At 43.0% G+C, this 60,948-nt stretch overlaps 1 long non-coding RNA gene across 1 annotated transcript; it reads left to right on the top strand.

The window, feature by feature from the left end:
- Positions 1-341: 341 nt before the first annotated feature.
- On the top strand, positions 342-23,552 carry LOC125171534 (uncharacterized). Its single transcript, XR_007154382.1, has 6 exons — positions 342-459; positions 1,018-1,325; positions 8,189-8,410; positions 17,006-17,328; positions 19,697-19,829; positions 23,388-23,552. It is a non-coding gene; the product is annotated as an uncharacterized LOC125171534 (long non-coding RNA).
- Positions 23,553-60,948: the final 37,396 nt, after the last annotated feature.

The raw sequence follows: 60,948 nt of genomic DNA, 5'->3' as shown, positions 1-60,948 counted from the left end.
CCTGCCCCTGGCCAAAATTTTTTGTCCCCACTGCTGAGCATGGTCTGATACAGTCCCAGACATGTGAGCAAAGACTACTGCAGGGGACACCAAGCAAGCCTGGCTGTCAAGGAAGGATGCTGTTGTCGGTCAGAGTCGAATCTAAGCCTACTGCAAATGTCTCCTTCCGGTTCTAATAAAGGAGCAGGATAGTTGTCAGACACAGGGTCCTACCCTGCCATCACACCTTAAAAATGAAACTGGGAAGACCACGGTTGGTGTCTATCTCTTCTTTAAACCGGATAGATCTGCACCAGGCCACCCTACTAACCACATCCCTTTGTAACTAGAGCAACCTCAGCACATTTGCATCCAGCTACTGCCTCTGCCCAAGGTCTTGTCTGGGGCCCTGAGTTAGCTACAAAGAGGAAACAGATGCCTGCCTGGCCCAGAAGGACCTCCATGCAGAGGCCTCAAAAGGTAGGTATAGTTCCCTTGTTTGGCAACTGATTCAGGCACAAATTCGTGGGTCACCGAACACTTCCACCAAATTCAGTGACTGGGGTTTTGGTTTTGGTTTGGACAAATTTCCTTAAGCATGGCCTGTCTCCTAGCACTTATCTGATACTGACTCTTAAGTTTTGGGATTTTGCAGATGGGTAGTATGGCATAGGAAGTGCTACGTCTAAATATGAGAAGCACTGTGTTGTATGTTAAATGTATACAATAAAAAAACAGTCTACATTCGAGAATTTAGCATTCTAATTGTTTCCTGGATAAGGGCCAGCTTTTGCTCAACTGCTTGAACCTATTCGAGTTTCTACTGTAGCTTGCGGTGAAATGAATCAATATTAAAACCATAGAGATTTACACAAGCCGGGAGTTTATCTAATAACTTTGGCCTCACCTTCCCCATTTTCTAATTTGTTGTTGAAAGCTCTTATACCTGTTGCATCACAAAACTACGTGTGCTTACTCTTCATGCATCCTCCTTCTGAAAAATGTGTCTTGAGAGGTTCAATCTGTATTTTCATCCAGCCTACAGCCAGGATCCCCGTCACCTCGACACAAGACTGGACCTCTGGTCTTTGTCATAACAGGAAGGAACTATGAGGAAATTCAACAATGAGGTAGCTGGCTATGATGCTGCCTAGAGTTCCATAGTGAAAGGTGCCACATTGGCCCCAACAGATCTACCCTCTTGGGCACAGTGAATGAGAAACTCACCAGGGAGAGAGGAAAGGAGGAAGAGGTATGTTTGGTCTGAGGGACAAGATGGCTAAACCACACGGAAGATAATAGATGCTCAGTTTGTTGGACCAAAGTTGGACCATGAGTTCTCAGAGGTCAGTGTTTTACTTATTTATCCCTCATTCATTCATGCATCAAAATAGCTTCAGCGCATAATTGTCTGTTGATATCTTAGGCACTGTGGGAACACATCTGAGTTCATTCTCCTCCTCCTCCTCCTCCTCTTTCTTCTTCTTCTTCTTCTTCTTCTTCTTCTTCTTCTTCTTCAAGTGTTTACTTGTTTTTGAGAAGGGGAAAGGAGTAGAGGGGGGGGGAACAGGGGATCCAAAACGGGCTCCCCGCTGTCTGCAGAGAGCCCAATGCAGGGCTCGAACTCACAAGCCATGAGATCATGACCTGAGCTCGACCAACTGAGCCACCCCAGCACTTCACACATCTGAGCTTATTCTTAAAGAATTTAAGTCTACTTGGGCAGTGACAGACACTTAAAGTCCAATTTAGGAATTTGATAACAGAAAAAGAATTGTGATTTCTTAGCTTTTCCAGAACCAGCCTCCTTTTGGTTTCTCAAATATCAAAAAGTACAGGACTGTTTTTGAGTCCTTTCCAGTTGCCCTATTTTAAATTGTAACCTACCTGTCCCTCTCCTCCTAACTTCTGTTACCCCTGCCCTATATTTCTTTCATCACATTTAGCATCTTTGACCATAATGTATTTGTTTACTTCTTTGATGTATTCATTGGTTATCGCCTGTTTCTCTCCACAAAAATTTGAGCTTCCCCAGGGCAGAGATTTTTGTCTTTTGTTTCCTGATGTATTTCAAATATGGAAGACTGCATGGAACATGACAGGTGCTCAGTGAGGTGAACGTAGAATGAATGAAACTTAAAAACTCATGGATGAAAATGGTTCCAAAATCTTTCTTACTTTCTGCCTCCTTAATTATGATAGTCTAGGAAGAATGTAAACTTCTTTTTTGGAAGGGGGTGTCGTATCGAACTACTCTCATTTTGCTGAGTCTTTAAGTTGCCCTCAGGTCTTGCTGAGAAGGGTAGGACCAATGTCTCTGACTCTGGGGTAAAACACTGCAGGTGGATGCTTATTTAAGTTCTGGCATCATCTCTTCTTTGAAATCAGCTGACCAGAGGTCCTTTCTCACCAACGCTTAGGGAAACCTCTTCCTGCTTTGAATTCCAGGCCTGCTCAGTGGCGGACTGGAGAAATCCAGAGAAGAAAATTTGCTGTGTTTGTGTTGGAAATAAGACTGAATAAGTAAGCATTAACTTTGAGATCTTATTTTCTAATTCCTAATCACATCGAGAATCTTTTAAGCTAGGTTTCCTATTGCCCATTTATGGATGGAGGAAATGAGAACTGGAGAGAAGCCTATTACCAAAATTTGTTCCAGTTCACATGGTTTATCAGTGGAAGGGATGGGGCTGGACTGAGATCTGCCTAGCTTCACTCTTTTCTTACTGTCATTTTGCTTCACTGAAGACCTGGAAATGTGTCTTTTCAAGTAATGTAAATAAAGTTCCGTTCATGACACGCTGTGGCTCTTGACTGCTAATGGGACCTTCATTTCCTGGTTTTCACTTTTTCTTTTTCTTTTCTTTAACCCTTCCTTCTTTCCTTTCTTTCTTTCTTTCTTACTTTCTTTTTTCTTTCTTTCTTTCTTTCTTTCTTTCTTTCTTTCTTTCTTTTTCTTTTTAAGCCTCCCTTGTAAAGTTGAAATTTCTGGCGGTGGAGTTCTGGTCAGAGATATTTTATAGCATATGCTTGAGTGGAACCTGCTCTTGTTTCTGGAAGACAATGGGGTCCCTTTAGAAAAAAAGCCAAATATGAATTTTCAGATTAGTGCTTGAGTCCAGAACAGCATGAAAGAACAGATATTTGGACAAACAGCTCCCTTCAACATGGGGCAGATGCTTAGGATTACGCCAGTGACAATGGCTTTGACTAAAAATCAATATAGACCAGCTCCTTCATGCTTTTCCAGATTGGAAGGCAACACTCCTTCCCAGGGGGAACAGTTGTATATCTGCTTTTGGCATCACTTTAGAGGTTTTAAGAGTAAATGAAAATGAATTCTTAAGCTCCCTGCAGAGTGAATTAGAAAAATGAAGGAGAAAATGACTTAATGAGATCAGGATAACAATAACACCCTTTTTATTATCAAAAATATAAACAAACATTCCCTAAGTTTCCCCCGTTCTCCACGTTCTCCACGGAGAGCCCTGCCTCGGCCCCCAGGGTCTAACAGGGACAAATAGCCCTAAGGCTTGGAAGCAAACACACACTTCAGGCTGGGAAAACAAACAAACTTTTACTTACCCAGAGCCCAAGGGTTCAGATTTCCTCTCATCACTTCTAGAATAGGATTCTACTCTTAATAATTATGCCTGGCTTCTGCCCAGACTAAAGGGTTCAACTGCTGCCTTTTCCATGGCCAGAACCATCTACGTGTGTTTTCCAGTCTCTTCTTTTATCTGCACTTCCTTCCTTTCCCTTTTCCCAATGTTGCCCTTATTTTTCAGATAATTTGGCCCCAGACTTTTGGTCTCCATTTCCAAGAGGCTGTTTTCTTGCTGATTTCCTCTCGACCGTCCTTTGGTAACAGGTGGTCCTTTGGGATTGACCATTGAAACAGTTTGCCTTATCCTACAGCAATGGGAAGAGGGGGTCAGACACCAGACCTACGGGGCAGATCCAACAACTTGCAGATTAAATTCTTTGGCTGTTAACATAGAAGCCTGAGGCAATTCTCAGAACTCCAGTGTCTCCGATATCATGTATTTATTAAATCTCTCACTCCTTCATGCTTTCTATCTCCCAACAAATGGCTTCATGCCTCTATTTGTCAGAACTTACAGATAAATAAACGCAGGACTTTCTGTTCTCTTTGGAATGCTTCTTTCTCTTTTCACTTAGTTAACTCTTACTCACACTTTTAAATTTCAGCCCAGTTATCACCTCGCTCCCCCTGCCCCAATCCTTCCCCAGACTATAATTTTATGCATTAATGGAATCCTTTTCCTTCATAGCACTTAGCACAGTCAATGCTTTTATTTTTATACGAGATCTTTTGATAGCTGATTTTCTCCATGAGACTGTAAGCTGGATGCTAGTTTTGCTCACTGTTGAATATTCAATATCTAGCAAGTACTCAAAAAACAATCATGTCAGAAGACGACTACATATTCAGTGTGATGCCAGAGTGAACACTGGTGTTCATCTGATGTGGATTGGGTTGTGGGGTAGGTAAGATAAGGAAAAACTTTCAGAAATTATTCTTGAACTGAGCCCTAGATTGTGAGGAGGTACCCAACATGGTGACGGCATTCCAAGTTGGCGTAACATCTTAAGCCAAACTTCAATGGGAGATAACATGGCCGACCTGCTTGAGTAAAGGCAAAAATCTCAGTGAGTTTGAGGGAAAGCTAGAGAGTGGATGTTTGGCAGTTAAGACTAGGTGGGTAGCCTGAGGACACATCATGAAGGCATTGCATGCCATGCTAAAAAATTCTGACCTTATCCAGCAAGCGATGGGAAAACCATTGAAGTATTTTAGGTAGGGTGGAGGCGTGAACAGACATATTCTGGGCTCAGATGGGTGTGTGGATCCTGACCTGTGTCACAGGCTCCTAGAGGAAGGTCAGGAAGTTCCTAGTACTGCTAGTTCTGGAAGCAACTTGCCAGGAGAAGTAGGAGTCCCAGAAAAGACAGGGATGCTATTGCCTTAGCGCTCTGCACATGTGAAGGAAGAAATCTGGTTATGATTAATAAAGGAAAATTTTTATTTCTACCTCAAAAGCCAGGACTTTAGAAACTCATCTTTCATTTTCTGGGGGGGGGAAGAAGCAGTTTGGGTGTTTGGATGGCACATAGGAAACAGGGGCCCGGAAAGACAGGCATCACTGTTCTTTTCTCCTTTGGAGTGAAGTTCGGTGATTATGCTTCATTTCATGTAACAGTCAGTGCGACCGACCACTTTGCAATCTTACCATGATGCTTGGTGTTTTAGAAAAATGCACACACACAAAATTCTAAGAAACTGATGCATGAGAGAAGGAAATACATTGTGTTTCACTGTGGAAATAATTTATGACTCAATCATCATGATTTAATTAGGACTCTCTTGAAGTTTCTCCTTCTGGGATGTCTGAACACTTGGTTTTCATTCTTTTGAAGAATTCTTTCCCTTTTACTTGTGGACTTTTAATTTTACCACTTGCCAAGCTGCCTCTCTCCTCTTAGCTCAGAATTACCTCAAATCCTCCCACTCTGCAACAAGAAACCCTTACCCAGCCTCTCCAATTTCCTCACCAGCCTCTCCAATTTCCTCAATGCCCCTGCACCTGCTCTGGGGGAAGTCATCCCAATCTGTGAAAGTCCTGGCCCAAACTCATTTAATTCATTTTTTTAAAGGAGAGTGAAAGAGAGTGCGAGCAGGGGAGAGGCAGAGAGAGGGAGAGGGAGAGAATCCCAAACAGGCTCCGCACTGTCAGTGCAGAGCCCGAAGTGGGGCTCGATCTCACAAACTGTGAGATCATGACCTAAGCTGAGATCAAAAGTCATATGCTTAACTGACTGAGTCACCCAGGCGCCCCCAAATCCATTTCATTCTCAGCATCCCCAAACATCTCTGGCCTCTGCTAAAAGAGAGGCAACGCTCCCACAGGAACAAAGTTGGGGGATGTGATTCCTGGGGGAATAGGACGCCAGCTCTTCATGTGGGATTCGGTAAATGGGCTGGTGATATGTGGTCAGTTCTAGGAAAATTGTGAAATGAATGACCTTTGGCTTTTCCTCATGTCTTAATTTGTCCCGAGATTTTATTCCCTGCCCAGGTTAGCCTTGCTAACATCATCAATCACATAGCCTTGCCCTGGAAAACCCGGATCCAAAATAACAAAATCTGAATGGAACTCCCAGTTATAGTACGAACCATATGGGCACTGAATGAGGCTTTGCCTGGACTCTCCCCTCATTCATGGAAGCAAAATCCTCATGCTTACCAGCCACATTGGCTATGAGAATCGAACATCATGGTACACTTACAAGCACTTTGCAAAGTATAAAGTGTCATGTAAATATGGAAGATATTGTCAATGGTGATACCGAAAGCCTGGAATCAGCTAGATTGCTTCTGCAACCTTCCCCTATTTATCCTAAGTCACTACAGAGGCACTTGGCCTGGAGAGAACATCTCTCAGTCTTGTGTGCTTGTCCCTAATCTCCCTTCTCCCCTAAACGGTCTTGTATATATTTCCCATAGGCTCGTAATTTCTACCTTCAATATGCACATCAATGAAATAGTAAAAAGAAGAAGGTACTGGGGCACCTCAGCGGCTCAGTTGGTTGAGTATCCGGACTCTCGTTTTCTGCTCCGCTCATGATCTCACGGTTTGTAGGTTCAAGCCCTGCCTCAGGCTCTGCGCTGACAGCGTGGAGCCTGTTTGAGATTCTCTCTCTCCCCCTCTCTCTCTCTTCCCCTCCCCAAATCACACTAGCTCTCTCTCTCTCTCTCTCTTTCTGAAGATAAATAAACTTTAAAAAAAAGAAGAAGGTAGTGTGGTATAGTAGGTACATTGTTATAATTATAGTTATATTATATTATAATAAGCTTACATACGTTAATGAATTAGCGAAGGTATATACTGTGTATTACGCTATGTGAAAGTCAAAAAGCCACAGATTCATGCCTCTCCCTCCTTCTGCTCCCTTACTTGTTCTGTGATTTAGGTCAGCATTTCCAAAGGTATTGTTTTTTTGATGTTTGTTTATTTATTTTGAGAGAGAGAGCAAGTGGGGAAGGAGTGGAGGGAGAGAGGAATAGAGAATCCCAAGCAGGGTCCGTGCTGCCAGCACAGAGCCAAATGTGCGGTTCGACATCACAAACCGTGAGATCGTGATGTGCGCTGAAATCAAGAGTCAGATGCTTAACCGACTGAGCCACCCAGGCGCCCCTCCAAAGGTACTACATAGGAACAAAGACATCAAAGTGTAGGATACTCTGAGTTAAACGAAATTAAATAAACTTCTCTGCTACTGGATTAATGTGCACTGGGAATATACAGGAAGGGGATTTATGTATCTCTTTCAAACTTGTCTGACCATAGAATACTTTTTTTTTTCAAAGTGAAGCATCTAGATGACTAATATTTTATGGTATATACTTAAAGCAAACCTGCCTTTAGTAAATTCTGAAAAAGAGAATAAAGATAATTGTCCCCAGGGTGGTTACCAGGATTAATTGAAATAATGGGCAGAAGTCTAAGCGAGGGCTCTGGGTATGGAAGGCTTAAACAGCAATGTCTCAGCATCAGAGAGATGTTTAAAAAAAAATTTTTTTTAATGTTTATTTTTGACAGAGAGAGAGAGAAAATGGGGTAGGGGCAGAGAGAGAGAGAGGGAGGGAGACAGAATTCAACAGGCTCCATGCTGTCAGCACAAAGCCCCACATGGGTCTCAAACTCAAACTGTGAGGTCATGACCTGCAATGAAGTCACTCAACCAACTGAGCCAACCAGGCACCCAGCAGCTGAGCAACATTTAATGGTGATGCCTAGAAATCACCAGATGGACAGATGGAGAATGTGATCTCTTTTGGACTCTGAACATAAAGCAATTTCCCCCTGCCTCCCTGAAAAGGGGCTCACAAATCTTTCCCATCATCCAGCACCCTGGTGAAGCCTCCCCCTGATCAAACCATGGGGAGCAGAAAGGGCAGAGGGTGGACAAGATTTCAGGGCAAAGAGAAAGGTAAACACAGACTGAAGACTCTCTGTGATAATACTGAGGAGTCTCAAGCAAGGAGGGAAACATGGGAGCCAAAATAGGGAACACTCGAGAACGGATACAGATGTGACTCACACAAAGCTTTAGTCACCCTCGTTAAGTTGGATACCAGAGTTTTAGTGAAAAGGAACTAAAACCCGTTGTCCCTCTTTCATAGTTTGTCATGGGTGACGATGTTCAAGACGCTGGAATTTGTTCTTATCTGAGGCGTGGGATCGGTCCTCCTCAGTCCTCATCAATCTTCATCTGACTTTTATTTTTGTCATAAATCTCAAATTAAGATGCCCTCACATGTGCTCACAAATGGATATCTGGTGTGAGTGGACCTGACTGGACCTTTTGGAGTAAGATTCTGGCATCCACAGGGGGAAAAACACAGGTAAGCAGCACTCACGGAATGTCTTTAAATTAATAACTTCGGTCACAGAGGGTATATACGAGATGGAATACCCCACGTGCTTAATACATTATTGCGTTCATTCATTTCTTTGCTTCACCATATCCTTTGAGCACTGATTCCACAGTATTTCTTAGAGCACAGTTTCTGTGATGGGCACTGTGCTGGGAACTCCAAGTGAACACAACAGATACAGTCTTGACTCTCATGAGCCCATGTTCCAGTGGTAGAAAATTGTTATAATTTTTTGTTATAATTGTTCTAATTATTATATTGTTGTATTATTATATTGTTATATAATTGTTATATTTTGTTATAATAATTGTTATAAATTTTTTTATTTAACCCAGAAGGAAGGATGGGAGGAATAACCCCCACCCCTTCCAGGCGGCCTATGTCATTTGTGTTATGATCTTTTAAAGGCCTCGGATGTATTCTCTGGTCCAAAGTTTTGACTCCTAACTTAAGATTTCCAGGTAGCTCCATGTGGGTGGACAGCGGCCCCGTGTGAGGCTTCTAAGGTGTTTGGAAAGGCAGGTTTATTCTGGAACGCTCAGCTCTTTCCAGTGAGTTTTGTTTTGTCAGTCAATGACCTGTGTGCAGTGAAAGATCACATTTATTTTTCATCTCTTTTTTAAAATGTGTATTTATTTTTGAAAGAGAGAAGAAGAAGAATAAGAAGAAGCACAAGTGGGAGAAGGGCAGAAAGAGAGGGAGATACGGAATCCGAAGCAGGCTCCAGGTTCTGAGCTGTCAACACAGAGCCCCACCCAGGGCTCAAACTCACGAACTGTGAGATCATGACCTGAGCCGAAGTCAGACGCTTAACCGACTGAGCTACCAAGGCACCCCTTATTCTTCATCTCTTGATTTGGAGTCTTTAGTCTGGAAGACAAGACTCTGCCCTGGTTTGAGTCTAAATTTGGCCCAGGTCTACCTGAGATGATTGGCCAGTCCCAAGCAAGTGAGCACGTTGGACTGTGAATTGCCTTGAGGAAAAGTTCCTGGCCCCAAATCGTCTCCCCTCAGTCTACCTCCCACCTCCTGATGTTAAACACAAGAGGATATTTGAGCTGAGATGTCTCTGAAAAATCAAGATATTACAACTGTGTGACTGAGAAGCCTACCATTCCATTCCATTCTGTCTTTCCCTTGTAGACAGGTTATCTAGACTAGATAATGGATTCAATTTTTTTAATCAATTATAATTGTTATTAGCAAGAGCTGTGATAAGTGGATGAAGGATGATGGCAACAGTCATTCAGAAGCTCAAATATCACAGAAAAAACAACAACATTGTTTTAACTTTCCAGATGGGAGGGCAAAGCAGATGAAACCAAAATGAAAAGAACAATTGCAATAAAATGTGGACATTGCCCAGAAACTTGATTTTCACAGGATTCCATGGCAAGCACATAGATTCAGCGCGATTATGAAAAGTTAAGGAGCCTGGCAAAATAAGAGATGCTCACAGACCACGGGGATGTGCCTCAATCTGAATGTGTTTTTCCTCATGCAATTCTAATACCGTTTGCTATCTTATTGTCCGTTTTCTTTTAATGCATATGTGAAATATTGCATCTATACACATGGCTCTAAGATCCTTCTGTCTGGCCCTTATGACTCTTCTTATGTTTTCATTCATTCATTCATTCATTCAAACTTAGGAGAGCACCTCCTAAGTCCAAGGCATTGAGAATTCAAGCGTTCCAGGGTCTGCTTTCAGAGAGTTTATAATCTAGAAGGGGAAATAAAACTTCATTCTGATACACACGAATACATGATACGCAATGAACAATATGCAGGAAAACATAGTCGGAATATAGAGAGAGAAGCACGTTATGGCTTCACACTCTCGCTTCTGCTCAAGCCCTTCCTCTGAGGTCGCAGCCAGCACAGGGCTCACGAGCATGGCTTTGAATCAGACATGCGGGGTTAGCTCTCAGATCTATCGTTGACCATCTGAGTCACCGTCAGCAGATTACTTACCCTCTTTTATCTCCATTTTTCCTGTATGTAAAGTGGGGACGATATTATCATTATTAATAATAAGAACGGTATCTACCTCTAGTGTTGACGACTGAATAAGACAGTGGTTCTAAAGCCGCGAGCAGAGTGGCACATGGTAAATGCTAAATAAAATGAATTGTGTGTTTATCACAACTTACCCCCTCCTGATGTCCCTGTCTACATCGGTGGCACTCCCAGAGTCCTGGTCACGGAGGAAATTTACCCAGGAGTGGGATTGCTGGATCATATGGTAATTCTATTTTTACTTTCTTGAGGAACCTCCACATTGTTTCCCGTAGTGGCTGTACCAGTTTATATTCCCACCAAGAGTGCACAAAGAGTCCCTTTTCTCCATATTTTCATCAGCATTTGCTGTCACTTATCTTTGTGATAAAAGACATCCTAACTGATGTGAGGTGACATCTCATCGTGGTTTTGTTTTGTTTTGTTTTAAAGATTTGACTTTTAAGCAATCTCCACACCCAACATACGGCTCCAACTCGCAACCCCAAGATCAAGAGTTGTACGCCGCACAGACTAAGGCAGCCAGCACCTTTCTCATTATGGTTTTTCTTTGCATTTTCCTGATGATGAGACTCTTTTCATCTACCAGTTAGCCATGTATGTTTCTTCTTTGGAAAAAATGTTGGTTTAAGTCTTCGCTCATTTTTTTAATTCATTTTTTTTTATATTGAATGGTACGAGTTCTTTGTATATTTTGTATATTAACCCCAAATCAGATATGTGGTTTGCAAATATTTTCTCCCATTGCATAGATTACCTTTTCATTTCTTTGATGGTTTCGTTGGTTGTGCAGAAGCTTTTGAGTTTGATGTAGTTCTTCAACTTCAGAATGGAGATTATAATCATAATCTCCAGAGGGTTCTTGCAAAAATTCAAAGAGGTCAAGTAAATAAAGTGTCAAAAACATGTTTGGCTCGGGGCGCCTGGGTGGCTCAGTTGGTTGAGTGTCCGACTTTGGCTCAGGTCATGATCTCACGGTTTGGGAGTCTGAGCCCCGTGTCAGGCTCTGTGCTGACAGCTCGGAGCCTGGAGCCTGCTTCAGACTCTGTGTCTCCCTCTCTCTGCCCCTCCCCCACTCATGCTCTGTCTCTCTCTCTCTCTCTCAAAAACAAATAAATGTTAAAAAAAAAAAAAAGGAATTGTTAAAAAAAAACATTTTTGGCTCATTGTAGGCATTTAATGTCTACCTTTGTTGGAGGAAAAGAACAGATTTTTTCTGTTTTTTTGCTTCATCATTTACCTGGCACCGTGGCTTCGGCATTAGTAGGCGTTCAAAATACAGGTTGATTGATACGATAGCCTTGCCATTCTTCTGAGTAAATTAAGTAGATTATGCAATGTATAGGGAGGGTATCTTAGGATGTCAATAGGAAAACTATAAAAGTCTAGTGAGTAAAGCCATTCAAATTAATACTGTTCACTTTTTCCTGGTTGACCTTTTAAATAATGATTTTTTAAAAGTAAATAATGTAGCACTAACTAGTCAGGGATTGTGAAATCTAATCTACTCTAGGACTGGTTTAGTTGAACTTGGCCCTCAGGCCATGTGTTAAAGCTGGTAAGCGGCTGGAATGGGGGGATTTCAGCTGGAATGGGGGGGGCAAAGATATTAAGCAGATTTTCATGGATCCCCCTAAGTGAATGACTGTATCTCTTGCTTACCGGGACAACTGGGTGTCTCATCGATCCCTGCGCAGGTGAGCAATTGCCCAGTGAATGCTCCCAGTTAGCTCTGCTCTTCTGCATGGTCACAGGCCACCTGCAGTGGCACATCTGGACACCACCCTGAACTAAACAACAATTTACATTTTCACAGGATCCCCAGACCCTCAGTGTGCACATCACAGCCTGAAAAGCAAGGATCTGGAGGCTAAAGGGATTATAGGGTTAGAAGTAGTGTTTCTGTTATATGACATGCCGCTGGCTTCCCTGTTGTACACGGAGAAGCAGAGCTCCCATTTGTGAGACGAGAGAGATGAGGGTCTATGCCTAGATCCTCTTCCGAAAATGAAGCAACTGTTGGCATTTGAAAGCATCTGGACTGCAAAAAGACACCTCACTGTTCAAAAGCTAGGCTCAACTAAAAACTGTAATCATTGGCCAGATTGGAAAGGACACTCCTGCCTCCTTGTTCACTTTCAGGAGAAGCACACGAGCCTGGCCAAGTTGACTAATATGCCTAGCCACGAAGACTGCAGAGTAGGTGAGGTTGCTGAGTGGGTACAGTTCAGAGAAGGTTCTTTTATAAAAACAGTGCCCATTCAAGGATGTTTAAAACTGTAGGAAGGTCTTGTTCTGGGCTCTTCAGGCTGTTGGAGATCACAGGGCTTGAGGCAACTGTAATTTACCTACTGTGGACAATGTTTGGCAAATAGAATAATGATGAACCTTCCTTCTACTGCAGTGGTGCGAGCCTGCTTGGCGACTGAAGAATTTGGCCTGGATGAAGTTGGGGCACGTAGCAAATAAAAACAAAATCCACTCAGTTAAATCTGAATTTCAGATATCAGGGGATAATTTTCTAGTATAAGGCTATGCCATGCAATTCCTGGGTCCTGTATTTTACCTGGCAACCTTAGTTCCAGCTCCCGGCGCTAGACCCCAGAGATTTACCAAGCATCTTATATGAGAATTGTATCCAAGAAACGTATGTCACCCCCCACGCTTTCCATAAGGACCTGCATTTCCAGAGAGAGGATTACACAGCTTACAGTTTTGAACCAACCCTAGAGATCTTCAGTCTTGTTTTTCTGAGTTTCAAAAAGATTAAGTGACTTGCCCAAGGCAACAGGACTGGGTATTTCGGGATCTACTTTCTTTCACATGAGTCATTTTGAATAATGGAAACTTGAACCTCAGGATACTAAATTTGATGTAGAAATTTCTTATAAATGACCTACAAGTAGTAGGAGGGGGGACAATGACAAGCAAAGCGAAGTAAGGGAAGTAATAAAACTAAGCATTGACCACGGAGACAAATGTACTAAAATATTTGAAATATGTGTTAAGTTAAGGTTGTCATAATAGTGGAAGCATTTAAATTTTTTATGTTGAGTTGAAGCTATGAAACATGATTGGAATTTTGTTGACTATTTAAAAAAGTGTTGTATTAATCAAATTACTCCAAACGAGTCATTGACTCGCCACATAAAAGACTCGAGAGACTTGTAATTAGAAAAAATGTTACTGAACCATAACATCTGAGTTGCACAGAAGTAAATACTGTTATCCTGGGAGTGTATAAAAGCAAGGAAAACTTTAGCTAAAAGTGAGATCTAAGATCCCAGGAAATAATTTACATAAACAATTCTTAATATATACAAATCAGTTCAGGAGAAAGAAAATAACAGGAGTTGCTTATTGAAATTCCAACACTTTTGAGCCCTCTTCTGGCCAGTAAATGGTGACAGAAAATTCAAAACCAAATAAGATCTTGGAGCATAATAAAAGTACTAAAACAATAATAAGTGCATTTGTACTTTAAGAGAAAAATTAAAACAAAATTGTTTCATTGCATGCGATGAAAAATTTCTCTGAAAGACCTAATTTTCTATTTCTCGTCTGCTCTATGCATGAATGAAGGGAAAACATGTAATAATCTTGAGAGATACTTCAAAGCAATAATTAAACTTTTTTTTTCTTCTGTGGCAGGAAGAGAGGAAGGAATACATTTGTTTCTAAATATCAATAAAATTGGATAATATGAATTTCAAAAAACGATGTCTTGTCATTCAACCTCATAAATATTTGTACTTTATTGGGTGTCATCTTGACCCTCTCCCATCAAGGTCCTCTTTTGGGTTCTTTTTAAATACTAGCTTTGGGGATTATGGGTGCTGATGAACTTAATGAATAGAACCAAAACCAAAGCCAAAAACCTCATTAATAAATGGAGCCAAATTGCCTTGTACTTTTGTTCATTTAGTCATTCTAGGAATCACCAACCGTTTAGAAACCACATCCCAAATAATACCCAACTCTGCTGAGTACAGCCTCACATGGTTGTTTCTGGAACTACCCAGCACTTAAGGAGTCCTCCAAATAGGCAATGGTTGTGACCAGACCAAGATGGTAGCACTTGAGTGGTGGGGTCAATGAAGATGTATATTTCCATAGAGATATGTGATATGGATATTCTAGTGAATAAGGTTTGCCAGGTATTTTTTTTTTGAGATTTTATGCCTCTTAATTTTAAAATATTAAAATATTCTACTAAAGGTAGTGAGTTTGTGGCAAAACAACTCCTTCGTAAGAGCCCCAGCTATGAATATTTTAGAGGTTAAACTTAAGGAATTACTGGCTTTCTTACTGGCTTGAAAGATAGCCACTCTCCAGAAGTAAATTCAGAATGAGCATGTGAGGAACACCCAGAGTCAAGGCTTTTAACAATTGGTTTGTAGGAGACACTCCTAATAAAATGAGTACAAACATCAGAAATCTTCAGAACCTGCACAATCTCACAGAGTGAATAAAGAGAAAATAAGTCTGGTTCTTGACTCTGTCGATGGTAAACAATGTTCTAAATGCACAAACTTCACAGAAAAAAATAAATTTGCGTCACCGTAACCAGAGTAAGTTTGAGTAGCACAGATCTTCCTTTGAAAGACTATTGTCCAAGACGGCTCACTTGAACATGGGTGATGAAAGCCTTTGGGATTCAGTCCATATAGATGACATTCCCTTTCTCTGATAATTATAAATTAAAAAGAGAGAGAGAGAAAACCTTCTAAACCCAGGGTATAAACTCAATTTAAAATATGACAGTGAAGGAACTTCACTTGAGAATGTTGTGGTATCCCCTCCCTTTATGCTGGTGGTGACACCAGTTCTTGCTCGGGACCACAATAGTGGACAACTGTCCCTTATCTAGTAAATAATGTGATATAGTATAAATGAAAATGAGAGTGGATTTGATCTTGGCCATATCTAGACTGAATTATAAAAAGAAGAAAATTCAGTTGGATCCAATCAAATATTATTTTTATAAAAATGTCCCTACTAGAGACACTGGGATGTTGGGTATGTGTGCCTGGGTGTGCATCTGTTTTGGTGGGAGAGGAATGTCAACAAAGAGTAGAACATGGAGGGAACGGCCTCACACAATCAATCTGAATCATCTAACATAATTTCATATCAAGTAGAAAGAAACGAACTGGCACATAGGCAAAGAGACTTTAAGGTCTTGCAAGACTTGACATGGTTTGAAAAGAGTAATTATGTAAATGACAAATCACCTAAAGCTCCAGATGGGCCCTTGGGTTTCTCTATTTAATTCCTTCCCTAAAACATAGCACAAAGACCAAGAAAGTCCCAGATTTCCAAATTAGTTTCTTTAAAAGTTGAGTTTTCTTCCAAAGTCATCAGGCGTGAAACGTTAGGTCCTTACCTGTGAACTTTACATGGCCCATATGACTTCTTTTGAATTGACAAACTATATTCTCTCTCCATACTAAAGAAAAATTTCATGAGAGCCCACAGTGTTCCAGGCACCGTGGTAAGTGCTATGGGGTGTTTTTTGTTTATTTTCAGCCAAGTTGACAATTCCTGGAAAGCTCTCGCCACGAATTCTGCCAATTTTCTCCTTTTAATTATTAATTTGCTTCTTCAATCATCCACTTTGAGGAGGTGACTAAGCACATCAGAAATGTAAGGTCTCAGACAACATTTCTGACACTTTTCAGATCACCTCCAAGCACCCACAGCATTGCAATCTAATAGGAATTCAAAAGGTAAAAACTAATTTTACCACAGACTTAAGTAAAATGCAAGTTGAAAGCTACATCTTGGCATGAGATCCTTGGAGACATTCCATGAAAAACTGTATCTTTTGTGGGGTTGTTTGCAATTTTGTTGTATCTGGCCCAAGCTTGCTTTATTGGTATGTCTAATTGAGAGGTCCCCTCCTTGGGAATGAATCACATCCTGCTTTCGTAACATGGTAGGATGTTTTGAAGAATACGAATATATACATATACATTTATATATATACTGTACTATATATATAGTGTATATTATATATAATACACACACAGTGGAATATTATTCAGTCTTAAAGAGGAAGGAAATCCTGCCATTTGTGATAAGATAAATGGGCCTTGAGGACATTGTGCTATGTGAAATATGTCAGACAGAGAAAGACAAATACCCTACAGTCTTACTTACACGTGAAATTAAAAAAAAAAAAAAAGAGCTCACAGATACAGAGATGAGATTAGTGGTCACCAGATGCAAAGGGTGGGTGGTGGGTAAAATGGGTGAAGGTGGTCAAAAGGTACAAACTTCCAGTTGGAGAATAAATAAGTCCCGGGGACGTAATGTGTGCACAGTGGGGTGACTACAGTTAATAACGCTTGTCTTAAAATTTTTCATCACAAGGAAAAAAAATTGTAAGGATGTGTGGCAATAAACTTATTGTCGTGATCGTTTTGCCATATATACAATATCAAATTATTACGTCGTGCATCTGAAACCAATCTAAAAACATCATGACTGTGGCCCAGTTCAAGTCCTTGTTCTGAGCTAATGCCTTTGCTTCCCAATTAGCACTGAGCAACTGTAGCAGAACGAGGGAAGGAAGCATCTGCATCCCCAGAAGGTCAAGAAATTTCATGCAGATACGGGAGAGCATGAACCTGAGGGTGGAAGCGTCGACAACTGAATTTCAAAGGCCTCCTGGCAAGTACACGGAAAGCGATGCTCAACAGAATGACCCTACTTGCTTCCGACTTAAGTGTCCGAAGTACTACAGGAGGAGAAGCTTCTAGTTCCAGCACACACAACTGTGCCTGTGGGTCCTGCCGATTGCATTCTAAGGAACTTTCATCACAGGGTCTGACTCTCAGGGATGCACCCAACCACATAGTACGGTATGTTACGGAGTCGTAAAAGCTGTATGACATAGTTAAGGAAGACGCAAAAAAAGAGACTAGAGGCAAACTGAAGGCTACGTGAAAAATTAGGTAGTATGGGGTAATACGTGAAGAGTCAGCACTCTGGAGCTAGCCCGACAGGGTCTGGGTCCTGGCTTACTGTGTGACCTTGCTTCAGTCACAAAACGCTTCTGCGCCTATCTCTTTCTCAGTAAAATAAAGATAATAACAGCAGCAAGGCCTGAGGTGGGGAGGAAAAGGTTGATTCATGAAAAGCCCTGGAACATAGTTAACAATTAACTGTTATCTGTCAGGGTGACCTATCATTATCGCCTGGAAAAGGTAGCACTTTAAACAAGAGAACACGATGATTTGTTTGATGAAGGGTGTTGTGCCCACTGGCTAGGTATATGGGAATAAACATTTGATCATTTCTTTATATTCTCCACGAAAGTAGAGTCCAGCTGCATTAGGAACCGTAACCAGTTGAGAAGAATATATAAGTCAGTATTTAAATAATCCGCGGGAGAGAGGGTCTTTCTAAAAAAAAAAAACAAAAAACAAACAAACAAACAAAAAACCAGGAAGAAATCTAGAAGGGAAAGGACTATGGATACAGTTGATTATATTAAAATATTGAAACTTCAAAACACAATAAACACAGCAACACAAAAACCAACCTACCCTAAACAAAATTAGAAGATAAATGATAAACTAAGAAAAATATTTGCAATTTCTGAGGCAGACCAAGATATTTTACACGCTTACTTGTTATACTATTGTCTATTATCTATATAGTAGAGCAAGAATATATTATAATCTCTATACTGTTATTGTACAACAAACAAATCTTGTATATCCAATAAATGTAAATCAATAAATCAAAGCTTAACACCTCTGCCGCAAAAATGGGCCTAGGAAATTATGAATAGGTAATTCATAAAGAAAAAATGTAAATGGACAAAAAACTAAGAAGAAGATGATGAATCAAAGGGATGTGATTTAAAATGAGATAGCATTGTTCATTTCTCAAATTGGCAACGATTTCTATTTTTTTAATATTTTTTTTTTTTTGAGACAGAGAGTAAGAGCAGGGGAAGGGCAGAGAGAGCGGGAGACAGAGACTCCTAAGCAGGCTCTGAGCTGTCAGCACAGAGCCCAACGCGGGGCTTGATCTCACGAACCATGAGATCACGACCTGAGCCAGAATCGGGAGTCCGATGCTGACCCGGCTGAGCCAACCACGTGCCCAGGCAATGATTTTTAAATGACCCTACCATACTGGTGAGGCTACAAGAAACGGACCCTCTTCCAAACTGTTGGCAGAAATATAAGTTGGCTCCGCCTCTCTGCAGGGCAAATTTTTTTATTTTTATTTATTTTTAATTTTTTTTTCAACGTTTATTTATTTTTGGGACAGAGAGAGACAGAGCATGAACGGGGGAGGGGCAGAGAGAGAGGGAGACACAGAATCGGAAACAGGCTCCAGGCTCTGAGCCATCAGCCCAGAGCCCGACGCGAGGCTAGAACTCACAGACTGCGAGATCGTGACCTGGCTGAAGTCGGACGCTTAACCGACTGCGCCACCCAGGCGCCCCTGCAGGGCAAATTTTTAATACCTATCCAATGTCCATAACCCTTGCCCCTGCTTTTATATGTCTAAGAATTGAATCTAAAAGCCACTCTGAGATGTGAAAAGGAAGTAAATTTAACTACAGAGATCCTTGTGCGGCATTTTTGTAACAGCAAATAATTCAACCACCTTCGTTTATGTATCATGTTGCTGGTTAAGTAAATGTTAATACATTGGTGGTGGCCTTGAGAATGAACTTCACAATTCCCTGACTCCAAGGAGTGTTAGTTGACTAAGACCCCCAGCTGTGACACTCTGAAATGCATCCTCTGCTTATGGAGAACTGGAGAAATGCGATATCCATATAATATTTTATGAAATAGGCATTCAGATAATGTGGCAGGAGAAGAACGTAGAATGTCTTAGATTTTCCACCTCTGTAGAGTGATGTACACGTACACACACACACACACACACACACACAGATTAACAGATGATACGTGCAGTCTGGTCTCATTAGGAGAAAAGGTAAGTGTAAGTATATGCACAGACACAAAATATTAATGTTGTTCCTTCCAGGTGATATTAAGAGTTCTTTTTATTTTCTTTTTCTCACCTACCCAATTTCAATTTTTGCCCTGTCCGAGATATGTAGTGCTTTATAAAGACAAAAGAAAACATTAAAGATTTTTACATGTTAACTGTGTTTCTTCTTGTTATTTAAATTGACTTTTATTTGGCATTTTTATTCATGATCTAATATTCATTTCTGCTTTTGCAACTTAACGTTAGATGTGGAAAGCGAGATTAAAAAAAAAAAAAAAAAGACTAATTTCAGAACCAGAATAAGGATTTGATGTGTACTAAGCAGGAATGTTGGTCCTCAAGAGTCATTCCCAAAGACTTCATTAAGCTGTTGGATTAGGTAGGTGGTGTTACTGGTGCGTCTTTTCTTTAAAAACTGTTTTAATGTTGTTGCGAAATTGTCTTGACAATAAACAACATGGAAGTCATCATGTAGGCAGTGAGATGACATTCACCAGACTCCCGGATTTTCCTGCCTGGCCCGGGGCAGTTGAGTCAAAGTGCAGACAGTTCTACTGTCTAGGACAGAACTCTGATCTTTGGTTTTCTCTTGCTTCTGGTACCAAGTCACTTCGCACTCGTGGCCTTGAGAGGCTTTTGCTTTTGCTCAGGGACCACAGTGTGGGTGTCCTCCCAGATCACCCATCAGAATGAATCCTGCCTTCTCCCCTCCCACCTGACTCTCGCCCTAAGGCGCTTCTCAGAGGTGATTTTCCTCCTAATGGTAAATCGACCTTCCATGTTATTCCATGCCTATGGACCTTCCATGCCTATGTTATTTTCTGTCAAAACAGTTTCTAAAAATCCCTTCTTAGATCTTTACAGCCATGACAAAGTGTAAACAGTCTGCCTGGATAGCCTCACTCGACACGTCTTTCTTTCACCTTCTGGGGACAGATTCCATGTGACCTTGAGATGCCCACGTTCACCAGTGGAGACCTATGTCTCTAGCCTTGTGTCTCCACTTCCTAGTGGAAAGGAAGGGATTTTTTTTTTCTTTATGCTACCTCTCACTGGCTTCCCACAAACCCCTGCTTACTGCTCTCTGAGCTTTCAACTTTGTAGGTCCTATCCCCTCTGGGCACTAGTTTAGGGACCATTATGTTTCCAGTAGGCAAACCCAAGGTTTTGTACACATCAGTATTGCACAACAAAGGAAAGGCGTTTGTCCCTACCCACCCATAAAAACTCTCATTCAGTAGGTTTAGACAGTGCTGGGTACAAGGGCTGCCGTGGGCCTCACGTTTCAGCGCACATCAAAATAACTTGGGAGTTTTGGAAAACACGTGCACCCAGATGCCCTCCTAGACCTCCTGTGGGTGTTCAATAAATAAAGAAGGGCAAGGATTTGTCCCTTATTTGCCATTATACCTTGGTGTCTAATGTGTTATTAGCCGAGGGGGTACCCAAGTGGCAAAAAAGGTTAAATTTAAAAATAGAGCAAAGTGCGGGAAATCTCTTGTGGAAGGCTGAAGGATGGCCTCCAAAGATGTCCTTATCCTAATCCTTGGAAACTGTGACTACCTTACACGGGAAAAGGAAATCTGCAGATGTAATGAGGATTTGTTTTGAAGCATAGTCAGCATACGATATTAAATTAGGCTCAGGTGTACAACACAGCGATTCAACCGTTACCTACATACGTTACAAAATGCTCACCAGGACAAGTATATTACAATATTGACCGTATTCCCTATGCTGTACTTTTCGTGCCTTTGGTTTATTTACTTGATCACTGGAGTGTGTACCTCTGTATTCCCTTCACCCATTTTGCACATTCCGCCACCCCTTCCCCTTTGGCAACCACTGTTTTGCTCTCTGTATTCGTGAGTCTGTGTCTCTCTTTTGGTGTTGTTGCTATGTGTTCATTTGTTTTCATTTTTTTTTAAGATTCTGTGTATAAGTGACATCTGTAACTGACTTCTTTCACGTAGCACAATACCCTTCAGTTCCATCCATGTGTCAAAAATTTTGGCTTTAGAATTGACGTTTAAGATAGTAAGGTATTTAAGAACATATCATGGTGTTTTGATTTAGGCATTCGTTGTGAAAAATTCCCCCTGTCAAGTTAACTAACAAATTCATGACCTCACATAGCTTTCTTTTTCTGTGAGCGGCTGGGGAAAGCTCTGATGTTTTCGAAGGGCTGATGTGATCGGATTCGGCCCACTGGACAGTCTTCCTTGGCCATAAATGTAAGGGTCATGGAATGACTCATCAAAATCACAGGCCCCTACCACCCCGCCCCCGCCCCCCCACTCAAAGGGAAATGGATAACACAGGACAATGGTTTTGGGGGGGGGCGGGTCATTCTTAGAATTCTGTCTGCCACAGGGACCTTCGAGTATAGCCCCGGTAAGCATTAAAAGTGACTTGTCTTCGCAACCCAGGCCTTGGATGCTTATCCTGGGGACTTTGGACAAGCAATCGTCGGAGTTCCATGTCCAGAATAGGCCATATGCTACGTTATCTGTGAATGAACAAATAAAGGGACCTTGGGTTAAATTGTGGTGGAAGATGGGAGGTTGCAATAAAAAGGAAAACTAACATCATTCACTGAGTTTAATCATTAGACTCTCTGTTTTATATTTTCTTGATTTTTAGATGACCAAATTCCTGTAGTATTCACTCAGTCTTGCAGAAATGCCTGCCCTAATTTTCCTCCCTCCTCGTTTTGCTGCCCTCTCCCGAGACTCTCCACTCCCTTATCAGCAGACTAAGGGGATATATGTATTAGCACGAAATATAATCAAAGTCCCATTGTGAGATCAGGTTCCCGTGCAAAACACAGCACTAAAAAGAAAACAGGAAGAAGACCCAAGAACAGAACATCTGAAATCTTCCTTAAGCATGCCCTTTGTTTTCTCTAAGCAGTGGATTTTTACTCATTTGATGAGGCTGATTCATTTTTGTTTTTTGTTTTTTGTTTTTTTTTTAAATCACTGAACTTTAAAAAGCCTATCCATTTTCATGTGGTTTGGGAATCTTCTGAGAGCCAGCAATCTCTTCAATCTTCTCCCTGAAGTAATTCGTATTCTATTTCTAATCTACAGGGTTTTCTGACTTTCTGCCTCCAAAGTGATTTGGTAGACAGGGGTCACAGAAGCCTCTTCTCACCTCATTTCATCCCCAAGTTCTGCCACCCACCCAGAGACTTTGCTGGAAGTTCGTGCTATTTTTGTCCTATCTGGTTAATGCCAAAGAACAATGCTGTGGTCCCACCACTGAAGCTCTCAAGAGCATCTGCTAAGTTACTTTTATATTCTTCATTTCCTGTTATTTCCTGTAATGCCTTGCAACTTCCCAAGGTCATCCAATTTGGAATTCCTGACATGTTTTCTGATATTTGCCCATTCCCTGAACAGGAGACGTTTGGCTCCTGTCTCTTAAAAGCAAACTGATGGCTGATTGCTGATTTAATATGCCTCCCAACTCCTCACCTTCCCCAGGGAAATCCGGAGTTATCAATGGGGATTGTTCCATCACGTCTCGTCAATAGCTTGCCACTACACATTTTAAAAAGGAGCATTCTGGACATTTTAATATCTGTAAACATGTGAAACAAGCTCTTAAGAATTGGATTCCTGCATATCAGCTTGTGATGCAAGCTTAGGAAATTTGTTCAAAATACTTGAGGTCGGAATTAGATTATGCTCTTTTCCTGTTACCCTTTCACGCCCTTCGTTCTAAGAGTATGGTGTTCCTTTCGATACAAACATTTTATCAATCATTTGCCAACTTCACATGGCAGCCATTGGTCGTGGGTGTTGGATAGTATTAGAAGAATCTAAGAAGAGCTGAATTCCCTTTGCTCCTTAAGCATGGCTTTTTCCACAGGGTTCTCCAGGGAATAAGACAAACGATAAACTAGCTATCATTTTGTTACAAATTGTCCCAGGGCTCCATTTCTCCATAATGAAGCACTCTGGAAAAACTCAGAAGCCACCCCTCCGCACCCCAGCTGGAGGCATCTGAATGGAGAAGAGGAGAGAGTCAGAGGACAAGGTGGCGAGGTCTGTTCAAGGACTCAGGCTCTGCTCAACTGACCCAGCTAGCTGCAAGAATAAAGGAAACAGAGGGTATGCAATTTTGTGGTACATCTTCTTCCACCCTCCTGCTTTTTCACTACTAGCCTTCTTTCCATCTGTAAAATATGCCACCAACTCCTTCTCTCTCTCCGGACCTTGCATTTGTTAATAATGATCTTCCCTGACAAAGTCACTTCCTCCTCAGCTTCAGGTCATAACTCAGATGTCATCTCCCCTGAGAGCGCTTCCCCACTCATTATAGCAAAAGCATCATTTCTGATCCTCTTCACATATGGACCTATTTCATATTCTTGGTAGCACTCATTCACAAAATATGTGGTCACTGCCTGCCTCGTCTCATTAGAATGTCAGGGCTACTGTCTTATCCACTGCTGTGTCTCCAGAACATAAAACAGCACTTGGCTCATGACAGAAGCTCAGCAAGTACTGGCTGAGCAATTGCCAGAGATCCCATTCACCAGTAAACATAATCCAGTCAATGTCTTGAAATATGGCCAATCAGATTAGCATTATCTCTTTTAAGAGAGGAGCGAGAAAGAAAGCAGAAAGTCACCTTTCTTTACCCATTGCTCAGATTTTTTTTTTTTTTTTTTTTTTGCCTGCAGACCAACTTGGTGTGGTGGATTAGGTTAGAGCAGACCAGGATAAGTGAAGATTGGGACTTAATCATGGACTGTCAAGTTGTGGTTGGAGTGAGCTCAGATGCAAGGTGAAGAGAAAATTCAAGTTTGGCAGGTAGAACAAAGTATCTGGGGAAAATGACAGTAGATAACAGTGTTAGCTATAGAAAATTGTCGATAAGACATAGAGGAGGTTACACAATGCACAAAAGTGTGCCACGAAGTGGATTAGAGCCCAGCGATAGGGATCCATGAGCAGACTATATTTGAAGATTGAGGCGATCAGACGCTGAAATCCATAAAGTGGAGTATCAAGTTCCAATTCCATTCTTAAGGTATCAGAACAGAACTCTGATCCCAGAGAGAGTTCCATCAAGCCCTTTACTGGTTCTTGGTCATCCTCTATTCCGTTCCCCTCAAAAGCATTCCAAAAGTCACTGCTCATTTCCATTTCCAAATCATAGAAGACTTCCTGCCTCTTATTTTATTGAGAAATTTCAAGTCAAGGTTCTTTCTTTATTGGTTCCCTTCCTGCAGCCAAAAGAAGCAGCAAATCTCCCTGATACTAACCAAAAACAATAAAACTTTTCTTTACATTGTAAAACCACTAGGAACTGTCCAACATCTTTACTCCACACAGAAGTCAGAACCCAGCATTTCCCTTCTTCATGCTAATTTACTCTGAGATGAAGCTCATTTCCTGAAGCTTGATATAACTCCCAGTGAGGTCACCAGCGACATTCTGTTTTACTACAAAAGCTGTCTGAGTCCTTTCATCTGGGGTCTGTCTCTTATACCCAACAGGACACCATGGTCCGTACTATCTTTACCAAGCTCTTTCAGCCTTTGGCTTTCATTGTATCCCTCCACCCTGGTGCCCTTCCTTCTGAAAAACTCCTTCATGCTTTGCTTTTGGATCACTGCTCTTTTCACTCCACGAGTCCCATCTGAATGATCTGGTACATGATGGAAACTGAGACTTATATGCTTATCACGGCCACCTAGAACTCCCAGGCCAGAAGCTTCTGATTCCTAGAACAATCTGACTTCTCCACCTGGATATCCCCAGGCACAGCACCCTTAATTGTCTACCACATAAGAGCAGCATCTTCTCTAAATATGTTTCTCATGCACATTTGCTCTCATTGGTTAGCAGGACCATCCAGTCAAGCCCATACTAGAAAGCAAAGCGTCATCCATGGTAGCTTTCTTTCAGTCCTCCTCCCGTTCAGTCAGACATCACACCTCTCTGGTTGACTTCTGTGATGTTTCTATCTCTATCTCCCTTCCCCTATGCTAGTTCACACTATCATTAGCTTTCTTCGCGTTACTACGGTAGGCTCCTATTTGGTCCCCCCTCTTCTCTTTAACCCTCTTTGAAACTTTCTTTCACGGGGTTACCAGAGTACTCTATCTACAAACGCAAAATTGACCGTGTCATGGGCTGAAACCCTTTGGTGGTTTCTCCATTGTCTTGAATCTGAAGTGAAACTTGTCTCATATTACATACAAGACAGTCCAGGAGTTGGTCCCTGCCTTCTCGCCTTTCTAATTCCCTCTTCTTGCATTTCCCAAAATGCCAGATAGCATGTATTGCATAAGCACACTACCCTCTTTTCCCTCTCTTTCCTTTTGGTAATGTTAAGCCTTCTTCATGGAATACATGTTTCCATGTTTCCTGACTAATCCCTATTCCTCTTCAAAAGTCTTTTTCAAGCTAGCCTCTTTCAACATGATTTACCTGACTGCCTCTTTCTGCCCTGATAGTCCGGGTGACCTCACCCAGAGCTCCCTGATAACCATCCAACTTTTGACATTGCATTTGCTCCTGTCTCCCTAGAGGCCTCACACCTCTAGGTGCATCCTCAACACCTTGCCCAGTACTTGGCACATCCAATGCCTCATTAACATCTTTGTTGATTAATGGAATCAACTGTCTGAGGGGCTTTCCCTTACTTTCCACTACAGTGTCAGGCCAGAGAATGTCTTCTATGCCTTAGAGAAACTAACAAAAAGTGAATGTTTTCAGGGACTCGGTCCCAGATCAGCACCTAGATATGCACAGGACATGACCTCACAAGTGCCATGACAGCCAAGGCAAGAAAGAAGAATTATGCCTCAGGAAGCAGCTGCTCTAGGCAGCGACATGCATGTGGTTACTGCCAGGGCTAAGGTACATGGAAGTCAGGAGGGCTGAGGAAAACCCACAATAACCTAGAAGTGAAAACACACCTGGATCAAAGGCTGCACTTCCCAACCTTCCTTGCAAAAAGGCCTGGTCATGTGACTAAATTCTGGTCAGCAGGATTTTAGTGGAAACTGTGTGTTAAATTTATGTAAAGTGTACTGAAATGGAGTGTGTGCTCTCCCCTTTTCCTCCTTTCTTCTGGCTGCAATGTGGACATGTTGACCGGAACTGGGGCCACCATCTTGGATCATAAACTAACCATGAATCCAGGCCACTGAAGGAAGAGCAAGGAGACAGAAAGTAAGGGTCAGTGACACTTTCAAGTCCATAATGGTCTTGGGACACCTTTTTGGACTTTCATATGTGAGAGAAATATAGTCCTACCTTGTTTACACTATGTTTTTGGTCATGAGGAGCCAACCCTAATTGTAAGAAATACAGGCAGTTTATACAACATTCCTCCCAAGTTCTGAGAGTCTTAGCATCTTAACTACATTCCTGGACCTGATGGTGTAACATTTTTAGTTATTCAAGATTTTACTCATTTAAGATTTGTGGAAGAAGAGGTATCCAAACAGGCATTTATTTTCAGATAAATATCATAGGCAAACTCTTTGACATTTGAAGAAAAATGATGCTGGTGAAAGCTCTCATGGCTTCTGATGGGGTGTGCTGGCCATCACTCTTTCCTCCACATATTTAATTCAGTCTGGTGTGATGTAGAGACAAAACTGACCAATGAAAAGCCTGGAATGGCACTTCTGAGGCTGACAGATCAGTTTCAGGGTGAGGAGTTCCCTGGAATAGTCAAGGAACCCCGAATAGTCAAGACCATAACGATCCACCTCCTGAATCCATTTTACCACTCTGAATTAACAAACACTCCCTGAAAAGTTGCAAACGCACCTGTCATCCATACGTTAGCGATCATCGCTTTAATCAGACCAATAATTAGCAGTGGCCAGTTTCAAAGGAATGGAGCTGGCAAGAAGGCCGTGGTGGGGAGGAAATGATTGTGGTTCATTTGGAAGAAGACAGGCTTGAATGAGACTTGATAGTTCAGAGTCTACAAAACTGTAAGGAGAAGAGTATGGGAAAAGAGTATGGTCCCATTCCCAGCTTGGCTCAGGGCTCCATCAGGGCCAATGTGTATTTCAGATCACCTTGACACTGCCCCAGCGTGTCTTTGGTGCCTGGGAATGCCAGGGCTGCCATGTCTGGGACTCTTTTGGAGGCTCTAAATTGTGGCCTACTTTGGGTTGGCCCGGGCCCATTAGTGGATGGTGGCAGCCACTCACTGAGCTCTATTGATGAGGAAACTGAGACTCAGTTAATTTAGGTAGTTCACAAGGGTCACAAATACCCAGTCTGACCCCACTTGGTATGACCCCCTGAATGCAGAAATCCTTAGCGCCAAGGGTCTTCCCATCCAACTTCCCCTCATTCTTTCCAGTAGCTAGTAGAAGATAAGAAGAAGCAAGGGACAAGAAGTCCTAGCTTTCTGTTGCACAAGAACACAGAGAGACAACCAGAGTCCTCTGAGCACTTGATCTCTTCCCCCTGATCCCCTCACCTCTTCTTCCTCCATCTTTCTATTGTTCTTGGGGAATTTTCAGTGTTTCCCAAATCTGGCTGTTCAGGGAAATTTTTGAAAATTCGGTTTCTAGGCCCCAACCCAAGAGATTCTAATTCTGACAGCTTTGGTGATTGTGGTCTGCAGTCCAGGCTGAGGATAGGAAGGAGTTGGGGGAGGGAGAAGCTCCAGAAATCTCCTTCTCAGATGCAAAGGCCTCCAGTGAATGCAAATCTTTTTACAATAAAAAAAAAAAAAAAAACACCACCCCTGTGTAAAGCCAATGAGATGAGAGAAATCTCATCCTCTGATGGCTAACGATGAAAATTTAATTATTTCAACAGACTAGGAAATAAGATGAAAACTAAGCATTCCTTAAGATGCTTCCTAGGTTTCTTTCAAAAGTTTATTTCCTTTGACTAATAGGGAAGCAATCAAAGCAGGTAAAGTCTGTCTTGGTCTTCTTTCGCCTTTGCTTTCTTCTGAACAGGTGCCCAGGACTCTCATCTAGTCCCAAAGGTGCTCCAAACGCTCTTCTGTACCCCTTCTGAACCTGATGCTTTACGGAAAATGGATCTTCCTCCTCGCTCCACTTTCCTCACCCCAGACTCAACTTAAATTCAAATATCCTCACGTTCACTCAGGCCAAGCGAGCAGTCACTTGCAAAGCAAGCTCATAAGTGGATGCCCTTTGTAGTCCTGGTGGCTTCATACATTCCCTGGAGAGTGCCACGCTTCCAGAGCTCTTTGTCACTCATTCTGCTTCCTTCTAGGGTTGGTTGATGATCTTAGTAAAAGGCCATATGCTAAGGAACTTAGTAATTCCCTTAAGAAGAATCAAGAATTGCCGAAAGACTACAACACAGGAAGCTTGGTACTTTTTTTTTTTTTTAATTTTTTTTTCAACGTTTATTTATTTTTGGGACAGAGAGAGACAGAGCATGAACGGGGGAGGGGCAGAGAGAGAGGGAGACACAGAATCGGAAACAGGCTCCAGGCTCTGAGCCATCAGCCCAGAGCCTGACGCGGGGCTCGAACTCACGGACCACGAGATCGTGACCTGGCTGAAGTCGGACGCTTAACCGACTGCGTCACCCAGGCGCCCCAAGCTTGGTACTTTTCAAAGTCTAATTCCTGGTGAATAAAGATGAAAGTGTAGATGAAGACAACAAGTTAGTTTTTCAGCGTCACCTTGAGTTTATCACCTCAAAGTACTTTTGACTAAAGTAATTGCATATTGTGCTCTGTTCAAGCAAAGTGGCAGTCGTCCGTTCTTGCATGAGCATTCGTGGATGGTAGAAAGCGGAGCAGAGCGGCCTCCTGATCATTCCTATTCAGAGAGAGAGACATGTGACATGGGTCATTCAAAGTCAAATTGTACTTAATTTAAGGATACACTCTATGATTGGGGGTCCAGGGAGGTTTGTTTTCTGATCACAGAATGTTAGGGTCAGAAGGGGTTTTTCAGAGTGTGTTTCTCTTTGACTGACAGCAAAATTAGTTTGCCATCTCTGAGCACCCCTGCCAGCTCACGGAAGAAGGAGGTAGCTCTGACGATTGCTATGTGTTAAGGGTTGAGGAAAGGGATTAAACACCTTGAAAGCAAATGGAGAAGAGCTGGTCCTGGGTGTCCTCCAGAACCTGCTTCCTGTGCCCTTCAGGAATTGGCAAAACTGAACCAATTTTTGATGGCTGAGGACCCTACTGGTATTCCCACAGTCGTTCGTTGCTTGGGATACACCCACTCTAGATGAAGACCGGACTTACAAGACGGTATGTTATACCCATCCTGCCAGAGAAATGCAGGGATCACAAGCTAACGTACAATGTTGGGTAAGGCCTCTTCATGAATATTAGGCAACAGTAAGATGCCCTTTCGATTCTTGCCCTACTGGGTTCCTCAATCTCTGTATGTCCACAGCCTTTTATCCGTTTGGCTATTGTGACCTCAACATCATATAATACCTCAAAGACCTCTGGCAACTCATTTCCCCTCTGTCTCAACTTCAGTTGCCGACATGTACTTGCTGTGACACTCTTTGAAAGGCTGGTCCCACCATGCAGGTTTTTGTTTTTAATTCAAACATTCCCACGTATCACACAATACTAGATTTTTTTCCCCCATGACCCACACTTTGATTGGGACTCCGTGTTTATAATAAAGTTGTTATTTGGGGAGCATATTGAAAATGGGCCCAAAGCACCAAACCTTCAACGTTTAAGTTCAACCCGCTGATCATAAGACAGGGGCTCAGTCTGTTCTTGGACCTTCTTGGTGTTGAGCAGAGACGTGGGTTTTGAAAGATGGTGCTCTGACTTCTCGTCAGCTCAGGCTCTGGCCTACAGTGGGAGTAGCTGGAAACCTGACAGCCATTGCAGGTTCCGGGGTGGATGCCTGGCTGTTGTGAAAACCAATCAGAGCAAGAGATTCTTTTCTGTCATGTATCACTTTTCTATCAGATGAACATGTATGTAATCTTTTCCCTTTATATCATGTATCTCAAAATATGTTCACACTCAGTATCCCTTTTCCTTCTGCTGCCATGAGTAGGCATGAAGAGGGTGAAAGCATGAAGAGCTTTCTTGGGTGCCAATAGCACGATGACCCCCTCTAACCTCCAAGTCCTCACAACTTCTTTACCACCATCTGCCAGGTGGCCATTGGGACAAATCTCACCAGCCACCATTCGGAAGCTAGGATCCTCTCCAAGATGCTCCCTCATTTTCCAGATTCTTACCCACATACCGCACTATATGTCCTCCATATGGCTTCATCTCCCACTCCCTCCTACAAAGCAAAGCCTACCCATGGGACACCCTGGAACTTACTTCCCTTGCCCTCTTATCCTCTCTGAATCCTGGATGCATTCAAGGGCACTGCTTGCCGTGTAGCTGTCTCGGGTGGTGGCTGTTCTAGCTCACTCAGCCCTTCATACTGGTGGGCCTGGAGTGAGGGGGCAGATGTTGTCCTTGTTCCCATCATCCCTCTTCCAGACCATCCTCTTACTTCTTCCCTCCACCGCTCCTCCCATTTGTAAGACTCCTACCATCAGACTCAATCACTTGCTACCCCTTCCCTTTTGCAGTCGTCTATAAACCCCGGAGTCGCTCACCCTTGGTTCTACAAGAGTTAAGCTTCTAGATCACTGTCACTCTCCAATGCCACATGTATCATGATAGTTGAAGAATTTTTTACCCACTTAGATAATTCTTCTAAGCCCTAGGCTCTGAGGTCCTTGGTCTTTTCTCAAATGACTATGTCTTCCTACACCTCGTCCACAAATCTTGTGGTCTTAGCCTCGTCACATGGTCACGGCCACTCATTGCACAATCTCATGGGCCCAACTCAGGTACCTCCTTTGCTGACCACATTCTCTTAACTTTGAGCTCACTCCCTTGAGTATTTCAGTTTCAACCATTCTTCAATTCTATTGGGACTGCAGTAGGTTCCAATTGCTGCTGTAAAAAATCACCACACATTTAGTGGCTTCAAACAACACAAATGTATTACTTTACAGTTCTGGGGCATGGAAATCAGAAATCAGTTTCACTGAGTTAAAGTCACAGTGTCATCAGAACTGGTTCCTTTCAGAGGCTCTGAGGGGAGAATCCATTTCTATGACCTTTTCAGTGGCTAGTGGCCACCTGTGTTTCTTGGCTTGTGGCCTTTTCCTCCATCTTTAAAGCACATCCCTCCAATCTCTGCCTCTGACATCATTACATTGCCTTCCTCTCTGGCACGGACCTGCTTCCTTCTTATAAGGACTCTGTGATTACATTGTGTCCTCCAGGATAATCTCTTCGTCTCAAGAAACTTAACCACATCGACAAAGTCCCTTTTGCCATTCACAAGTTCCTGAGGTTAGGACAAGGACATCGTTGGTGGGTGGGCATTATTCAGGCATTATTCCCTACCCCAGGGACCTATAATTCAATGGTCCTACCTCCTTTTACTGATTCTGCTTCCCTGTACGTTTCTTACCATCCTTTAGATTCCATGGCAAACATCACGACCAATCCCCTGTATATATCCTGGACTCGCTTGTGTCTCTCTTTCTCTCGTGGTAGTTATCTGAAAACTCCCAGTTTGGCTAAAGGCAACTCTCTGACGTTTTAAAGCCTGAACCTGATGATTTTAAATTCCTAGTCACTAGTCTCAGAAGACCAAAGCCAGCCCACTGTATTTCCCTGGTCTGTTCACTTACCCTCACTCCTAGATGATTACATTCCCGTCTTTCCCTTTTTGACTGATGTCCTTGCTTCTTATTTCACTGAGAAATGGAAGCAATTAGGAGTCTCCTACCAGTCAGCGAGTAGCTGGCCTCTCTCTGTGTGCATAGAGGACACTTTTCCTTCCCTCCAGTACTATGGAAAGATGCCATTGTTCTTGTGGAAGACCAAACCCACTCCTCCTACTATCTCCTGGGTCCCACCCCGCTCTCCAGGACATTGCACTAGAACTATTCTCTCTCTGGAATACAATTTTGTTTCTCCTGTGCAATTTTGCCCTTCCTGTCAGTATTCAATACTATAAGATTTCTCACCTTAAAACAAAACAGTACTGTTTTGACCCCCTTCTCTATACATCACCATTTCTCTGTTCTCTCTCTAGCAAAACCCATTGAAAGATTTGTCTATGCCAGCTTTCTCCGCTTCCTCTGTCTCCACTGCCCCTGTCACCGATGGTGTGAGTTTTAAAGAGCTTTGTCAAAACAATACAAATAAATTATCTCACAGTTTCTGTAGGTCAGAAATTCAGGCACAGCATGGCTGGGTTTTCTACTCAGAGGATCATTGGGATGAAATCCAGGTGTTGGCCAGGACTGCAGTCTCATCTAGGATTAGAGTCCTCTCCCAAGCTCACTGACTGTTAGCAGAATTCAGATTTTTGGTGTCACAGGACCGAGATCCTGTTTTCCTTCTAGTCGTTGTATGAGGACATCTCTCGGCTCATAGAGGCACCCACAGTTTCTTCCTTGTGGCCACCATGGGAAGGCAAGTTGGAGTGTGTGTCTCTGATTTCTCCTTTTCCAATCCTTGGGAGAAATTCTACTTTAAAGGCCTCAAGAGGGGCGCCTGGGTGGCGCAGTCGGTTGAGCGTCCGACTTCAGCCAGGTCACGATCTCACGGTCTGTGAGTTCGAGCCCCACGTCGGGCTCTGGGCTGATGGCTCAGAGCCTGGAGCCTGTTTCCGATTCTGTGTCTCCCTCTCTCTCTGCCCCTCCCCCGTTCATGCTCTGTCTCTCTCTGTCCCAAAAATAAATAAACGTTAAAAAAAAAAAAAAAAAAAAAAAAAAAAAAAAGGCCTCAAGAGATTCAGCAGGGTCCACCCAAATAATCTCCCTGAAGGCCAACTGATGTGACGACTTACATCTGCAATTTCACAGCAATACCTTAGTACTTAGTGTTTATACTAGTGTTTGAGTGAATAGCTAAGAGAACATATTTGTGTACCCAGGGCCAGACTTTGGGGGATGATCTTAGAATTCTGTCTACTCCAGGCATACAAATTAGAAAAAAATCATCCTTTCTATGGGCTGATACAGCCCATCCAGAATGGAGGACTTGGCCAGTGAAGATCCAGCTGGAAAGATTTGATCTTCATTTGCCCCAGCTGGACTACAATTGCTATCTTGAGCATAGCACGCCCCAAACCAAACTCATTCATCATCCCATGACAGAAACCGATTATAAAAAACAACTACAAAAACCTATACTTGAAATGTTCCTTTTAAATAAATGACATTTTTTGCAGGCTAACCACCTCAAAATCATCCCTGAATGGGCTCTGATATCATTTTCACATTCAATCTGTAAGCAAATTCCATGGACTCTACCTTCAGAAATATGTCAAGAATCTAACCACTTCTCTGCTGGACCCAAACCACGGCCATCTTAGCCTGGATTACTGCCCGAGACTTCTGAAAGGTTTTTCTCGTTTCGACCCATGCCTCTCTATGGTCTTTTTCCCACACAGCAAACAGAGTTAACCTTTTAATAAGTATATCACATCTACTCAAGGCCTGCAATGTTTCCCACTCAGAGGAAAAGCCAAAATCCTTACAAAGGCCTCCATGGCCCTACATTTCTGTAACCTCATTGCCGACCATTCCTTCCCCAATTCACTCTACTCTGCTCCTACTGGCCCTTGGGCTGTTCTCAAATCCTCCAACTGCAATCTTTCTTGAGGATCTTTATTCCTACTGATGCCCCTGCCTTAACCATCTATCCTGCCAGATTACTGCATAGCATATTCTCTCTCTTCAGGTCCTTGATCAAAAGTCACCCTCTCTGTCACCTTCTATCCTTCATCCTGCTTTTTTTTTTTTTTTTTTTTTTTTATCACCATCGGATAGATAGCATTTTGTTTGTCTGGTGTGTATCCTCCAACCAGCCAGCTACCTGAGCTATATCCATGAGGGTAGAGAGTTGTTTTGTTCACCGATAGGTCCTTAGCGATTTAACAGAGTAGGTGCTCAATAGACATTCGGTGCATAAGCAAATACATTTTAATCTCCTCACAACTTTTTTTGAAATCCCTGCGACTAAGGCAATTAAGCATTGGAATCAGGTTGTCCTACTATTCTAACAAAAATACTAAATGCAAACAATGTATCGGGTAAAACGTAGTTGTATTACAGAACATTTAATGACGACAGTCTGCATTTCGTTCTTCCTTTTACCAAATAAGTAAAAGTGTTTTGAAACCCTCCACCAAACCAACTTTTGGGTTTTACTGACTCAGAACTGGTTCTGTTATAGCCATTACACCAAGATTACTCATAGCACAAAAAATTATTTTCGATCTGGTATTTGGTACAGAAGTTAGAGCAATTATCGAGCTCGTTTTTACACAGAGCAGCAGGTTTCCTTTGGAAAACACGTTTCCCACTTATCAGAAAACGACATTTTGCCGAGAAATTCGAACATCATGTCCCTAATACCAACTCTCCTCCCAAGGAGAATGTGGTGCAGTCCCCTTCTTCGTGTCGAAAACCTCCAGATTTGAGTTACTCATCAAAAGATCGATCACGACTAGCCAAAATGCTTTGAGACCCAGAGCATGAAATCATGAATTCTAACTCCTCCTTCTAGAATTTGAGACTCCTGAAATTCACGTTGGTGCCTTGGCAGTCAATTTGTGATATGCATACACGAGAGCTCATTTTTCTGCCATTTGAATATGGCCTTCATGCCAACACATTGTAGCATCGAGTTTTGAAAGGCACTTTGGAACTAAATTAAATCTGTAAAACTCTTGGTTCAAGCTTAATGAAGTTGCCAAAAGTGTCTCGCCTTTCAAAAGTTTGGCGATAAGGAATTTTAAAATTTCTCATGTCCTGTGATCTGTAAATTTCACTTCTAGGACTTTATCTTAAGGAAATAGTTCTGTAAATAGAATTTAAATGGAAAGTGGGCGGGCTGTGTAAACAGACAAACCTGGATTCTGATTCTGGCACCAACAATAATACCATATGCCCTTGTATAGCCTCCTCTATAAGCAAATCACATCGTCCGTCTTCCAGGATTGTTGTGAGAATTCGAGTTGTTGGAAATACAATCCCTTAGGCAAGTCGATATGTGATATATGTACAAATGGAATACGATTCAATCAGGTAAAAGAACGAAGTATTGATACATGTTACAGCCCGGATGAACTTGAAAACATTGTGCTAAGTGACAGACACAACATTACATATTTATGATTCCATTTATTGGAAACATCTAGAATAGGCAAATTGACAGAGACAGAAAACAGATTAGTGGTTGCCATGGGCTGAGAGGAGAAAGGAATGGGGAGTGATTGCTTAATGGGTATGGGATTGCCTTCTGGGGTTTTAAAGAGGTTCTAGAACTAGACAGTAGTTGTGGCTGCACAACATTATGAATGTGCTTCAGGCCACTGAGTCATACACTTTAAGATGTTAAAATGGTAAATTTCATGTTATGTGTATTTTACCACAGTAAGAAAAATGTGACCTGAAAAAAAAGAAATTGCAAAATTGTGTTTACAGTAAAATTGGATTTATAGTCCTCTGTACCTACACACACACACACACACACACACACACACAGGAATTTATACAACAAAATATTAGTGGCGGTTATTTCTGACATCACAGTTTGTTTGTTTTTTTAAAGTAATCTTTGGTAGGGGCACCTGGGTGGTTCAGTTGGTTAAGTGTCCCACTTCGGCTCAGGTCATGATCTCACCGTCCGTGAGCGCCAGCCCCGAGCCTGCTTCGGATTCTGTGTCTCCCTCTCTCTGCCCCTTCCCTACTCACACTCTATTTCTCTCTCTCCAAAATAAAATAAAAGCATAAAAAAAGTAATCTGTGTTTTTTTTTAATTTTTAAAAAGAAATATGTATTATGTTTGTAATAAGAAATGAAGTTGAAGGGGAAGGAGATGGGGGATGGGTTAAATAAAGAAGGTGCCCTTGTCGTGATGAGCACAAGGTAATGGATGGAAGTATTGAATTACTGTATTTTACACCTGAAACGAACATAACACTGCATGTTAACTAACTGGAATTAAGGTCAACACTTAAACATTTTTTTTTTTTTTTTTAACATTTATTTATTTTTGGGACAGAGAGAGACAGAGCATGAACGGGGGAGGGGCAGAGAGAGAGGGAGACACAGAATCGGAAACAGGCTCCAGGCTCCGAGCCATCAGCCCAGAGCCCGACGCGGGGCTCGAACTCACAGACAACACTTAAACATTTTTAAAAAGAAAGGAGGTCTAGGAACAACGAATTAAGAAAATGAAAGTGCTGAATAAATAACATGAAAGCAAACCCAAGATTGGTTTGCACTGTATGTTTATAAAATAAAAGTGTTCAGCATTATTCATAATTGCTACCTGCCTGATCACAGCTCTGTACTGTGCGTGGCTGCATAGAGCCGTTCTGCCTTGTGCACCAGAATTTATAAGGAATCAAGTCCCGTACTTAACATTTAATTTGCATATCAGCAGAATGGGCATAAGCCTAGAGAGTAAGCCGGAAGAATTGCACCTAAGTCACTTCCCATTGCAGTCTATATAACTAGAAAAAACCTCAAATACCAGACGGTGAGGTTCCCAACAAAATATTTGGCAACCTTACCTATAATTGCCTTTATTTCTCTCAATAGCCCCATGAGAAAGAGACCATTATTTGTATTTACACACGATAAAATTTGGATTCAGGGTGGGTGACTTCTTTTGGCTCAGAATGCTGGCAAATGGTGGACCCAGAATTCAGACCCGGGCTCATGGGAGCCTGAATCTCATGCTGTGCCCACAGAGACAGACAGCCCCTTGTCAACTGATGGGTGGGGAAGCAGGTGTTCAGAGAGGTAATGCGATTGGGCTGAGGTCACAGCAGTGTGCGATAAACTTGGGATTTGATCCCCAGTTTCTTAGTTGAGAGAATTTCCATAAGACTCATCTACCCCCCCAGACATTTCTCAAGGGTACTGACTATACAGGCATCATCAAGAAGACCACACTACAACACAACCTCCAAGAAATAAGAGAAAAGATCACCGGCACTTTAGAATAAGTGTATCTCACATGCCAAGAGAATAATGGTTCAACTAGGAATGAAGTTCTGACATGAAGTTCTAAAATGTTCCAAGTTGAAGCAGATGCAAATATTTTATTTTGAATGGTATGATGATGTAGGGAGAACCCTGATAGGAGATCTACATTAAAATGTGAGCTGTCATACACAATGAATGAGCCCTCTTCAAGACAGAACAAGGCAAAACGTGGTAGGAGCCTTGTAGGCAGACCCCATTGCCAGCCTGGCGAGCCACCCAGAGGCTTTGTTCTGAGAATGCGATCCACGTGTGAGCAGATTTTGATGATTCGAACCACCTCCCCCTGGCCCCCACGGTAGCCGAAAGGTGACGCTTGTCTAGATCATGTTCTGTAAACACGTTCAGAGGAACGTGAGCAGCGTGGAGGTTTTCGGCCCAAAGAGAGAACGCAAATCGTGTTTTCCTTCATTTGCAACCATCCGAACACAGCAGATTGTTCCCCCGGACGAAGCTGGGTTCTATTTTGCACACTCCGTCGTGCTTCCGAACACCTTTCAAACCCTGCCCGGAGCCCATCTGGGGGCTCTTCAAAGCCACATGTCAACCAGGTGGCCTTCTTTACCTCGTTGCCTCATTGCAGGCACCGGTGCTAAAATTACATCTTGTTCCCAAGTCTCTGACCATATCGCCCCCTTCTTTAAATACCCGACCTGCTCTTTTTCTTCAGCGAATTCTAAATAAATTCAAATTCAGTGACGTGACCTCTCGATTCTTGCATGTGTCACTTTCCTGCTTCTGCCAGCCTGTGCCTCCTATTCTTGGTTCAACTCACACCTCCCTTCCCTTTTGATCCGTCTCTCCCTCGGCTCCTTCTCGGCTGCCCTTGTAGTTTTGTTCTCGGGCTTTCTCATGTGCTTTCCAGTCATGACAGCCCTTATGGCAGAAACACTTTCCATCTCAGATGCCAGGCTCTCTCTCTCTCTCAATTCTCCACTTTCAATGTCTGTAATGCTCACTTCCTTTGTGAAACCTTCCCACGCGCCTCCCAACTGGTGCACCTGCACCTCAGAAGCTGCTTGGGCTCTTTTCTTTCATCTCTAGCCTGTTTGATGAAAGACCGGGATTCGGTTAACTAAGGGGGCTCCACACTGAGATGAATACCTTGAACACACTTCCCACCAGGAGAAGGTAAGCCAGAAAAGCATGGCTTTGCCATTCATTCATTCATTCATTCCTCAACACATCTGTTGAAAACTTATACATCAGACACCATGCTGGGTAATTTCTGTGTGTGTGTGTGTGTGTGTGTGTGTGTGTGTGTGTGTGTGATTATGTTTATGGGTATGTAATAGTCACAGCTGAGATTCTCAAACTTTCTTGTTCATGGTACCCTTAACGTTTCAGTAATATTTTCACAACATTCCCAAGCTTGCAAAAGTTAACAACGAATAGCCCTTTGCTTAATTAATAGATAAAAGCCAACCTAATAAATACTTATGGTTAACAATTTAGGAGCCATTTAAGCTACAAATAAGTTGAAAGAAAAATAGCACTTTCATTTACTGTCTAAATAACCACGATTACTTATTCATGAGATATGTGTGCCTGTCGGGCCCTGCACAAATTCTCAATCCTTGGAATCAGATTGGACACTGTCGCATTTCCCTTCGCATATTGATTTCGTGTTTACTTACCTTTTATGACAGTGACCACTAAAGTCAGCTTTGCAAAAAAAAATGTATTATGAAAAGGAACGTAACATAATCTTTTTTAAAAAGTGTTTTTATTTATTTTTGAGAGAAAGAGGGAGACAGCGTATGAGTGGGGGAGGGGCAGAGAGCGAGCGAGACACAGAATCCAAAGCAGGCTCCAGGCTCTGAGCTGTCATCCCAGAGCCTGATGTGAGACTCGAAACTCACAAACTGTGAGATCATGACCTGAGCCGAAGTCTGACGCTCAGCTAACTGAGCCACCCAGGCGTACCAGAATGTAACATAATCTTAATCTGAAGCTGAACTATTTCAAGCTATCAATTCACATCATTCTTGATGAAATGTTGTTGCGTTTCTCTCAAAATTTAAAATATCCCACAGGAGGGGCACCTAGGTGGCTCAGTCGGTTAAGCGACTGACTTCGGCTCAGGTCATATCTCACAATTTGTGTGTTTGAGTCCCGTATCAGGCTCCATGCAGACAGCTCGGAGCCTGTAGACTGCTTCAGATTCTGTGTCTCCCCCTCTCTCTACCCCTCCCATGCTTGTGCTCTGTCTCTCAATAATAAATAAATGTTAAAAATTTTTTTTTAAATGTGCCACAGGACAGGATACCTTGGTGCCCAGTTTGGGAACCATGGGGGCATGGTTTCTGTTCTCCTGGTCTTCATAGTCTGATAGAGAAGTTCTATCAATAAGGGAGAATGGATTAAGCGCTATGCAAAAAGTCAGTAGGCTAGAGCAGAGTTTCTCCCCTGTGATTTCATGGACCAACATAATGTCAAAATAAATTCTGGTGCCACCACATTCTTACCAACAAGATTGCTTATGCTTGTGATTAATTGTTTTATATATTTGGGTGCTTTCAAATTTGGTGCATAGACATTTATAATCGTTAGCTCTTCCTGATGGATAGACCCTGTAATTATTATATAATGCCCTTCTTCATCTCTTGTTACGGCCTTTAATTTAAAGTCTAGTTTGTCTGATATAAGTATGGCTACTCCAGCTTTCTTTTGACTTCCAATAGCATGATAGATAGTTCTCACTTTCTTACACCAGACACAAAAATAAACTCAAAACAGATGAAAGGCCCGAATGTGAGACAGGAAACCATCAAAATTCTAAGAGGAGAAAGCAGGAAACCACCTCTTCGACCTCAGCCACAGTAGTTTCTTACTTGACACATCTCCAAAGGCAAGGGAATTAAAAGCAAAAATGAACTATTGGGACCTCATCAAGATAAAAATCTTCTGCACTGCAAAGGAAATAATCAACAAAACCAAAAGGCAACTGATGGAATGGGAAAAGGTATTTGCAAATGACATATCAGATAAAGGGCTAGTATCCAAAATCTACAAAGAACTCACCAAACTCCACACCCGAAGAACAAATAACCCAGTGAAGAAATGGACAGAGGACATGAATAGATACTTTTCCAAGGAAGGCATTCAGATGGCCAACAGGCATATGAAACGATGCTCAACGCCACTCATCATCAGGGAAATACAAATCAAAGCCACACTGAGATACCACCTCACGCCAGTCAGAGTGGCTAAAATGAACCAATCAGGAGACTATAGATGCTGGTGAGGATGTGGAGAAATGAGAACACTCTTGCACTGTTGGTGGGAATGCACATTGGTGCAGCCACTCTGGAAAACTGTGGAGGTTCAAAAAATTAAAAATAGAATTGCCCTATGACCCAGCAATGGCACTACTAGGAATTTATCCAAAGGATACAAGAATGCCAATTCATAGGGGCACATGTACCCCAATGTTTATAGCAACACTTTCAACAATAGCCAAATTATGGAAAGAGCCTAAATGTCCATCAACTGATGAATGGATAAAGGAATTGTGGTTTATATACACAATAGAATACTACTTGGCAATGAGAAAGAATGAAATCTGGCCATTTGTAGCAATGTGGATGGAACTGGAGAGTGTTATGCTAAGTGAAATAAGTCATACAGAGAAAGACAGATACCATATGTTTTCACTCTTATGTGGATCCTGAGAAACTTAACAGAAGACCATGGGGGAAGGGAAGGGGAAAAAAAAAGAGGTTAGAACAGGAGGGAGCCAAAGCATAAGAGACTCTTAAAAACTGAGAACAAACTGAGGGTTGATGGGGGGTGGGAGGGAGGGGAGGGTGGGTGATGGGTATTGAGGAGGGCACCTTTTGGGATGAGCACTGGGTGTTGTATGGAAACCAATTTGACAATACATTTCATATAAGAAGAAAAGAAGATGTGGTTTATATGTACAATGGAATACTACTTGGGAATGAAAAAGAATGAAATCTGACCATTTGCAGCAACATGGATGGGACTGGAGGGTATTATGCTAAGTGAAATAAGTCAGTCAGAGAAAGACAGATACCATACGTTTTCAGTTATATGTGGAATTTGAGAAACTTAACAGAAGACCATGGGGGGAGGTGAAGGGGGGGGGAAGCTACAGAGAGGGAGGAAGGCAAACCATAAGAGACTCTTAAATACAGAGAACAAACTGAGGGTTGATGGGGGGCGGGGAAGAGGGAAAAGTGGGTGATGGGCATTGAGGAGAGCACCTGTCGGGATGAGCACTGGGTGTTATATGGAAACCATATTAAAAAAATAAAATAAAAAATAAATTCTGGTGTATATGTGAGGCTGCCTACTTTTTATGCTACCAAAAAGGACTTTAAGATCAAAATACATATCATGTACTATTATAATTATTTTAATTATTTTTAATAATTAAGGTATAACTTACACATTGTAAAACGCATACATCTTAAGTGTTCAGTTTGGTGAAATTTTACATATATAACATAACAATCATCCAGATTAAGAAATAGGATCACCTAAGAGGTTTCCTCAGGCTCTTTCCCAGTGAATTTTTCAGTTAATACCTCAAACCCCCATTCCCCACGCAACCCTCCACAGTGAGGCAACCACCATATTGATCTGTATGCCTATAAAGTGGTTTTACCTGTTCTTGAATTTCATGTAAATGAAATCATACAAGTGCACACGCTTTTTGATTCATTCACATTGTCGCAAGCATCAGTTAATTGGTTCCTTTCTCTTGCTAAATTATATTCTGCTCTATGAATATATCACACCATCTCGTTTTTAAAAGAAAAGATTCCTCAAACTGGAAAAAATATCATCTTATTTACTTTCTTTATAGATGTGTTACCTATGAATGCTTCCTTAAGCAATATATTATTTATATTTGCTTTCTTGTGAACTTTAGAAAATTGTGTCACTATTTTTAAAACTTTAACATTTATTTATTTTTGAGAGACAGAGCATGAATGAGGGAGGAGGAGAGAGAGAGAGGCACACAGATTTCAGAGCAGGCTCCAGGCTCTGAGCTGTCAGCACAGAGCCTGAGGTGGGGCTTGAACCCACAAACTGTGAGATCATGACCTGAGCTGAAGTCAGACGCTTAACCGACTGAGCCACCCAGGCGCCCCTGTATCACTATTTTTTTTAATTTAAATTCAAGTTAGTTAACATACAGTGTAGAATGGGTTTCAGAAATAGAACCCAGTGATTCATCGCTTACACATGACACCCAGTTCTCACCCTAACAAGTGCCCTCCTTAATGCCCATCCCCCATTTAGCCCATCCCCCTCATCCACCTCCCCTCCAGCAACCCTCAGTTTGTTCTCTGTATTTAAGAGTCTCCTATGGTTTGCCTCCCTCTGTGTTTTTATCTTAGTTTTCCTTCCCTCCCCCTATGTTCATCTGTTGTGTTTCTTAAATTCCACATATGAGTGAAATCATAAGATATTTGTCTTTGACTTACTTCCCGTAGCATAATACACTCTGGTTCCATCCACGTATAAGAATTGGGTTTTTTTTTTTTTTGCAATTTCCTTTTTTCCCTTCCCATTATATTTCTAAGGGTCACCCATACTTAAAATGAACCTATCGTTCATTCATTTTTGGTGCTGTATATTATTCCATTTGTGAAAATGTCACAATCTATCCATTCTCCTGCTGGTGGTCATGGATGATTCATTTGTATCCTAAATATGCAGAAACGTTCTTTTTCATTGGACAATTTTACCTCTGCAAATCATTATGAAGCATTTGTCACAATTTTTAAATCACCTTTTCTCCTTTAAATAAGCTTTTAAGCCTCTGTCTCATTAGGTTAAGTCTGCAAACCTGAGGCAGTCCTGGTGTAGCTGCTATGCAGCATGTTCAAAATGGCTGGTCTTGGATCATAGAGAACTCCCTGGCCTGTGGGCTAATGGTCACATGTCTCCAAACAGGCACTGACCTCCTTATTAATAGTACCCAGACCTAAGAAATCCTGCACAAGAGCTTGCCACGCAGAAAGAAAGGCATAGTGCCAAGTGAGAAACCTGCCATCTTAATTGATGTCAATCACAGATCCCATTGAAAGAGTAGTCATGGAGTGCCATGACGGCTGGTAAAAAAAGTGGGAACAGTTTTCAGCTCTAGGAGAAAAGTGTTAACAAAATGCACTCTGAAATTGAAGAAGTCTATATGCCTTCAAACCCTACTGGTTTCTTTCTCTAATGGAAATGGTTTTGACTTGAGGCTTTACAAATTCTCCAACTAATCCCCAAAGGCTTACTGATGGAAAATAATAAGAGTTAAGCCAATCCAACTGCTATCGAATGTTTCCCAAGTAACAGGCATTCACGGACCTAAGTGTTTTACACTGTTTATCTCGGAGACAGCTACTGTCATTATCAGTCTTATTTTATGGATGAAGTGGAAATAATTTGCCCAAAGTCCTACCGCTAGTATATAGCAATGTTGGGTTTAAATCCAGCTCATCCTGACTCCAGAATTTGTATTCTTAGCCAGACACTACTGTGCCCTTGGGCACGTGCCTGACCAGCTGTCAAGAAGTCTCTGTGTTCCACTGATACTGTGACTATGGGGACTGGAGACTGAGTAAGGCCATGTTCAGGGTACAGCTTGCCTCTCTTTGCTATGACAGGCCTATGCTTAAGTGCAATGATGAAGTCGACTTGTGTCCAAACGCTGGAGATTGGGAAACAACCACCAACGCAGGGAGAATATAGGGCACAGCTACGGAGGCATAAGTTCTAGAGATTCCGTTAGGAGCTATCACAGGTATTATTTTATTTAATCATGACACCAACCTTGTGAGTTTGAGCATAAAAATCTCCATTTTATAGCTGAGAAACTGATGCTCAGGTATGTCACTTGAGGCTTATGTTTTGGAGACAGGATTTAAACCCATGGCTCAGCATGCATCCAAAGCTCTTTTTATGAATCAGTAAGGCCAGAGGAAATCTTTAGAAACACGACCCATCACTTACCCAGCTCTTCATGAAATTTTGAACCCTCAAAAACTCAATATTTTGGACTTTTCAGTCTGGTGGAAACCAGGTTTTATCTAGTCTTTTTTCAAACCTGTATTTAGACTAGCATTAGGATCTGGTTGCAACTAGAAAAGGAAGATGAGGGCTCCAAAATCAGTTGCATGCACCATATTTCTTAGGGTACCAATCAGTGTGCATCCCCTTTCTTAAAAGATATCACCTCCCTACTTCCTGCTGAGAGTGAATAGGAAAATGCAAAAGCCCAATATTAACATGACTCACTGAGAGCCATTTTGAGGGCACCCTTTGACTTTAAAACTATAACCAACAATAACTAAATTAAGTGGAAAAACTTTGGAGTTTCAAAGAGCTGGGAAATAACTTCCTGTTAAGCCTTTGATCTGAATCGGGAACAAGGGCTGCCATTTTGTACAACATGGCCCTGCCGTCCTTGGCAGCTCATTGGACAAGGGAGGGCACAGGACTGTGCCAGTGAGATTTCCTTCCTTGGGAATTTCTAATGGGGACTAAGAGAGATTCTCTCTTGTCCTATGGCTGGACCTGTAATACCTACACTGCAGAGTCAAGGGATGGGCCCCTTCCTTTCTGTCAAAAAAGAAGGATGAAGAAAATGTGTGTATCAGTCACATTCAGTGAGGAAAACGGAAACCACACCAGATATTTTAACAAAAGATTAATATAGGCATACCTCGTTTTATTGCATTTCTACAAACTGAAGGGTTTGTAGCAACCCTGCATCAGGTCTACTAGCACCATTTTTCTTTCTTCGTTTTCTAAATTTGGTTTCATTCATTTTTTAGTTAGGGTTTTTATTGTAATTCCAGTATAATCAACATACAGTGTTATATTAGTTTTGGGTGTACAATATAGTGATTCGATAGCTCCGTACAACCCCTGGTGCTCATCGTGGTAAATGCCCTCCTAATCCCCATCACCTGTTTCACCTATCCCACCACCACCTCCCCTCTGGTCACCATCGGTCTGTTGTTCTCGATAGTTAAAGGTCCACTTCTTGGTTTCTCTCTCTCTTTTCACCTTTGCTCCTTTGTTTTGTTCCTTAAATTCCGCATGTGAAGGAAATCATGCAGTATTTGTCATTCTCTGACTGCCTTATTTTGCTTAACATAACACACTTTAGCTCCACCCATGTTGCTGCAAATGGCAGGATATCATTCTTCTTATGGCTGAGTAATAGCCCACTGTATACATACACCACATCTTTTTTACTCATCTGTCGGTGGACACTTGGGCTGCTTCCATAATTTGTGTCCAAGCCATTTTTCCAACAGAATCTGCTCACTTTATCTCTGTGTCATGTTTCGGTAATTCTCACAATATTTCAAACTTTCTCTTTATCATATTTGCTATGGTGAGCTGGGATCAATAATTCCAACCCACTGAACGCTCAGATGATAGCACTTTTGGCAGTAAAGTATTTTTTTTTAAGTTTATTGATTTTTGAGAGAGAGCACGCTCATGGGAATGGGAGGAGGGGCTGCGAGCGAGAGGGAGAGAGAACCCCAAGCAGTCTCCACACTGTTAGTAACGCGGCCAGGTGTGCGACTCGAACTCACGAACCACGAGATCACGACCTGAGCCCAAACCAAGAGTTGGATGCTTAACTAACTAAGCCACTCAGGTGCCCCTAAAATGTTTTTCAATTTTTTTTAGCATTTATTCATTTTTGAGAGTGAGAGAGACAGTGTGTGAGCGAGGGGAGGGGCAGAGAGAGGGGGAGACACAGAATCTGAAGCAGGCTCCGGGCTCTGAGCTGTCAGCACAGAGCCCGATGCGGGGCTTGAACTCACAGACCACGAGATCATGACCTAAGCTGAAGTCGGATGCCCAACAGACCGAGCCACCCAGGCACCCCTACAATATTTTTTAATTAAGGTAGGTACGTTATTTTTCTTAGCATAATGCCATCGCACACGTGACAAAGTACAATATGGTATGAATATAACGCTGATACGCACTGGGAAGCCCAAAATTTCATTTGACTCACTTTATTGTGATACTTGGTTTATTGTGCGGGGCTGGAACTGAACCCGCAAGATCTCTAAGCTGTGCCTGTAATGGCAATTGGCTAGAAGGTATCAGAAGGCTCTAGACGTTGGGGCGCCTGGGTGGCGCAGTCGGTTAAGCGTCCGACTTCAGCCAGGTCACGATCTCGCGGTCCGTGAGTTCGAGCCCCGCGTCGGGCTCTGGGCTGATGGCTCAGAGCCTGGAGCCTGTTTCCGATTCTGTGTCTCCCTCTCTCTCTGCCCCTCCCCCGTTCATGCTCTGTCTCTCTCTGTTCCAAAAATAAATTTAAAAAAAAAAAAAAAAAGAAGGCTCTAGATGCAAAAAGCAAGCACTGAAATCGGGCAGAGAGAGTAACGGCAGGCAGTCGTGAGCAACCTTTGAGCCGAGGGAACGAAGGGCAGAAGTTGGAGTTATCGGGATGTAGAGGTTTGGAAGAGAGGTGTGCAGAGCTGTGTAATGGGGCGCCGTCCTGCTGGCGTGGGTGCCTCTAGAACTCACAAGAAGTCTCCATGGACTCACCTCAGGGACAGGTGAGTTGGTTACCTGGGGTTACCATGGGGCAGGCAATGGGTGTGCCAGACAAAGCTGGAAACTGGAATCCATCGCTCCTGGAACCAGCTGGGTGCTGGGGTGAAGACACAGTCAGGAGCAGGAAGCCAACTGGCCGGGCCGAGTCCCCTCCCCTCCTCCAGCCTCACAGATTCCTCCACCCCTTGCCCTTGACAGAGCTTGACTTGGAACCAGCCAGCAGAGCAGAAACGGGACTTGTAGAGACTCAACCGCAGTATCACAAAGAAGAGGGGAGGGGAGGGTTTGGTGCTGGGAGACGACAACTTAACGGCCAGGACACATTGACCTTGAGTTACCTCCAGGTCACTTTTCAGCTCTCGGCCAGAGGTTCCTCAATAACAGCACTGTTGACATTTGGGGTCAGATCATTCTTTGTTGTGGTGGTTGTTCTGGGCTCTGTGGGATCTTGAGTGGCATCTCTGACTTCTTCCTACTAGAGGCCAGTTAGCGTCTCCCCAGTTGTGACAGCCGAAAATATCTCTAGACATTGGCAAATGTCCCCTGGAGGAAAAATCCCCCCAGGTGAGAACCGCTGGGCTAAGTTCTTTCTTTGTGTTCTGCGAGGCATCTTTGCCCTTTGAACAATCCTCCTTTTCCCTTTAAGCTATTTTGATTCAGCTCTTATTACCTGCATCGCAGGGAGTCCTTAAAGCCGTCCTAAAATGTACTGAGATCTTCGAATCCGTCCCAGGTCCTGTGCTAAGTAAGCACTTACAGGCATCGGCTACTTTAAGGCTCCCAACAATTATGTGAGGCAGTTACAAGCTTTTGTCCTCATTTCACGGAAGAGGAAACTGAGGGTCTGAGCGGAGTCGCTGGGTGGAGTGGGGGTACTTGGCCACCACCAGGCTCTCTCGCGGTTTGTCATCATTCACCAGTGTGACAGGTGGCCACACGCTTGCTCCAGACCCGTGGCTTATGTTGGGCTGAACCATGTGAAATTGCCACTCGTACGGCTGAAGACAGGTCAGGTGTCAGCAATTTCATCTGATTCACATAGGTATCTCCTGCCCTGTGCTAGGAATTTCTGCTTCCTTCTGCAGGCCTTACCTGTGCTTCAGGCTGATTTCCGTTCCTCTGTCCTCTGCGGGGGTCTCCTGCCCCGCTGCAGCTGATGGAGATGTACCAGTTTCTTAGGGCTGCTTTAACAAAGGACCGCGGGCTGGGCAGCTTAAACAATAGAATTTCATGTTCTCACAGTTCTAGAGGTTGGAGGCGTGAGAACAAGGAGGCGGCAGGGCTCATTCTTCTGAGGCTTCTCTCTCTCCCTTTGGCTTGTGGATAGGCTGTCTTCGCCCTGTGTCTTCACACGGCCTTTTCTCTCTGCCTGCACGTCTGTGTCCTAATTTCCTCTTCGAGTTGGATTACAACCCGCCTTAATGATTTCATCTTACCTTAATCACCTCTTTAAAGGCCCTATCTGCGGATACAGTCACATCCCAAGGTACGGGGATTCAAAACTTGAACAAATGAACTTGGGACAGGACACAACTCAGCCCATAACAGGGGGTCTCTCCCTCCTGGAACCACCTCCCACTCAGTGTGTGTGAGATCCCCTTGTCTCTCAGTCGTTTCTACCTTATGTGGCCTTGGAATGTGTTTTGCTTTATATGTGCGTGTATCTCTGCCCCCTTCGGGGAGTCCATATGCTTCTTAAAAAAACTTCTTCGGCGCCTGGGGAGCTAAGTTGGTTGAGCATCCGACTTCGGCTCAGGTCACGATCTCATGGCTCGTGAGTTCGAACCCCGCGTGGAGCTCTGTGCTGACAGCTCCGAGCCTGGAGCCTGCTTCGGATTCTGTCTCCCTCTTTCTCTCTGCCCCTCCCCCACTTGTTCTCTGTTCTCTCTCTCTCTCTCTCTCTCTCTCTCTCTCAAAAATAAATAAATAAACGTTTTAAAAAAGCACTTCTTTACTCAAACCCAGTACAGTGCTCGACACATCAATAAGATATTATACAAAGTTATCACAGTTTGAAATGTCCCTGCTGTATTAAAGCAGGAACCCTGATGTTAAAAAAAAAAAAAAATCCAGAAATTTCTTCCGGCCTAAAGTTCCTCTGGCTCACAGCTCCTTGAAACCAATTTTTATGCAGTTAAAACACACTTTGAGGTCTCTCGAAAATCTTTATTATTACCTTAATTTTCTTCATGATGAGCCAGCACCAACGCTATCAAGACCTGAGCTTTAAAAACACTTGAAACTGATTTTCCCGGCGGGAGGCCCTCGAGATTCTCAGTTTTAACTGCTGATGAAGTAAACATGGGCTCCAAGACTGAGTGAAGGGAAAGAAAAATATCAAGACCAAAACAGAATATGTAAATATGTAAATATGTCTGCAAGCCCCAACCCACAGGCCAGCTAAAAATAGAGTTTCAGCGTGACCACTTTCTTACCTCAGCCAGAGTGACTTTGAAGAGTGGCCGGTGGATGCCATCGCTTGGAAGGGAAGCACAAGTTTATGGAATAAATGTAAATATATTCCTCCTAGGGAGTTCTTTTCAGATTCACATTGGCTTTTGGCTCCGGTCCATAGCATGTCTGGACACAGAAGGATTTAGGGCTCTGTGCTCAGAACAGTCCTCGTTTCTTCTAGAACATGCAAAAATGTCCAACTTCTAACATTTTTATTTGACTAGAGAATATGATGAACAGCCCCCAAATCATTTCCCTGATGAATTGCCCTGCGTGTGGTTTTATCAACCATATTTTTGCATCTGTTCATTTGCCTTCTTTCAGCAAATATTTATGGGGTGCCTGCTCCGTGCTGGTTCGAGATAGGACCCTACCACGCTGTGCTGGTTTCAAGTTACTTTGGGCCGAGGTTGAGCCACAAGACGTGGGGAGGCTATAGGAGTGGTGGTTAAAAGTGGATCCTGGGGCCAGACGGCCTGGGCTCCCAACAGGCTCCAACACCTGCTGACTCCATGGTTCTAGACAACCTTGCCTGTGCCTCATTTGTAACACAGGGATAACAATTTAACTTACTGCACGGGTTGTTGTGATAATACATTTAAGGCGTATGAATTACTCATGGTGGTTCCTGGCGCATTATAAGAACCAATTAGCTGCTAGTTCTATAACTGTGCCTCAATAGTACTTTTGAAATTTATTTTGTTGGTATTTTCCATTACTCTCCCTCTTTTCCTGTTTGGGCCATTACCATTACAAACTACTGCTTTGGGGGGAAGTTGCATCTCTGGAAGAAAGTGAGAAGGCTTTGAGGCAGAAAGAACTTAGGGGGAGTTGAACAGCCTTGCACCTTGTGAGAGGAAAGTCTTCCTTCAGTGTGGAGAAGGGTGGCCAAGATATTCTCGGAGCCTGAGGAAGGGGGACGGGCCTTGGGGTGGAGGGTGGGGACAGTACAGAGGATATGGTGCACGGCATGAATGCACGATAGATTTAGGGAGGCTTGAGAACAGATACCACGTGCTCTACAGAGACTGGAAGTAGACAAGGTCTTGGTCAGCCTCTTGGATCTTGCTGTGGCCAGAGCAGGGTGGGTAGGGTGGGGAGAGAAGAATGAATCTGTGTTCAAAGCACTAGCTTTAAAGACACCGAAAGTCTGATTTCAAGGAGCCTTCCAGACAAGTCTCCCAGGAGCAATGTGCTGGGGTCCTGCATGGCCAACAATGGAAGATGAGACACGCTCTTCCCTGCCCAACAACCCAATACCTCAGCACAAAATAGGACCCCAAGAGCTTAGATGCAATCATGGTGGGGAGAGGAGGGAAATGAGTGGGGGGGCCTTGCAACAGTTATTATCATTATTGAAAATTTTGAGGGCAGAGACTATTACTTTATGATTTTTTAATGTGTATTTACTTTAGAGAGAGAGAGCACGAGGAGAGGAGGGGCAGAGGGAGAGGGAGACGCAGAACCCGAAGCAGACTCCAGGCTCCGAGCTGTCAGCACAGAGCTCAACACGGGGCTTGAACCCACAAACTCTGAGATCATGACCTGAGCCGAAGTCAGACGCTTAACCAACTGAGCCACCCAGGCGCCCCGAGACCATTACTTTATATCTATAGTGTGTGGCAAGGGCCTGGTGCGTTATTAGGTGCTCAATACAATTTATATTTGACTAACAGGCACTGAATTAGATGCTAGGGCTATGCAGATAAGAAGGTATGACCCTTGCTCTCCAGGAACTCACACACACACACACACACACACACACACACACCGTGGCAAAAGTATAACAGAAGTTCAATGAAAGCGCAGTGGAAGGAGCCCCCAGACCTGATTGCAAAGCTTCATGAAGGGGAAGATACTGGCATTAATTTACGCAAGGGCATCGCCAGCAGAAAGAGTAAGGCAAAGGCATCGGGCCGCGCGGTATGTTTGAGGGGTGACCGAGCACCAGACAGAACAAACCTAGCTGACATTTTACTTACTGCCCATGCGAAGGGAAAGAACAAAGAGCATAAATGCCTCCGAGGGCTCTCGAGAGCACTTTCCTGCTCGGTTGAAACTTAAAGTCTTTTGTAAAGGCATTGACTTTTCAGGCAGTTCCCTCCTAAGACAAGGGATTTTCTCGACAAATGACTTTGGAAGCAGGAAGGAGAAATACCCCAGAAGTTTGTCCCTGGACAAATGGACCCTCGGTCTGGCTTCACCATTTACTAGCTCTGTGATTTTGACCACCAGATGTAACCTCCTCCTGCTTCTGAAAGAGATCGTTCACCTATTACCTGAGGCTGAACAGAAAAATTGTAAGGCCTGCCTGAGATTTCATCTTGGTGGTGTTCAGAGTGGGTTTGAACAGCAGATTTGAAGAGGGAACAGAGGAATAGAGTTGCTCCCAGTAGAAAGCGCCCCACTGAGTCTGACATGCTCACTCAACCAGTTAGAATAAACCCATAAACCTCAAGCCAAGAAAAGGAGGAAGGTACTCGAAAAGCTAAAGGGAGGCCAGCGAGGTTGGTGGATTAATATTTATTGAATTACTTTGTACCAGGCATTATTAGGGAGAACTGAAAAATATAGACCCGCAAGCCAGTTACAATTCTTAAGAAAATCACAAACAGTTCGTGGGAGAAAAGTCTATGGAAGAAAGTGGCGACATAACAATGAGCTACGTTTGTACCAAAGACTCTCTGAACACTGAGAAGGTAGCACTCAGCTCCTCTGCCTCAGGGGAAGCAGGCACGGGGATCCATGTCAAGGAAGTGGCATTTGAAATGGGGTTTGAAGACTTTTTCACAGATGTGACATAAAGAGAGAAGCAGAGAAAAGAGTTTACAATCAAGCGTTAAATTATATTTTAGTAGATATTTAGCCCCAAGGTATGACAGTAATCTGATAAAACATGAGTGATTCATCATTTGGAATAAATTTCTGTATATTGTGGCTTTTTTCTTCTTTGTTTTCCCCCCACATGTTCTTCTGTATAAAATTGTTTTCTGGTGTTCCGTGGGCATTTGTTCTTTGCCTTCGTGAAGAATATTACTCACTGGCTTCTGTCCATATTGGGAAATCTCAATCTAGTTCTTGGTGCCAGTCGGGAGCTGGTAGTTGAATAGAATAGAAATAGCGGTAGAAACTGCTAGAAGAGGGGTGCCTCGTGGCTCAGTGGGTTAAGTGGCCAATTCTTAATTTCAGCCCAGGTCATGATCTCATTGTTGTAAGATCAAGCCCCACCCACTTTGGGACTGTCTCTGTATCTCTCTGCTCCTTCCCCATGCTCTCTCTCTCTCTCTCTCTCAAAATATATAAACAAACAAACAAACAAACAAAGAACATGCTAGAAAAGTAAGGGAAAGATCAGAAGAAGTGCTTTGGGCTTGTAGTCAGGACAAAAAGTATTTCAGAGAATTCCACTCACCTCAGTGTCCTATCCTCACCACCTGTCAGGCATCTTACAGTGAGGGGAGGAAGAACCAAGGGAGAAAAGGGGAGGAGAGAGAATTAGGCAGGTTATGGTGGATGGTAGTTGGGTGGCTAGATCTTGGGCCAGCCAGTCTGGGCTCCAATCATGCCTCCGCTATTCACCAAATACCTGACCCCGGGTAGGCTACCTAACTGTTCTAACCCCTCCTCTTCTGTATAATGGTGACAATAATTGAACCTACAGCTTAGCCTTGTGGCAAGATTAAACAAATCATACACCCAAAACCAATATAATAGAACCTGGAACATGCATTGGACACAGTTCACCGTAGCCATTACCATCTGGTCACTGAGCACCCTCCCCACCCCCTTCCTGGCTGAAGGGAGTTGGGCAGGACCAGAGAATTCCCGGGGCATCACCTCCATCCCACTGGCCTCTCTAACTGGCTGGGGGAGGGATTTGTGACACAAATGGCCCAGGGTCCTGAGCTAAGTCTTCCTATCGTAGTGAACTCTCCTCTTGGACCATAGACCAATGTACTCCTGGGATGGACAGCTGCCATATCCCTCTCCCATGGAGATGAAGAAGGTCTGCCTGGGGCTGCAGAGGTTGAAGCCTGTAGAACAAGCAGAATAGAGTAGTGTATGCCGGATCTGGATCCTGAGGTCCTTCTGTATTCCGTAGGTTCTCAACATTTCTTTCTATTTGGAGTTCTAGCCTCATCATTCTTGCAATAAACTCCCTTGTTGCTACAGCCATTGTGAACTAGGTGGAAGTCAGACGTGAAGAGTCTTGGCTGATGCACAGAAGCCAAGGAAGGAACCAAGAGAGATAGGAGATGCCCCCAACGAGCTTGACTTTGGGTAGAATAGGACCGGGAAAGTGAAGCCCATGTAACGGGGAGTGAAGCAACATTCCTGAACCTCCCTTGCTGATTACCAAGGAGACCAAGAGGTTTAGGATGCTGGCTAGCTTTCCATAAAGTACTCATAAGGCTGTTCTACTTTAAGCTTTTTAAGATGACAGAGACTATTTTTAATTCTGGATTTGGAATTTCTATCCTAGGGAGTCTTTCTCTATTGCTGTGGGGTCCTCGGACTCCTTGTTCTGAGGACTAAAGTTGGTCATGGTTACGATGTAGTTTTCCTGGTGAATCAAATATAGAGAACAATGATTTCATGACGTCTATATTTTGGTTCCTGTTAAATCTCGATTCATTTCGTTCGTACTGTGTATCAAACGTATTACGCAAAAGCAGAGCGAACTATTAGAATAATTATCGAGAGACCTAATGTCATCCATTACATTTGAACAAAAACTAGCAAAGATGTAGTTTCAGTTCATGCCCGTTGCTAACTTTTCTCCTATGTGTTCTGTCTTTTGAAACCAAGAAACTGCATGTACAATAGCAGTAAGATGTGCTTTTCTAGGACTTCAGTTTCTCTTTGCTCAGCCTTCCTTAAATCAGGAACTTTCTGGCCACCCAAAGGACAAATGATCTCAGCCCACAAGGGGCCTAATTAACCATGCCAACTTACCCATGAAGGAAATGCTACTCAGGAGAGAGACAGGCATTATAATGCCCAGAAGTAGGTGCTGGGAAGGAGTCTGTAGAAGTTGAACTAAGCCATTAAGCCCATCTGCCCCACACAGTCAGGCAAAGTGAAATAGGCATTAGTCTGGCGTCTAAAAATACTATTAGGTTGAATTTTGAAAGGGTATGGCATGGGTGGCTTTCCCTAAAGTGTAATTTTTAACGTTAAAAACAGCCACCATTATAATGTCATTAGAATTACAAAAAAAAAATCTACTTCTGTTGCGTTGGCATCCTCTCATAAGGATGGGGACAGTTAAATTACTTCAGGACTAAAATTAATTACTTCAGGGCTAAAAATATTAGTTTCATCCATGCAGGGAAGTAACCATGTGATGATGGGCGGGGGTTAATCTTGTTAATGACTGATTTTTTAGTCTTAAAGGTGAAAATAAGGCTAAAGTGCTGAAAATGCAGATCTGAATAAAGCAAAAGGAAGCTTTGTTACTCCTTCTGTTGCCTTAGACCCGGTCTGGGAGGATGGTAAGAGTCCCGTCTGGCTGTACCACTGTCAAGGGCAGCTACACTGGACTGGTAAGAGGAAGAGGCAGGAGGACAGTGTGGCCTGGGATTTGGACAAAGGGGATAAGGAGCAGTTGAGAGAGGCAAGAGATGGGGGGGCAGCCCCTCTATAGTGAGAGAAAGGAGATGATGTTCAGTTTTGCCATATGTACTGGGTGGGACTTCCTCTGGTGTTTCTGGGAGGGACGTCTGTAAAGCCTTTATCATGTTATCTGCTTATCAGTGCTCTGTTGGGTGCCCAAACGGGTCTGGCTCTGTTTAGTACAACTTGTACTCTCTCTTTTAACGTGTATTTATTTTTGAGACAGAGAGAGACAGAGCGTGAACGGGGGAGGGTTAGAGAAAGAGGGAGACGCAGAATCCGAAACAGGCTCCAGGCTCCGAGCTGTCAGCACAGCTCGAACTCATGGGGCTCGAACTCACGGACCGCGAGATCATGACGTGAGCCGCAGTCGGATGCTTAACCGACTGAGCCACCCAGGCGCCCCAGCTTTCTCTTATCTTGACCAATTCCACGGTTGAATTCCCTCTTCTTCAACTGTCATCATTATTAGTCATTTCCCAGAATACACCTGTGGACAGTGTATCGGATAGATTTTAAAACACGTGACAACCTCCTTTCAAATATCGCCTGCCCCAGTCAAAAACACCAGATACAATCTCGAACATGCCTGGTTTTACTCTAAGTAATCTTCGGAGGGTAATTAACAATATCTTCCTGGAAACCCAAGCCAAATTTCCCGCTGAGAGGTTGCCTTAAAATGACAAGAGACTGCTTTGATTGTTCAAAAAACGGAAACTTGATACATTTCATACCAAAGTGTGAGAAAGTAAATTTGCTCAGCGAAGGAAGAAGGCCAGAGAGAGCTAGAAATAAAAAGACCAAATCCGTATCCACGATAACTGTTATAAAGGCCCTGACTGCTGCTTTTCATCTAAATTCATTTCCTTAAAAGCTCAGGACCATCTATGTTGGGGTTTGGTATTTATTTTGACTTTGTCTTTTATCCAGGTCATATATTTTAATCCCCCAGCATATCAAACATGCTAGGGAAAGACTAGAGAAGAAGAATTGTTAAATGTTATGATTTTTAAAGCTAATAGAATTATGGTATTATAGCAAAACCACTAAAGAGTTACAATGAGATTTAAAGCGTGGGCCATTTTAATGCTTTCAGACTTGCAACTGATGGGATTCAGACATCAGTAATGTGAAATATGCTGTGTAAACTGTGTTTCAGCCCATTGACCATGAGAACGACTTTGCCTGGGACAGAGAAGCTCCACTGTTTGGGAGAGGGAAAAGTAGGCCAAAGAGTGCTTGGGTGTGAGCTGTATTCCATGCCCAGCAAGTAGAAACCCCTGGCGACAAGGTGAACCTGATTGGAGGGATGTTTATCACGGGGTAACCAACGGTGTGACGACTGTGAGATAAATCACGAATTTTATCAACGAAGGAGAGTACCTGGCCTCTCTTTCTGAGCTTAGAGGTAGATGTGCATTAGCATCACCTGGAAAAGTTAAATTGTTAAAATGCAGATTCCCCGGTGGCACCCCCTAGGGATTCCAATCCAAGACACTGAGGGATACCTGGGTGGCCCAGTCGGTTGAGTCTCAACTTCAGCTCGGGTCATGATCTCAGGGGTTGGTGAGTTCGAGCCCCACATGGGCTCGCCGTCAGCCTGGAGCCTGCATCGGATCCTCTGTCCCGCTCTCTGCCCCTCCCTTGCTTATGCTCCCTCTCTCTCTCGCTCTCTCTCTCTCTCTCTCTCTCTCAAATAAACAAAACATAAAAAAAGAGAGAAAGACAGAGAGAGAGAGACCGAATTCTTTTGTAAAGGCCATACAATGGGACTGATGTCCAGATTATTCATCTAAAAATAGATTATTTTATGATTAAGATAATCCCATTGGCCATTCTAACTATTTAGCTCCTCCACACTTGATCAGAGGATGACAGAATGGAAAGAAAAGGTGGAGTAAAGGAGACGGGCTGTGACACAGGCCCTCAAAACACTGTATTAATGGCTCTTAAATACTGTGAGGGACTCTGACGTGCAGCTAACTGTTTGATTTTCCAGAGCAGATGTTTTTTCTTCTACTTCTCTTGCTAGTGCCAAAAGAGGTCCATGGGATCCCTCTCCTCCCAAGCCTCGCCTTCTAAGAAAATCTCTTCTCAATTCCCTGCCACCGCAGTCTGCCTCATTCTTTTTTCCTGTTCAGCACTAAGAATGTGGCGTATCCTTGCTTCGAAGCACCAACTTTCCGGTCTCTTTAATATGTGTCATTTCCCTTCAAGTAAGGGCTGACTTCCTAACCTCCTCCTCTGAGTTGTCATTTTCACAAAACACCCCAGCACTGCCTTCTTACAGCATTACTCAGAACAATATTCTATCGACACCAAAGGATGTTCTGAATTTCTCTGTGAGCTTTAAATTCACAGAGGATGAATTCAATACTAATTTGTGGCTTATCGCACCGAACGCAGGAAACAGGGACAGTGGTGAAGTAGCTCGGAGCTTCTATGATCAATGACCTGTTCGTGACTTAAATGCATTTCTTTTTTTAAAAAAAATTTTTTATATTTATTTATTTTTGAGAGACAGAGAGAGATGGAGCACAAGTCGGGGAGGGGCAGAGAGAGAAGGAGACACAGAATCCAAAGTGGGCTCCAGGCTCTGAGCTGTCAGCGCAGAGCCCGACGCAGAGCTCGAACTCACAGACTGCGAGATCATGACCTGAGGCGAAGTCGGACGCTTAACCGACTGAGCCACCCGGGCGCCGCTTAAATGCATTTCTTAGTCTAAAAGGGCAAAAGGACCTGGAACCCCTTCTGAAATGATGGGCATTGAATCCCCTTGGGCAATCTGGCCCAGAACACGTTCTTATCTATTTCTATGAAAATGAGTTGAAGAATCGCTTGTTTATTGTGAAAACAGCTGACTGGGGCCACTGAGTTCCCGTTGACCAACCACTCTGGAGCTAAGTAAGCTGACCAAGGGTGTCCTAGAGGCCAGTGACCCAGCCAGGTCTTAAATCCCAAAGTCCCTGGTGGCTTATACACCGATTCATAACACCTTCTCATCTGGGAAATCACACACACACACACACACACACACACACACAGATGTCTTTTAGTGCATCTTTGAACTATAAGAAGATGATTTCCATTAAGTGTTTACAATATTGCCCATCTCACCACTGAGAAAATCCCATCTTTGACCCATTTGGAGGGAAGCTTTTACTTCAAGCAAATTATTGAGTTAGCTCGTTTCTAACATAATGGGACACATCAGCAAATAAAAACCAATGATGAGAGCAAGAATGCAAAAGCCATATTTTAAGAGAGTAGTTTCAGGATGCTGCAATTTATGTAGAAATCAGACAAAAATGAGAAAATATCCAAGTTCAGCCATCCCCTTAAAAACTCTATAATACTTCTTAACTCTTGGGTCTCCCTAATATCGATTTTATTTTGATGTTAAGAAACTGAAGTTTTAAAAGTGGTATGTATGTACATTTCACCCTATATGTCAACTATGGCTTTGGGGACAGTCTTCCTGAGTTCCAATCTTGGCTATATACTAGTGACTATGCGATCTTAGGTAAGTGACTCTCTCTGTGTCTCACGTTCTTTCCTTTATAAAGTACCTACTTTCCAGAAATGTTTTGAGGAATAAACGAGCTAAATTATATAAAATTCCTGGTACCTAATAACCACCCAATAGTGAACCAAGGTTATTACATGCTAATGTGGGAATGAGGTACACAGGAAGACAGAAGCTTTACCTTCTTGGGACTTAAAATCAAATAGAAGACGCATTGAGTGTTACGTAGTCACTCAATAATTCTTTCTTAGAATTGTCATTTGTGCTGTGAAAGAGAAATGCCTTACAGAGTGTTGTGAGTGTGGTCAATAAAGGGACTGGCCCCACTGGGGACAAGGGAGATGTCCCCATTGACGCGATTTTAGACTGAGGCTTGAGGAAAAGAAAGATTTCCCTAAGGAGAGGATCAGCGTAAGGTGAAGGGTTTAGGTACATGGAGAAAGCAGTAATGTGTGACAGCAGGAGAGAGGCATGGTCGTGCGGAAGGATCACCCTGTGCCTGCAGGATGCATCTTGTCTTGGGGATGAACCCTGTCCAGTTAAAAGAGGAAGTTTTGTCTTCCAGCCCAGGATCAGGATGGGGGCAAAATCCTACAGCAAAAGAAGCTCCAATCTGAGTGCAGAGGAGAAATATAAATAGGGAAGGGTCAGTAAGGTCTTTGGGAGGACATTCGTCTTCACTCAGAAAAATGTCTCTCTGAGGTTTTTGTTTGTTCTTTGTTTTTGTTTTTGCTTGTTTTTTTGGTTTGTCTGTTTTGTATATTCGTAGAGAAAGCTACGAAATGTAATCCAGATGTTCGTCCTTCCCAACTCTGAAGATCTGAAGCTGATCTTTGTCTCTTACGCAGGAGCAGAGAAGACAATGGTGTCCACTCACCACAGACTCTGGAAGTCTTCAAAAATAGACCCAAGGAGTCAAAAACTATTTGCCTCCTCAGGGAGGGCAGGGTTCCCAGGAAAATGAGGAGGCAGAGATTTCAGGAAGAGAAAAGGGTAAAAGCAAAGAAGCAGATGAAGAGGTAACAAGAACAGTGATAGAACTTGTGTGGAGGCTAAACCCTGGAGGTCTGGGCAGGGTGTGACCTTGCTTTTTTGATTGGACAATGGGAGTGAGGAGCCTGGAGTAGAAAAGTAAGTCAGAATTCTCACTATTATATCTTTCCCCTGTGTCAGCCATATTTGGATTTATTACCAAAGTCCTTGTGTGATGAATGGCGTTGGCCTTTCCAGGTTCTTGCTTCTAGAACAGAGGCCGAGGGGATCTCCAGAATAGAGAAGAGAATAGTCATTGGCAATACAAGAAACCCTTTTGTCATGAGCTATATTATGGGCACAGGGTCCATCTGTAGACAGCACTTGGCTGGAAGAGCCATATGTCTACATCCCAAATGTCCCAAATGGGAATGTGCTTTACAGGGTTCTACATGGTCATCACTCCACTCCACCCTCTTGGCCACCCTCCACCCTTCAAAGTCACCATGTTCTGTCAGCAGGACCTTTGCATATACTGTTTGCTCTGGCTGGAATACTATTCCCTCCACCTATCATCTAGTTACCTCCTATTCAGATTTTCTAAAAACTTACTCCAAGCAGACTCACCTGACCTCCCTAACTGGTCAATCCCCTTCTATGGATGAGCAGTGAGCACCTTTCTGACAGTCTCACAATTACACTTTCATATTGTTCATGGGATTGTTTGGTTACTATCCCTTTCCTCCATAGGACTCTAAGTTCTATGAGGGCAGGAATCACATTTGCTCTTTATGCAAACTGTATCTTCCACAGCATAGCACACGAAATTAGTCCCGATTTCAGTAAATACTTACCTAATGGATGACAAGAGTGGCCTTCACTGGCCGGTGTTGTGAGGGTGTGTGTGTGTGTGTGTGTGCACACACGTGTGCATGTGAGGGTGCAGCTGGCCGAGGCCCTGGCCAAGGGTGTAGGTACCATCATTTTGGTCACAGGACAAGCGCCTCTGTTGGCCTCCCGTGGCTGTGGGGGTGCTGGTAGTGATGGGAGCTGGGCTCCCAAAACTCCAATGTCCCTTTAAGTGATTTACTCATTCCTTAAAAAAAAAAAAAACTATTTGAGGCTATTTTAGCAGTTGAATATCGTGGTTTGGCTGTGGTTCAGTAATTTCCCTGAAAGACAAGGGCTGTGGGCCGTTTCCCTGAGAAGACGCAACCCCATCCGTGTTGGATAAGAGCACATTGTCCCTTCACAAGGGGCCTTCAGAGCTCCGGTTCTTGGGGCAGAGCCCAGGAGATACAACAGCTGCAGACTTGGTGCTC

The sequence above is a fragment of the Prionailurus viverrinus genome, chromosome C1 (genome assembly GCF_022837055.1).
Source record: "Prionailurus viverrinus isolate Anna chromosome C1, UM_Priviv_1.0, whole genome shotgun sequence".
Lineage (NCBI taxonomy): Eukaryota > Metazoa > Chordata > Mammalia > Carnivora > Felidae > Prionailurus > Prionailurus viverrinus.
This window is presented reverse-complemented; position numbering and strand designations above follow the sequence as displayed.